Raw genomic sequence first — 72,089 nt, 5'->3', positions numbered from 1 at the left:
TACGATACACCGACAGAAAGTGGCTCATGGGAAGTGTTACATCAAGAACACCTTGCCCCACCGCTACTAAAATGCTCCACCAGTATTTTCATGCCTTCGAGAAATTTTGATTAGAATTTCATCTTCACGCGAGCTCATTTCCGATACATTCAGTACAGAATGAAGAATGGTGTGACTGTATAGTGGCTATTGGTTGAGTCTAAAGCCGTCGGCACACGGACCTTGCATCCGAACGTTGAGCGTTGAGCGTCGCGAGTTTCTGACGTCATAGCGTGGAACAGCACGTTCGGGAGTCTTTCCGAACGTGCAGAGCAATATCTGGCATGTCAGATATTCTGAGCGTGCATCTGAGCGTTTACCATTGAGATGGCACAACGCCACCTACGTCATACGCACGCCCCCTTCCTTCAGAACATTGTGAGGCGCCATATTGGCATTCATTTCAAGTCTACAGGGTGTTACAAAAAGTTACGGCCAAACTTTCAGGAAACATTCCTCAAACACAAATAAAGAAAAGATGTTATGTGTACATGTGTCCGGAGACGCTTAATTTCCATGTTAGAGCTCATTTTAGTTTCGTCAGTATGTACTGTACGTCCTCGATTCACCGCCAGTTCGCCCAATTGAAGGAAGGTAATGTTGACTTCGGTGCTTGTGTTGACATGCGACAGATTTTCTGTGAACCTTTGGGCAGGCATTGTTGGTGATGTCTTGATTGGGCTCCATGTTCTCCCACCCACGCTCAGTGGAGCACGTTATCACGATTTCATACGGGATACTCTACCTGTGCTGCTACAACATGTGCCTTTATAAGTACGACACAACATGTGGTTCATGCACGATGGAGCTCCTGCACATTTCGGTCGAACTGTTCGTACGCTTCTCAACAACAGATTCGGTGACCGATGGATTGGTAGAGGCGGACCAATTCCATGGCCTCCACCCTCTCCTGACCTCAACCCTCTTGACTTTCATTTATGGGGGCATTTGAAAGCTCTTGTCTACGCAACCCCGGTACCAAATGTAGAGACTCTTCATGCTCGTATTGTGGACGGCTGTGATACAATACGCCATTCTCCAGGACTGCATCAGTGCATCAGGGATTCCATGCGACGGAGGGTGGATGAATGTATCCTCGCTAACGGTGGACATTTTGAACATTTCCTGTAACAAAGTGTTTGAAGTCACGCTGGTACGTTTTGTTGCTGTGTGTTTCCATTCCATGATTAATGTGATTTGCAGAGAAGTAATAAAATGAGCTCTAACCTGGAAAGTAAGCGTTTCCGGACACATGTCCACATAACATACTTTCTTTCTTTGTGTGTGAGGAATGCTTCCTGAAAGTTTGGCCGTACCTTTTTGTAACACCCTGTATATGTATATATGCCGTTTCTGAGCACCAGCAAATTGAGAATCACTGGAAAATCCGTTGTTAACTGTGTTATTCGTTCCAATAAAATAATGAGAAACATCATATTCGTGGCAGACGAACTATTTTAACTTGCGTATTATGAGAGTAGGCTATTTTATTTATTTATTTATTTATGCATTTATTTTACCTGGCAAGATTAGGGCCTTCAGGCCCTCTCTTACACCTAACCAGGCATACTCAGATTCAACAAATTTCAGTGTCTACAGAAAATTAGGACATATAACATGTTATACAGTATTAATGTTAAAGAAAAAAAATAGAGATTATAAAAGTAGTACAATGATAATTATAACAATCAAAAAATAATTATAACAATCAAGAATAATAAAAATAATAATAATAATGATAATAATAATAATAATAATGACTATGTATATGAAAGTAAACATATTCTTCTTTTATGAGTGTCAGTCCTATTGCTAGTTGGGAATTTTCTCGTTATATTCTTGCAGCTTGTGAGTTATTCTCATCAAGCAGAGACATAAGACGATAATATGGGGTGAAAGAGATATAGAAGAGGTAGATATGTTAGAGGAAGAGAAGTAGAATGGTAAAATTCGAAGCTATGATGGAGAGGAGAAAGAAAAAGATGAGGGGGGGCACAACAATGGTGGCTATACCGTCCCTAATATGTAAGTCTTAAGTTCCCTCTTGAATGTTGAGAGGTTTTGGATAAGACGCAGATCACAGGGGAGCGCGTTCCATAGTCGTATGGCTGAGATGGAGAATGACACGGAGAAAGATTTTGTGTTATGTAAAGGTACAGCCAAGATGCTAGACGTATCCGATCTGGTATTGCGGTTGTGGAATGATGATAGGTGTTTAATGTGAGAAGATAAGTATTGGGGGCACCAGTGGCTAAGAAATCGATGAAGTAAGCACATCGTGTGGAGATCGCGTGCCTTATGTGGGCGTATCCAACCTAGCTGGGAGTATGAAGGACTGATATGATCATACAACCGTATGTTGCATACGTATCTAACACAAGCATTCATCACTAGCTCTAGGCATCTCGAATTTTCATTATTTGTGCCATGTTGAAACTACATCACAGTAGTAAAGATTAGGCAAGACTAGTGTTTGGACTAATTTTTGTTTAACATGGGTTGGAAATATTTTTCTAAATTTTTGAATTGCATGTAGGGAGGAGAGCGATTTCCGGCAAGCTGTGACTGTTTGTTCTTCCCAGTTTAGGTGTTCATCCAAGATTATTCCAAGGTCTTTTACTGTTTTTTGGTATGGTAGTTGGGTACCATTGAGGAGTATTTGAGGGACTGTTTCGCGAAAGTACCGACTGATTAACTTTGGATGAGATATAAGTATGACCTGGGATTTCTTGGGGTTTAGTTTCAGACCTAGGTTCTGTGCCCATCGAGAAACAGAGCAAAGATCTGCGTTCATACTCGCTACTGCGTCAGCAATGTTCTTGGGGCTTGCACTTATGTACAGTTGGATGTCGTCGGCATATAGATGGTAGTTGCAGGAGTGAATCACTGAAGAAATATCATTAATGTACAGTGAGAAGAGTAATGGACCAAGGACAGAGCCTTGGGGAACTCCAGAGCGCACGTTTTTCCATGATGACTTTTCCGACCCACAAATGACTTGTTGACTTCTGTTTCTGAGGTAACTGTCGAACCAGTGTATTGCGCTGTTTGAGAAATTCAGCTGCTTCATTTTAATTAGTAATATATCAAAGTCAACTGTATCAAAAGCCTTGCTAAAGTCAAGCAGAGTTAGGATGGTAGCCTCACGTCTGTCCATAGCATGTTTAATGTCATCAGTTACTTTGATTAATGCAGTTGCTGTACTATGGTGCTTTCGAAAGCCTGACTGATATTTGTCGTGGACGTTATGAGTTTTGAGGTAATCCGTCAGCTGTTCATGGACGATGTATTCTAGGGCTTTAGATATCGCAGGAAGTATGCTGATCGGCCTGTAGTCACCTGGCGACTTAGGGTTGTCAGTCTTGGGTATAGGTTGAATTAAGCTTTGCTTCCACTCAGTAGGATATGTACTACTGACAAGAGACAGGTTGAAGATGTCTGTGATAACTGGAGTAATAGTGTTTACGACGTTCTTAATCATGCCAATGCTCACTCCATCATTTCCTACTGCCTCGGAAGAGATTCTCATAATTGCGTTGTGTACTGTGCCGGTAGTGACATGTTTTAGGAAAACTTGTCTCTCGAGAGATTGATATCTTGGGGCTGGTAATTTGTCGCTGCGTGGCAGTTTACGGCTGTTGAGAAGAAATCGTTTAATTCTTCTGCAGACGCTTGATAGACAGCGTCAGATCTTCGCTTCCTTATACCAAAACTGCGCAGCTTTTTCCACAGTGCAGCAGGTTTTGATATGCCGCATACGACAGAGCGGGCATGTCTGATTTTGGCATTCCTCACGCTTTGCTTGGTTCTATTTCGGAGTTTCCTATAAGCTTCGTACGCCTCAGGAGTTGGGTTACGCTTAAAGGCCCTATGTGCAGCATCACGTTCATTCATTAACTGGCGTAATGCAGTGGTGAGCCACGGAGCGGGAGCTCTCTTTACCTTGACAGTGCGTTGAGGAGCATGTTTATCATACAGTGCAATAATTTTGCGACATAATTCCCGAATTTTTCCGTCTAAAGTCGGTTCATTGCTTATATCATGCCAAAGGATGTCTGCTTTTGAAGAGCGTCATGGTTAACATTTTTTAGGTTTCTGTAGGTTACCAGGTGAGATTTTTCTTTGGTAGTATGTACTGAGTAATTTAAGAAAATCACGTCATGAGCAGAGAGTCCTGGAGCGGATGTCTGATTGGCGCGAATTATTTTATCTGGTCGCTTTGTTGCTATTATATCTATGAGTGTATGGCTGTGTGGCGTGTGATGAGTTGGGTCCAGCGGTGTTAAACTCATATCATTGGAGTGGAACAGTCTCCTAAGTTTTTCTGCAGAGGGAGATTTTAACTGTAAGTCAATGTTTGTGTCGCCCATAATGATTATGTGTTCATACAGTGTCACGAGCGAGGACAGGGCAGACTGAAAGGAGGACATAGCACCGACGTTTGGAGGTTTATAGATTACTCCAATTAGCAGTTTCTGATTTGATGTATTTATTTCGAAAAACAAGAACTCTGCTTCTCCTTCGCCCTTTGCATCCGATGTGCATAGTATAGTAGGTCTCAGATCAGAGCGAATATAGGCACCCACACCACCCCCGCGTCGTGTTTCACGATCTGCCCTTAGGAGAGAGTAACCAGTGATTCGGATAGCGTCGGAAGAAATGTTTGGTTTCAACCAAGTTTCAGAGACGAGGATAATATGGAACAGCGATTGGCAGAACAGGTCACAGAACTCGTCGAAGTGAGCCGTTAGCGACTGAGCGTTCGCGTGGGCCACAAAGAGCCCGCCGCCGGAACCGGTCCGTCCCATTGTGGCCGCCTGTAGGACCGAGCGCGCTCCGTCTACCTGCTGGCCGGAAGAGGGACAAAAGCTGGATTTCGCGGGGGAAGACATATTTACAGGTGTGTCCAAGGTCGTGACTGACTCAAGCGTCTGTGGGCTAAAGGTGAAAGACAAGCTGGAGGTATCGGAGAAGGGAGCGAAAAGAAAGATGGAAAGTGGCAGTAGTGGTTACGAAAAAGATAGTAGTAGTAGTAGTAGTGGTAGTGACGAGGATGAAAATAACAGATATAGAAAGGCGGTTTTAAGGAGATTCCTGTTAATGGAGAATGTTAATTCCCGTTTGACTGACAATAAGAATATAAATGAGCACTTATGATAGGCAACTAAAGAAGCAATATTTATGTGAAACAATTGACTGATTTTAAATAGAGTACTTATGGTACATATAGAAATAACGAAGCAATATTGACGTAAAAAAAATGAAAAGAAAGAATAAAAATTAACTTATATTAGACAGAGTAAAATATGAGACTTTGTGTCTCGCGAGATTTCGCTCAGTCTTTCAGTTCGGACATGTTCGTCACCGTTTTTCTCCCTCCTTCCGTCTTGACTACGATCCTGCCATCCTGGGTCCATACATTTTGAAGGCCGAACTGTGTGATCGCAGTGTTCAAAACTTTTAGTCTTTCGCGCGTCAGATCTTCCCTCAGAGTAAACCCACTCTTGGCGAGTTTTCTTTTCTGAGCAAACACTTCAGCTCTTTTCCGGTATGACACAAATTTAATTATTATGGGCCTGGGTTTCATCGCACCTGGTATCCTGCGCCCAACACGGTGGCTTCTGTCAATATCGGCCACGTCGATCTGCACGCCAAGTTTTTCACGCACGAGGCTAATGGCCAGGTCGTCAGTGTTTCACGATCGTTTTCAGCCACCCCGAACAAGCGCAAGCTGTTCCTTCGCTGATACTGCTCAATTTCATCGGTGGCCGCAGACAGTTTAGCTTCTAGGTCGGCGGTTTTTTTCTCTTGTGCGGCCAAGGACTTTTTAAGAGACTGGATTTCGGTGCTGTTGCGCCCGACAGACTCTTGCAGTTTGTCCATGACCGCGGCCGTCACAGAGTCCGTGATGGATTGCACTATTACGTCTAGCGTGTCTTTACTGTGCAGCGCCGCACTCACCTGGGACCGGACGAGCTCCCCGATGTCGGGCAGCGAGGCCCCACCTGCCGCCGGAGACCGGGCGCCCGGGCTGCCTGCGCCCCTGTAGCCTCGCCTGCTGCCGCTTACTCGTGCTCTTCCCATTTTTCACTCACTTATCACTTGTGGTAATCAACGGAGAACAACACACCACGGCAAGTAACACTTGTTTAGTCGGATGTACACGTTGTGGACTGCCGCACTTCTCTGTAACACCTTCAATGAGCGGGAAAACTCGCGAGCCAAAGAAACGCGCGTCACTCAGTGGCGGCACACTGAAGATCCACCCAGAACGCATTCTTCTTGGTACAATTTGTTATAATTAAATTTCAGTTAGTAACATATGTACGAATAAGATTTTCAGCACGCGTAATATAGTATGATTAGACGGAAAGGGTACGTTGGCGCAGTAGCCTAATAACTGGTGTTGCTGTCCACTATTGACTTGTTTATCCGGGCGGTGGTTCGCGGCTTGCCAATTCCAAATTTTCTTTCCCTAACATTTTGTTAGGTTCTGGTACTTTATTATTAGTTTAATATAAGTATATACTATAATATTTGATGTTATGTAAATATAAGTTCACTCTTTTTTTGAGGGGTGACTTTGTTCGATTGGCTTAATCTACGGGACAGGTATTTGTATAAAGATATTTTGCTCCTTTTTCTTTTACGCTTCGTAATTCACATGGTGCAAAGATTCTGCTACTGGGTAGGAACAGTGATCGAGTAAGACTGACCTTGGGGTTTTACTAAAATGTGGAAATGATGAAATAATGTTTATCTTATGCGGAGAAGTACTCCAAACTTGTACCGCACTGCTTGTAACGGAACTTTTACAAGCCTGTGTCCTTATTGATTGGACATGGTACTTTCCTTTTCGTGGACGATGTGTGATTTACGAACTAGAAACATCCCTCAACTGTCGCTGGAGCGCGTTGCGATCGCGTATACCACGTTGGGGGACCACGTACCTTATGCACAAGTCGCATCGTTCCTGAGCGTTCAGCAGCACGTTGAACTTGGCACGCTCAACGTTAACGTTCGACAGCACGGTCCGTGTGCCGACGGCTTAACGTTAGTGGGACTTTTCAGGTAGCGATCGGAACACGGCAATTCCAGAGGACACACACCTCAGCTTATCTTTCGGAATCTGAGAACGCTCGAACCATTTCCATGAGGAGTGTGTAGCCCAGCATTGTGTCACATAGGAGTAGCCTGTTCTCCGGTGCGTTAGTCGACAATTTCAGGGCAATCTGAAAAAAAAATCGAACAGAACTTAGTCAAGAAGAAAATCAAAATCTTAAATCATTTGAAAAAATACTCACTCAGCAGATATTTGCAATTTAGTTTTTTCTTTGTGTACCTGGTGTCAGCCAAAACAAATGATCGTCATCACTTCTTTCATGCGATGCTCAGTGCCGAAGAAAGCATCGGTTTGTTTGCAGTTAAAAACAAAATCATTTTTAAAGCGGAAGTTTATGTGACTTTTCGATAGAGAGGTCCCAGATTAGTCCAGCGTGTGTTAACAGCGACAGTAAGAAATGAAGAATAACAAATACTCCAGCAGCGACTCAGTAGCGCTGCTTGCTTGGCGGTAGCAGCCAGTACAGGCCAGAGCAGTACTGTCAGTTCTGGAGTTCAAAATGTTCAAATGTGTGTGAAATCTTATCTATGCTTACACACTACTTAACCTTAATTATCCTAAGGACAAACACACACACCCATGCCCGAGGGAGGACTCGATTTCCGCCGGGACCAGCCGCACAGTCCATGACTGCAGCGCCTTAGACCGCTCGGCTAGTCCCGCGCGGCTCACTTCTGGAGTACTGGTTAGTCTTCATGTTTTATTGTCCCTGTTAATACACATCGATAAAACAAATATCATATTAGGCTAATTTGGGACCGCTCTATAGAAAGAGCACCTAAAATTCCCCTTTAAGAATGATTTTGTTTGTAATGGGAAACGAACAGACGCTTTCCGTCGACACTGGGCGTAGCAGGAAACACTTGATGAGCACCGATTGGGCTGACTCCAGCTATACAGTGCAAGAACAAAATTGCAAATATATCTAACTAGAGACACTCCGTATACAATGAGGTGACAGAAGTCTTGCAATAGCAATATGCACATATACAGATGTCAGTAGTATCGCGTACGCAAGGTGTAAAACGGCAGTGCATTTCCGGAGCTTCAATTGTACTCAGGTGATTCACGTGAAAAGGTTTCCGACGTGGTTATGGCTGCACACGGGGATGCAGAATGGGAGTTTGAGCTGGACACATGGGACATTCCATTTCAGAAATCTTTAGGGAATTCAACACTCCAAAATCCACAGTGTCAAGAACGTGCTGACAGTACCAGATTTCAGGCATTCCTCTCACCACGGACAACGCAGTAATCAATGGCCTTCACTTACCGAGTTTTTTCGTAGAGTTGTCAGTGCTAACAGACAAGCAACAAGCAACAGTGCGTGAAATAACTGCAGAAATCAATGTAGGACCTACGATGAACGCATCCGTTAGGACAGTAAGGCGAAATATGGCCTTTGGTCTTTGGCAGCAGAGGACCGAAGCGAATGTCTTTGCTAATAGTATCGCTTGCTGCTCTCCTGGTCTCATGACCATGCCGCTTGGACGCTAGACGCCTGGAAAACCGTGGCCTCGTCAGATGAGTCCCAATTTCAGACTCAAGTTGCACGAGGAACGGTGCGAGCTGGTGGTGGCTCCATAATGGTGTGGGCTGTGTTTACATGGAATGTACTGGGCCCTCTGGTCCAGCTGAACCGATCATTGACTGGAAATGATTTGTTCGGCTATTTGTAGACCATTTTAGCCATTCATGGACTTCATGTTCCCAAACAATAATGCGCCATGCCAGCTGGCCACAACATTGTTTGAACTGGTTTGAAGAAGATTACGGATAATTCGAACGAATGATTTGACCGCCCAGATCGTCCAACATGAATCCCATCAGACATTTATGGCACATAATCGAGAGGTCAGTTCATGAACAAAATCTGCACCGGGAATACTTTCGCAGATATGGATGGCTATAATGGGCAGTATGGCTCACTATTTCTGCGGGGATTTCCAACGACTTGTTGGATCCTTGAGTTGGTGCACTGCGCTAGGCAATATATATAAAGGGTTTTTCAGCAGGTATATTACACATTTTACGAGGTGACAGTATAGACTAATTTGAATAAAAAGAATTTCTCATGACAGATGTCCAATTTTCATTACGCATGAACCAGCTGTTAGAATGTAACCCGAATGAATACTCATACAAGGTGTCAAGCACAGGCAAATGACTAAAGTTCGTTTTCAAAAATTCCACACCCAACTTCAATATGCTTTCGAATTCTCCTGACGCCACGTGTAACTATTGTGAGGTGTTCTTGGCGTTCCTTCATGGAGACAGTATTATTAATAACCCGAACTCTCAATTCATGTCTTGTGTTTACTTTTTCTCTGCAGACTTTGTCTTTCAACCATCCCCACAGGTCAACATTTAAAGACCTCGGCGGCCAAGAAACGTGACTGTTTCCGCGGATCTATCTCCCAGGGGATGTTAGGTTCAGTTTCCGCGCCACCTAACGGCTAGACTGTGTAGGTGCCCAGTCCTTGTAGCCAAAGGAATCTTTCCAAACATCCTGGAAGCACATTTTCAAGAAAGTAGAGCACAAAACGATGGAGTAACTCCGTAGGTCCAATAAACTGACTGTCTGTCCCACAACACCACACATTTACAGAGAAACGTTCTTGAAAATGTGTCTTCAATGGTTTTTCGTCGCACCACCGATGTGAATTACGTGTGTTCTTGATACCGTCACGAGTGCAAGAGGCTTCATCAGCAAACAATGAGTATTAATGATATTGCTCTGCGATATGCAACCAGCCAACGACAAGTCCCCATCGCCTACTTCCATCTCCTTCTCAAAGGTGTTGAATCCCCTGAAAATGAAAAGGATAAGCCATTCAAGTAGTTCAGAGGTAATGTCCGCCATATTGTGGTGTCTGGAACACTGAAACGTGTTGACATTCTGCGTGCACTTGTTGAAGAACTACATTCTACCAACTGAATAGGTGTGTTACGATTCCATTGGGCTCAGGATAATCAATATTTAACCACGGATCAATTTAAACGTGTCGTATGGTCGAATGAACCAGACACTTATCTTGTTACACCAGGTTTATGGCCGCATACTGATACCCCATAACCCAGTGAACGGCATGCTCGAAACGTGCATCGGCGCCACACACTGGGCGCACTGTTATGCTGTGAGGGACACACGCCTGAGCTTCCATGGGACCTGTAGTAGTCATTGAAGACACCATGACGACTGTGGGCTACGTCAACATTAATGCGAACCATCTAGATCCATTCATGCTTTATGTCTTCCATGACGGCGATGGCCTCTTCCAGAAGGTTGGTTGACTGGTTTGGGGGAGGGGATCAAACAGAGGGGTCATCTGTCCCATTGGATTAGGTACGGATGGGGAAGAAAATCGGCCGTGACCTTTCGAAGGAACCAACCCAGCATTTGCCTGAAGCGATTTAGGGGTATCACGAAAAACCTAAATCAGGATGGCCGGACGCGGGTTTGAACCGTCGCCCTCCAGAATACAAGTTCCGTGTGCTAACCACTGCGCCATCTCGCTCGGTCTCTTCCAGAAGGATAATCATTCACGTCACAAGGCCAGAATCGGGCTATGGTGGTTTAAGAGCTCTGATAGTAAATTCACTTTGATGTCTTTGCCATCGGGGACGCTATCCTGCGCCAACTCCACGTTATAAACCACCGGCACGTAATTTACAGGAAATTAGTGAGCTGGTATCAGAGACCTACCAAGGACTTGTCCAATCGATGTCATGCACAATCGGTGCTGTATTGCATTCCAAAAGTGGACCAGCACTTTGTTAAGGAAATGGTCGTAATCTTTGACTCATCTCTGTATTACGTCAAGTACACATATACCGACGTCTGCTTGTGTTAGTATTCAAAAACTATATTAATGACATTAATTAATTAATAATTAAAAAACAACAAAAATATTTCTCGTTAGATGGATGAAATAGTTTAGCACTAAATTTATCTGGAGGAAAATGCTACCAGGAAACAAAAAACACCATACTAAGAGAAAAACACGCTATTAAAATTAATAAAAGATTGGCCGACTCTGAGTAGGACTCGCGTTGTGAGGGTTCAGCACAAACTTAATCCGTCGCTGGAGTCGAGACTCTCGACCATTTTGCCTGTTATCTACACTCCTGGAAATGGAAAAAAGAACACATTGACACCGGTGTGTCAGACCCACCATACTTGCTCCGGACACTGCGAGAGGGCTGTACAAGCAATGATCACACGCACGGCACAGCGGACACACCAGGAACCGCGGTGTTGGCCGTCGAATGGCGCTAGCTGCGCAGCATTTGTGCACCGCCGCCGTCAGTGTCAGCCAGTTTGCCGTGGCATACGGAGCTCCATCGCAGTCTTTAACACTGGTAGCATGCCGCGACAGCGTGGACGTGAACCGTATGTGCAGTTGACGGACTTTGAGCGAGGGCGTATAGTGGGCATGCGGGAGGCCGGGTGGACGTACCGCCGAATTGCTCAACACGTGGGGCGTGAGGTCTCCACAGTACATCGATGCTGTCGCCAGTGGTCGGCGGAAGGTGCACGTGCCCGTCGACCTGGGACCGGACCGCAGCGACGCACGGATGCACGCCAAGACCGTAGGATCCTACGCAGTGCCGTAGGGGACCGCACCGCCACTTCCCAGCAAATTAGGACACTGTTGCTCCTGGGGTATCGGCGATGACCATTCGCAACCGTCTCCATGAAGCTGGGCTACGGTCCCGCACACCGTTAGGCCGTCTTCCGCTCACGCCCCAACATCGTGCAGCCCGCCTCCAGTGGTGTCGCGACAGGCGTGAAAGGAGGGACGAATGGAGACGTGTCGTCTTCAGCGATGAGAGTCGCTTCTGCCTTGGTGCCAATGATGGTCGTATGCGTGTTTGGCGCCGTGCAGGTGAGCGCCACAATCAGGACTGCATACGACCGAGGCACACAGGGACAACACCCGGCATCATGGTGTGGGGAGCGATCTCCTACACTGGCCGTACACCACTGGTGATCGTCGAGGGGACACTGAATAGTGCACGGTACATCCAAACCGTCATCGAACCCATCGTTCTACCATTCCTAGACCGGCAAGGGAACTTGCTGTTCCAACAGGACAATGAACGTCCGCATGTATCCCGTGCCACCCAACGTGCTCTAGAAGGTGTAAGTCAACTACCCTGGCCAGCAAGATCTCCGGATCTGTCCCCCATTGAGCATGTTTGGGACTGAATGAAGCGTCGTCTCACGCGGTCTGCACGTCCAGCACGAACGCTGGTCCAACTGAGGCGCCAGGTGGAAATGGCATGGCAAGCCGTTCCACAGGACTACATCCAGCATCTCTACGATCGTTTCCATGGGAGAACAGCTGCCTGCATTGCTGCGAAAGGTGGATATACACTGTACTAGTGCCGACATTGTGCATGCTCTGTTGCCTGTGTCTATGTGCCTGTGGTTCTGTCAGTGTGATCATGTGATGTATCTGACCCCAGGAATGTGTCAATAAAGTTTCCCCTTCCTGGGACAATGAATTCACGGTGTTCTTATTTCAATTTCCAGGAGTGTATATAGATACTGGTAATGTGTCGGTTCCGAGAATTCCAAGACTTTCGAGAATATTTTAATTTTTGAAGTCGGATAATAGGTAACGTCAGAAATATTGTTTGTGATATAATTACAGATTAACAATCTTCTGATTCTTTTCTTTGCTTGAACTGTGAAACCTTGCTTACCGCCATATTTCATGATTTGATGCCAACAGCAAGCATCCTGTGGGTTTTCATCAGCGAGTTTGCGACTGTAAAAATATTTGACACATATAACCTTGTCTCTTGATTACATTGCCTTAGAACCTTACATTCATTACACCGCCAAGGGACCTTTGACCATAGTGTGTGACATAAATTTCAACTTGAAACGACTAAACATTCCTGAGGAAAAGGTGACTTAACAAACGGACTGAGATGCGGACAGTTGTATTACAAATAACAAAAATTATTTCTTTTTCGTGTGAGATAATTACATGTTAACGATTTTCGGATGTTTTCCTTCACTTGTGGCTGTTTGGTTGGCTGGGGGGAGGGGACCAAACAGTGAGATCATCGGTCCCATATGATTAGGGAAGGCTTATATTAGGTGCATTGTGCTGCAACCTACTGCGAGGTAATCCATATCAGCGACCTCGGTAGTCATTAGACATCGTGAGAGAGCAGAATGGGGCGCTCTGCGGAACTCACGGACTTCGAACGTGGTCAGGTGATTGGGCGTCACTTGTGTCATATGTCTGTACGCGGGATTTCCACCCTCTTAAACAAGCCGTGGAACCCTGTTTCTGATGTAATAGTGAAGTGGAAACGTGAAGGGACACGTGCAGCACAAAGGCGTGCAGGCCGACTTCGTCAGTTGACTGACAGAAACCGCCGTCAGTTGAAGAGAGTCGTAATGTGTAATAGGCAGACATATATCCAGACATCACACAGGAATTGGAAACTGCATCAGGATCCACTGCAAGTACTATGACAGTTAGGCCGGATGTGAGAAAATAAGGATTTCATTGTCGAGCGGCTGCTCATAAGCCACCCATCACGCCGGTAAATGCCAAACGATGCCTCGTTTGGTGTAAGGAGCGTAAACATTGGACGATTGAACGGTGGAAAAACGTTGTGTGGAGTAACGAATCACGGTACACACCGTGGCGATCCGATGGCAGGGTGTGGATAAGGCGAATGCCCGGTGAACGTCTGCCAGCGTGTGTAGTGCCAACAGTAAAACTCGGAGTCGGTGGTGTTATGGTGTGGTCGTGGTTTTCACGGAGGGGGCTTGCACCCCTTGCTATTTTGCGTGTATTAGTATATTAGTACTATCACAGCAAAGCCCTTCATTGATGTTTCAAGCACCTTCTTGCTTCCCACTGTTGAAGAGCAATTCGGGAATGGCCGTTGCATCTTTCAACACGATCGAGCACCTGTGCATAATGCACTGCCTGTGACGGAGTGGTTGCACGACAATAACCTCCCTTTAATGGACTGGCCTGTACTAAGTCCTGACCTTAATCCTATAGAACGCCTTTGGGATGATTTGGAATGCCGACTTCGTGCCAGGCCTCACCGACCGAAATCGATACCTCTCCTCAGTGCACTCAGTGCAGCGCTCTGTGTGAATGGGCTGCCATTCCCTAAGAAACATTCCAACACTGATTGAACGTATGCCTGCGAGAGTAGAAGCTGTCATCAGGGCCAAGGGTGGACCATCACCATATTGAATTCCAGCATTACCAATGGAGGTCACCACGATCTTGTAAGTCATTTTCAGCCAGGTGTCCGGATAGTTTTGATCACATAGCGTATGCGACATAAATGGCCGTATCCTTTGATTGCAATGACTTAAAAGCTTCAGTTTTTTTCACCACCACTAGGTGGCAGACCTTAGTATCGGACATAAAATGCTAAGTGATACGTCTCTCCATTCCTGAGGAAAAGGGTTTTTAGCAGTCGGAGTGACAGCCAGGCGGACATCCAAGTGAGCCTATAACGATTCCGTTTTTCCCGATTGAGGTACGGAACCCTAAAAAAATAATTTAATCGGATGGCCTCAGTTACGCGTTTCTCACTCATGAGGCTATCCTTGATGAAAACTGGGTACCGGTACGGTCCACGAACGCACAGACACATCTTTCGCTAATAGGGCTGAGCTCTCCTGCTATCCATCCAGCTGCGCCTCATAGCGCTCACCATCGTTTTATTCGCCCCTTGTCGATATTCGTGATGTCTCAAACGCACCAGGAATACTTTGAACGTGCCAATAACGTCCAAGGACAAGCATGATACACTGCATGGAAGACTAGCACTTACCGAGCAGAGAACCGACAGTGAGCAATAGCTTTCAACGCGCCATATTCCGCTATAGGTGAGTATGTCGGACACCGATGTATTACACGTACGTTAGTCCATCATTTGACGTGGAGGTGCTAAACGTTGTTTCCCCGAGGCTGATGACACCTGGAGAATAACTGTCTCACACGGTGACTAAGTGTTTTCGCTGTGAGTGTCTCCACGAAGTTAAGCACCATGTAGTACAAACTGACGATAACCTTGAAATTCCACTTGACTGACGTCGCTTCAGGTCTTAAATTAGCTGTGTGTCTTTTTCTGCGATGTGTTTGACTCAGTACAACCCGTTTGTCTACACATAAGAGTTGTTTTGCTGCGGCTACGAGGTTAATTAGAAAAATTATGTCACCAGTGAAAGAACTAAATAGCTGACATTACAGGCATTGTTGTGTCGTTAAAATGAAACTGCGTCATGTTCTTCCGTGAATATCCGAAATATAACGATACAAACTGACAAAAATGGAAGAATTTTTCTCATTTTAGTCTTAATAACGTTTCTTTTATTGTTAACATAATGTGGCACTGTTTGTCATACTTGGGAAATGGAAAAAAATATCCGGAAAGGCCCTGTCGATTGCAAATCTCGTCAATGTACCTGCAGCAAATGGCGATCTTTACTCGAAACTAAATCAAACAACTGTTGAAATTCATCTCCAACTAGTTCCTATGCATGATTAAAATCATGTAGGGAAAAGTATGCTGTGAGTGTCATAAGCAGAATAGTCTCTCAAAAGACACAAAAGTGGCAGATGATCCGCGTCCTCTGCTAGCATGCGCTCAAAAGTCTACGTAGATTAAAAATTCTGAGACACTGTACGTTCTGTCAATTCAGTCTTGCCGACCGTTGTGGCCGAGCAGTTCTAGGCGCTTCAGTCCAGAACCACGCGACCACTACGGTCGCAGGTTCGAATCCTGCCTCGGGCATGGATGTGTGTGATGTCCTTAGTTAGGTTTAAGTAATTCTAAGTTCTAGGGGACTGATGACCTCAGATGTTAAGTCCCATAGTGCTCAGAGCAATTTGAACCAATTCAGCCTTATAAACACCTTCACTACTTTTCGTAACTTCTAGGTTATCGAGTTTGTCTCGTTAATAGTTCGATAACCAACTACAGCGTAATCCATCTGCCGGCCTTCTGACCAGCTTATAGCTAATTTTTTCTACTAGCCACCGTTTATTCAGTTGCTAGCTAGATATCGACCAACTGTAATTATGACTTCTCGTTCCGTAGCTCCTTGGTAATGGGATACTCAATTAAGCAGAACATGCGATAAACCAAAATCACGTAGTACTTGACTGTAAAAGAACAGATATACTAATGTGTTTCCACAGTTCCTAAGTGAAATAGGCCTAAATGTAAAGAAGAAAGTAAAAAATCAAAACATATTTTAATTCAAAAGCTATCACCAATCTTCTCACAAACATGTTGATGTATATTCCGTGAGGTGCAGAACATATTGTTAAGCTCTTGGAGACACACATCGTCAGACAGAAAGTTATTCACAACTCTTACTTGTACAAATCGCATAACAGCACTAAAAATGTACAAAAGCCTGTGTTCGCGTAATTCTGGCAGTATCTGATACTGTCAATAATTCATATATCAACTGGTTTTACCACGAAATTTGTCAGTAGTGTAAAACGAGTCGTTCACAAACAAATCCTTCACGATTGTCTTAAGCTGTAGTTTACTTGTAGTTAAAGGTCTTAGGTTTATGACAAGAAACTGAAAATAGGTGCTCCGGCACAAAAGATACCTTAGATGTCATGAAGATTATTGTTAATTCTAATGTTAAACACATTAACATGTGAAAAAGCGATATATGATTAAGGGCAAATTTCATTAAGGAATAAATACAGTGTGTTTGATTATTGTAAGTATGGTCGAAGAGAACGAATAGAGGACAACGAAACAAGCAAATAATCAAAGTAAACCTAGAACCGGATACCAAAGGTTTCCCCGATACGGCCACATTTTCTACCTGTCCAATTTCCTGCTCGTGTGTACGTTTATTACCTGAAACACAAGCTAATCGACTGCTTGGGTGATGTTTCTTATGCTGACAGGATTTGTGTGTGGTGCAAAAAGAATCCCGCAATGTTTGAATACTCCATTAGTAGTGTAGCGCTTGACACAGTCACGTCGATTAAATATTTGGGCGTAACATTGAAGAGCGATATGAAGTGGGACAAGCATGTAATGGCAGTTGTGGGGAAGGCGGATAGTCGTCTTCGGTTCATTGGTAGAATTTTGGGAAGATGTGGTTCATCTGTAAAGGAGACCGCTTATAAAACACTAATACGATCTATTCTTGAGTACTGCTCGAGTGTTTGGGATCCGTATCAGGTCGGATTGAGGGAGGACATAGAAGCAATTCAGAGGCAGGCTGCTAGATTTGTTACTGGTAGGTTTGATCATTACGCGAGTATTATGGAAATGGTTCAGGAACACGGGTGGGTGTCTCTGGATGAAATCGCTACTGAGGAAATTTAGAGAACCAGCATTTGAGGCTGACTGCAGTACAATTTTACTGCCACCAACTTATATTTCGCGGAAAGACCACAAGATAAGATAAGAGAAAATAGGCCTCGTACAGAGGCATATAGGCAGTCATTTTCCCTCGTTCTGTTTGGGAGTGGAACAGGGAGAGAAGATGCTAGTTGTGGTACGAGGTACCCTCCGCCACGCACCGTATGGTGGATTGCAGAGTATGTATGTAGATGTAGATGGTGCTCTGGCTACCTAATACCGTACCGTCCCACACCTCCCCCGACCGGAACCAGTTTGTGTGTGTGTGTGTGTGTGTTTGGGGGGGGCGGGGATGGTTATTTATCCATAAAAGCTTTAGTGTAACCCAGCCCTGTTGACAGTATCGACGAAGTTCGGGAGCGTATTGTGCGTGGTTCTCAATGCATTCGGCACAGGCCTGGAATTTTTGAACATGGGCAGTCATCGGTGAGTACACGTGCTGAAACCTGCCTTCACATGAACGGTGGCCGTGTGGAGCACTTCATACAATGAGTTTCCATCAACTGCGTACCTACAGTTTGGATCCTCGGGGCCTTTGTCATAAGATGTTCATGTACTCACTTGTTATAAGCCGTAATGGGGAAACTGTTGGTTTCCGGACCTAACTTTATTATCATTATTTGCTTGTTTCGTTTTTTCCACTCGACCCTTTCGTTTGCTCCTATAATAGTCAAACTCCTGTGTATTTAGATCAGTGGTTGCTATCCACAGCTGCTTGAACAGGAATGTACAAGACGTTCCTGTGTTTTCACCACAAATAATTCACATTAAAAGTTTCTAGACTCGAAACTTTTATTTTGGCTTGATGAGTTACCCAAATAAACTATCGCGGGAGACATTATGGAATGAAAGTAAACGAAGTACTCTAGCACTTTAATTTTCATGTCACCTACATTTGACAAAATTCGCACTGTAAATAAAGATCTGCTTAGATAGTTTAGCAGCTCTGCGACATGCTCCTCCTAGTTGAATTTATTATCAAGCCGTAATCCCATTGTCAATCTCTTCTGTGAGCTTATCGTCATATTTTAGACACGTTGAACTGCATATAGGTTTTCTGTCAAAGTTTAATGACAAAAAAATTAGGAAGCCATTTATTAACGTCCAATGCAAATTTCATTAACAGTTCTTTCTAAAACGATCCATAATTTTCTACTTATCGCAATGTGAGTTTTATCTGCAACTTACAAGTGGTAGAAGTACAGAATCAGCCTAAACAGAATTCACAAGAGTTGCTATTGATGCGTTTAACAAAGACGAGTGCGTCACAGGAACATTTTTACATATTTATAAGGCTTTTGATACTTTTGTCTATACGTCTCTACTAAATAAGCTAGAAGCGTTAGAAATTGAGAGGGTTAGCTAATGCTGGTTCCGGTCATTCCTAGCAAATAGGATATAAAGAGCAGAGATGAAACATACCTCAAATAACTCTAAACTTCTAGTAAAACATTCATCAGAAACGAAACACATTAATATTGGGATTCTTCAGGATAACATAACAATAGGGCAAATTCTGTTCCTGATAAAAAATTCAAATGGCTCCAAGCACTATGGGACTTAACATCTGAGGTCATCAGTCCCCTAGACTTGTAACTACGTAAACTAACTAACCTAAGGACATCAAACACATCCATGCTGAGGCAGGATTCGAACCTGCGACCGTAGCAGCCACGTGATTCCAGACTGAAGCGTCTAGAACCGCACGGCCACAGTGGCCGACTGTTCCTGATACACATCAATGATTTTCCCAGCAGTGTTAGTCATGGGGAAAAATTGTATTTGTGATGACAGCAATATTATAGCTACTGAGAAAACAAGGGAACTAATTGCAGAGAAACCAAATGAAACCCTCTAAGAAGCTTAGAATTGCTCAATAGGCAATGAGGTGATGCTGAACATAAAGAAAACTAATGCCTTGAATTTCGTTTGAAATGGGAAAATTATACTGGTAAATGAAATGTAAATGGCAACTTTGTGTAATGTGTAACAAATTCAAGATTTCTAGGAATGAATGCTGATTCTCAGTCGAAGTGGTGTGAACACACAAAGATACTTGCAAGCAGAATGTCATCAGCATGTTACGCCCTTAGAGGCCTGTTATTAGTGTGTAACAGCTAGTGTCTTTTAGTTACATACAAGTCATATGTACACTCACGTCTTAGCCGTAGGATTTTTTTCTGGGAAACAAATGCATAAAATGAGTACGTAGCTTCCAAGCTGCAGAAAAGGGCCATAAGAATAACCAAAAACATTAGTCAAATTCAGTGTAAAGGTCTTTTCAAAACATTGGGGATACTAACGGCACCGTGTGAGTATACTTACCAATCATTTATATATATAATTGGTAATTACTGTACAAACAACTGTGACCATGACCATGGAATAAGATCTAGTCTTACATTTACCCAGAAAGAATAACCATAAGACTTTTCTACCAAGGAATAAAATGTACAATAAATTGTCAAAGAATAGTAAAGAAATTGCTAAAACAATGTTATTGAAGAAGGTAATTAAAAAGTACTTGTTATGCTATACATTCCATGCATTGCAGGACTACTTTGGGATACTGTAAAAATGTAACACAAATAATTAGTAATAAGCTAACTATCAGTTCTCATAACACTTTCACACTATGTTTTTCCTTATTTTTTTCTTTTGTGTAAAAACCTACACCAAAAGCTATACAACCTACAGTACTAACATATAATCCTCTTTCTGAGCTCAATATCTCAGTCGTTATGGAGGGACTCTGACTTAGTTTTTAAGACTAGCAAATGGGTACTTGCAGTGCGGAATATGGTCGTGACATCAACTGATATTGTGTGTAGTGTGTCCAGTTCTACGAAACAATGTGTGTATAGTGTGTTTGTAGTGTGTGCAGTGACTGTGAGTGAGAAATGAATGAACACTGTAGTATTAGCCTTCTACATTATTAAATAACTTACTTGTAAAATAATATTGTACATTGGGGACAAACCGATCGGGCACTACCGTATTTTAAACGGAGTGGCCTTGCATTCAGGAGGGTGAAGTTTGCAATCTTCATCCATCCATCATGACTGAGGTCTTCTGTGGTTTTCCTAAGTTACTTCGGTTCCTACTAAAGGCCACAGCCGACTACCTGTCCCACGCTTGTCGTATTCGACCTATAAGTATATACAGTAAATGTCTGTACATGTGAATAACCTTATTTCTTTTGTTCTTGCGCCCGGGTTCCCGGGTTCGATTCCCGGCGGGGTCAGGGATTTTCTCTGCCTCGTGATGACTGGGTGTTGTGTGATGTCCTTAGGTTAGTTAGGTTTAAGTAGTTCTAAGTTCTAGGAGACTGATGACCATAGATGTTAAGTCCCATAGTGCTCAGAGCCATTTTTTTCTTTTGTTCTAAACTTATAATTGGAAGACAAGTCCAATGTCGTTATAAAAGAGGTTTATGAATGAATAAAACTACTACTACTGAAAGATAGTATCTAACAATGTCATCCATAGAAGGCCATCAGTATACTCAAGAAAAATAGGGGCACTAAGATAGAACTTAGTGGGACATAATATGCTCTTAGCTCCCAGGTGAATGATGGCAGACAGCTTAATATAGGGCTCTTTCCTTGTGACACACATTGTGTTCCGTCAGTGAGATACGCCTTAGAATAAGGTACTTTCTGTGAGAGTATAATATTATTATTTGCTTTAGTAAGTTCATGAATCAGCAGTACTGGCTGCTAGAGGACCCTGACGATCAAGTTATCGACTGATCGGAATGTCACAGTAATTCAGAGCCGTTCTGTCCAGTTCGAACTCATTTACATACTGATATTGCGCTCTTTGGTGTCGGTGGTGCGTACTGAAGCTTTATAGTTCATTAGTCCTTTTCGTTGGACAAATATACACCGAAAGAGCAAGACATAACACTGCTCGCTGACCTTTCCAGTCACAGATAGGAGAGCGCTACTAGGTCTACATGTAGATCAGCTCACTACAATCTCATCACTAATTACGCTGCACTGTTCTACACACCCTTCTGTGCTGTATTCATTTTAGTCTTCCTTCCTGAACACTGTAATTTTCAGAAACGTTACGTATTTATGAGGAACATTGGCACGTCTGTAATATGTGACCTCGTTATCCCAATAAAAATGAGCGGCGTCGAATCACTACAACTAAGCTTTTGGTAGAGAACCTCCTTGTTGGGAATCCTTGCGCAAAACGATACTGGTAAAAAAGAATACCTAAGTCAGAAGCTAGTGAAGACTGAAAAGTAAAGAGTAAGTGTAGCAGGTATTGATGAAAGCTGACCTACTTTATGAGGGCACGCGTTCTTCTGAGAAACTTCGTGTCTCCTAGATCAGTCCCGCCGCTTTTCGATATACTGTTTTCAATTTTATCTGCGTTCCTCGATCACTAGAACTTTGGCAGCATCAGTACCTAAGTGAGGATAAGACTTTTCAGAAGGATTTCAAATTTCACCACGTAAGCAGTTTTCTGGATAAGAACGTGTACGTAAGTAACCGCACCTTCGTACTGTTCTTATCAGGCCCGCGTTCAAGAGAAATCAAGTTTCACTGTATACTTACCTTAGGAGTTATTCCTGTGCGCAAACTAGCCACATGTCAATGCAGTTTAATCACCAATGAATTTCATGGAAAATCCTCGGAAGTATGAAAGCTTATTATTCATGATGGGATTAAAAGTAGATTAAATTATCAGATCCCCAGTCTCTCCGGAAACCTAAAATACTGACTGATAATAATAATAAAAGAAATAGAAGAAATCGCACAGTTCAGATATCAGACCCAATGACATTCACTAGTTTCCGAAGTTTTAGGAATACATAAATGCTTGGTGTCTTTCAGGAGACAATGATATTCGAAAGATGGTGATAAATGATTTCAGAATGGTTGTAGAACACTTCTATGACGATATAATACTGTACGTACTTATACGAGCCAAAAAGCAAACATAAGAAACATAAACCCAATATAACCCTAAAACAACAATCTAATAATAATGACGGACTGAATTTCATGCTTTGTGAGTCCACTGTTCAGGTCATTCGCTGCAAATAAGTCTTCCACATCATTTCCGAGGTTTTAGGAATACATAAATGCTAGGTGTCTTTCAGGAGACAATGATATTCGAAAGATGGTGATAAATGATTTCAGAATGGTTGTAGAACACTTCTATGACGGTATAATACTGTACGTACTTATACGAGCCAAAAAGCAAACATAAGAAACATAAACCCAATATAACCCTAAAACAACAATCCAATAATAATGACGGACTGAATTTCATGCTTTGTGAGTCCATTGTTCAGGTCATTCGCTGCAAATAAGTCTTCCACATCACAGAGTTCACTCAGACTACTGCTAACCAATGAGTGTTCAGTATCCTGCCTTGCCCCACACTCACAAAGTTCATCATCACTGAGACCCCACTGCTTCACCTTGTCACTCCAGTTCTCAGTCTGTTGAAGGTCTTTCAGTACCAGTGTTTGACAGCAGCCTGATTGTAGCTTCTCTTTTGGTGTCCAATACCCTCCAGTGGACTTCGTTTTCCACAGCTCAAGTGCCACACGGAGTGGCCGCGCGGTTTAAGGCATCATGTCACGGATTGTGCGGCCACTCCCGCTGGAGGCTCGAGTCGTCCCTCGGGCATGGGTGTGTCTGTTGTTCTTAAAATAAGTTAGTTTAAGTTAGTTCAAGTAATGTGTAAGTCCAGGGACCGATGACCTAAGCAGTTTGGTCCCTTAGGAATTCACACACATTTGAATATTTTAAAACCTCAGTTCGGCGGGCTTCTGCTGAAGTTTGCACTCGTACTGTTGTAAGGAGGAAGTTTTTTCTGCATTTACTTCGTGATTATGTATGAGCTGCAAACAATGGATGCCTTGGATCTGTTTCTTGCTTCTTGCATTCGATCTCTGCAGTCTTCTTACATTCGGAGATGATTATGTAGAAAAATTATTAAAACTATTTGTCTAATGAACTTACGACACCATATTTCTGAAAAAAAATTTCCTTGCACTGTATATTTATTCTTCGAAAGATCTTTGAAAGTGATCAGAAATTTTTAGCGGTAAAACTTTACTGAACAACAGAAAAGAGTGTAGGAATAGTTCGAGGTACGGTTTTTCAGTTAGTGCTCTTTTTTACAACATGCTCATTCTTTGTTTCCACAAGAAATTCAGCGATGTGAAACACGGAGTTTGAAATGAAGTAGCTTGCCACGAAATCAGAGTTTTAGTGGTTATATCGTTGTTCTTTTATTAAACTATTGTACTATACGCTTGTTTAACTTTATCACCGTACCACACAGGCAACAACTGGGAAGTAGGATAGATAGTAATTGCGAAGCACTTAAGAAGTCAAAATACACTCTAATAAAAAGAAATTGTGGCGCACCTCGAATGAGTTCCGAATGGAACGGAAATCGGTAGACGCGATTTACATTAGAGTCAAAGAAATGACTACAATTTTAGAAAAATGGGATTATTTATTCAAGAGAAAGGGCTTCCCAAATTGAGCAAGTCAAGAACGCATTGGATCGCCTTTGGCCCTTACACAAATAGGTAACGGCTTGTCATTGATTGAGTTGTTAGACGTCCCCCTGTGTGACACCTTGCTCCCTGGTCGACATCGGACACATCATCGCCATGGAGTCTGAGTGGAGTAGAATTATATTCAGTGATGAGTCCCTCTTAGAACTGAGCCCAGATGACTAGCGACGACGTCTGTGGAGACGCCTCGCAGAGCGACGGGATACCAATCTGACTGTGGCCCACCATAGGAGTGACCGGGCTGTCGAGCCATTTATTTTCATTGCACACTAACAACACAGCGGTATGTCGACGGTATTCCCTTCATACCATCCCATCCTGGGCTTACGTTTCAGCAAGATAATACCCGCCCGCACAGAGGGACCGTTCTTACTGCTTGCCAAACCATAACCCCAATTGAAAACATTAGCAGCATTGTGGACAGGTCCCTCCAGCCAGCTCGGGATTTTGACGACATAACGCGCCAAAGGGACAGAATTTGGCACGATATCCCTCAGGACATCCAAGAACTCTATGAGTGCCAAATCGAATAACTTGTTGCATAACAGGCAGAGGTGGACCAATGGGTTATTGACTTGTTCAGTTTGTGAAGCTCTTTCTCTTGAATAAGTCATCCAATATTTCTGAAATTATACTTATTTATTTGTTTCTAGACGGACATCATGTCTACTGCTTTTCGTGACATTCGGATAATTCCTTCGTGGTGCGTCGGCTTTTTTTGGTGTATTTAGCATTTCTAACTCTAACTCTCACTTAACGCGAAGGCAGTTTTTTGCCTGTAACTTGCTGCTTTAATTTCCATAAGCGTTTAATCTCGCAATATATTTTGAAATACATTAGGGTAGCTGCGCTTTTTTTAAAATAAAAAAAAAGATGTTAATGCATATGTCATGCCAACGCGTAACGGTAGAATGGAAAAATTGTTGATATTCCTGAGATTTGAACATACAGCACAAATTATCGAGCGACGTGTAACACAACTGTATTTGAAATGAATTATATACTTAAAATAAGTTATATAATTACAGTCTACACATTGTCGTCAGTTTCAACGCCCTTCGATCCATTCATTTCGTTTCAGTGCGTTCGTTTCCATATAAAAGATGATCAGTGCATTCGTTTCCATATAAAGGATGATCCCGAACTCTCCGTCGACAATATGTAGGAGGTTGCTCTGAGATACTTTCTGAGTCTTTGGTATCAGGAGCCTTGGTGTCCGGTGGATCGTAACAGAGGGATTGCATTTAGTTTGATTTCTAATTCACATTTATTTTTGTATGTGCATAGCGCTGAAACTATCGGCACTTCAGTGCAAATATCGACGGTATACGCTGTGTGTCTTGTTTGGAAACAAATTTGTTTCATTCACTGACGATACCTGCTGTTAACAACGGTAACGCCCACTTTAATCTTCACCCTCAAGCTTTCGTTCAATAAAAGTTGATTCCACCACGTCTCTTTTCTTTTATGACAGTGTTGGTTCTACGTTTACAGTGACTCACTGCATTATGTATGCAGGCCGGTGTGGCCGAGCGGCTCTAGGCGCTTCAGTCCGGAACCGCGCGACTGCTACGGTCGCAGTTTCGAGTCCTGCCTCGGGCATGGATGTGTGTGATGTCCTTAGGTTAGTTAGGTTTAAGTAGTTCTAAGTTCTAGGAGACTGATGACCTCTGATGTTAAGTCCCATAGTGCTCAGAGCCATTTGAACCATTTGCCTTGTGTGTACTTCTACTAATGAAGAGATGGCAGTTATGCACCTTGTCTATGGTTTCATTGAATACATCGGAAGAGTGGCGAAATGGCTTTGTGCCGCACTGTTTCTGCAGCGACGGGAACCTCATCACAGTACTTTTACACTTCTACATGGGCGCCTACGAGAAACCGGAACGATCCGTGTTGTACGTTTTTGTAATTACAGGAGAGCTATTCACTGTTCTGAAGGTACTTCTACGGAAACCGAGATAACTGGGGTGACTAACCGAATAAATAATAATTTCATTATTACTCTTTCATGAGCCGCTGAAAACCATGGATCCATGATTACAAAAAATCCCTGAGAACCTTCCGAATACTTAACGATTGAGTTTCCTCCCGGTATATCCTCTGTGGTAAGGTAAGCCACAGCGTCCCACCACTAAATCCGTCCACCGAGTGGTGCCATTCTATTCTCATACAGCGTGAAGGAGATAGTCTGGTTCGGAAATCACAGGCCGAAACACCAGTGACAATAAGTCACGCCAGGAGATCTGTTCAGAGAACATAATGGTTAAAGCGACTGCCAACAATAAGAAGCAAATTCAGGATCGATTCCATTTGTGACACAAATATTCAGTTCCAGTAAACATTTATCACTGAATTTGAAAAGTACGCTGCCTGGCAAAAACAGTGATGCACCTGAAGGGAAGGAAGCAAACTGAAACTTCACAGTTAACAGGTTAATGTTGTTTCAGTGATTAAAAAATCGACTCCAATTTGGAAAGAACTTGGCAGTATGAACCGACTCACCTATTAGTATGACGTTTACCCCCTCCTGCTTGCACTCATTCGGTTGGTAAGGGTGTCATAAACCCGTTGTACTCACTCGTGAGGCAAGCTGGCCCACATCTGTTGTAGCTGGCCCTCGATATTCTGGGTATTGGCACTGGGAGGGAGTGACGTTCAAGCTGATCCCTCACATGGTCTATCTGAGACAGCTCTGGGTATCTTGCTGGCCACAAAGGAACCTCATCATCAAGCAGACGTTCACAGAGACATGTGCCTTGTGCTAACGACGTCGTGTTGTTGACAAATGGCACGACAATAATGTCGCTTGAGATGTCATACATGAGGACAAATGATATCCATGACGTACTATTATACCGTTAGAATTGTCTCAGTTGCTACCGTCCGTGACCTGAAGTCATAAACCGATGGCTCTCCACACTATGATATCAGGAGTAACACCTCTGTGCCTCTCCGAAACATTGAAGGAATGGGTCCTCTCTTCAAGTCACCGCCGTACTTGTCCATGATGGTCGTACGGGGTAGCGCAGAACCGCAATTCATCGCTGGACACAATGCGAAGCCATTCATCGCCAGTCCACATGCCTGATCACAGCACTCCAGACGATACCGTCTGTGTTGTGGTGTCGACCGCAGTCTACGCACGGGACTGTAATTCCTTATTCCGATTATCGCTAATCTCCAACCAAAGGTGTGGGATGATACACAATATTGCAGGGAGTCCATTACTTGTGGTTGGATAGTAGGTGCAGACGAGAAGGGGTTAAGATGTGCTTGGCGCACAGTATTGCGATCCTTGACGAAGAGTATGGTTACTCTCATGTTTCCGTGAAGTCCAACTTCAGTCTACTGTCACATCTGAATGCCCCTCTAATGTGGTGGATATTGAACGATTTTCCCAGTTGTCCAAATGGAGACCCCTCTATGAGGCCCATCTCAAGACTCAGTCGGGTGCTGATAATGCTGTCTCACGTGATTACGCGTGCCCTTCACAGTGACAGTGCTCATGCCCTTCATGCACCCTACCACTCCTGTTAACGGCACTAAACACGAACAACACTAACGCAGTCTGGTGGCCGTTCTGCCTTTCACAGGGCACTGCAATTTGGATCATTTACATACCCGCCGATGTTGGGTACGTGTACGTATTTACGTTGACATAAGACAATAACGTCATAAGGACATGTATGTCACGCACTGCTGGCATACTGGAATTGTAGCTACCCAATGCACCGTTACTGCAATTATTCGATTGAACATGCAAGTAACAAGTCTGGCTGACAAGTGGTTCCAGGAAGACACAGGGGACCATTACCATTATGTTTGCAGCATCAGCGAAATACGAAGGGAACTAAAGCTTGGTGTTCAGAACATTTGTGAGTGACTCTAGGGACCACTTACTAAATAACTGGCCGTGGAAAGCAACAGAGGTCTCAGAGGACGGATGCATACGTGTGAAAGCACAGCAGAAACTTTCTAAGCAAGAAGTTAGTATAGTGTAAGGCTTTTGTTGATGAGAGGACCAGAAGACTTTGCGCAAGTATGCAATCTTGGTTCCACTGCACATTATTTAACACCTCTAGACACAACGCTCCGTACACATCCGATCTCTACACAGCTGCGAAAGACCCAGAAATGTGCTGTTTCATAAAATACTAGCAAACATAATCTCACACAGATTACGAGCTGAATACAAGGAAAGGCGTCACTGCGGATTTTCCGGGGTATAGATGGTGCAAAATAGGGAGCGGGAAACTACAGTGAGAGCGGATAAAGAGAGAGTGCTACATAGAGAAAGTGTAGCATTAGTGACGACAGTGTATGTATGAAGTTCATACTGTCATTGTTAGGTGATCACGTCCTCGCCAACACACACACATAACAACGCTACCTACAACAGAAAGAGCTGTTCCAACAACTGGCATAGTACGAACGCTAAGTCTAGATACTTACATTATTGTTATAATAACAGTAGATATAGGCTATTTACAGTGCAATTGTCCGTTTCAGTGTAGCATATACACTCCTTAACTAGTACTAACAACTGCCCTGTAAGTGTAGCAAAGACTCTCTAGAGTTTCAAAGTCTATGCCACAGCCACACCCGTAGTAATACACAAAAGTGGTGGACAAGCAGAATGGTAGACTGTAGGAAATTACCGTTTATGCTCCAAAGCAACACTTCCTGGCGCCTACGGTAAGGTTTTAACTCATATATCTTCGTAATTTCTAGTTTCTCATTTCTGTTGCTAGCTTTTAACTAGATTTCTTCAACTTTCGTAGTTTGCATCTTTCACATTAAGTATTTGTAGGCGAACTAATCACTAATGGTATATGAAGATGGTATCTGTTCTTTCAGACGTGTCTGAAAGGACAGATACCATTGGTGATCTTGCATCTCTCGAAGAAGGAAATTACAATGAAATCCAGACCATTAGCTGCTTACAGGCGTTGATGAATATCATCGAGGACAGTTGAAAATGTGTGGTCCGACTGGGACTCGAAACTGGGATCTCCTGCTTACATGGCATACGCTCTGTCCAACTGAGCCATCGAGGACACAGAGGATAGTGCGACTGCAGGGACTTATCTCTGGCACGCTCCCCGTGGGACCCACATTCCCAACTTTCTGTCCACACACTACATTTGTAGTGCCCCTGCCCACTACACTCATTATTCGCGGCAGTCAATCTGCCGATTCCCGTAAGAGTTTGAGCAATGTGAGTGCATCCGCACTGAAGATCACTGGCCGTTCAACCTTATCTATATGAAGATGGTACCTATATGAAGATATCTGTTCTTTCGGGCATGTCTGAAGGAACAGATACCATCTTCATATAGATAAGGCTTACTGGTCAATGACCTTCGTCAGTGTGGATGCACTCACATTGCTCAATCTCTTACGGGAATCGGCAGATTGACTGCCGCGAATAATGAGTGTAGTGGGCAGGGGCACTACAAATGTAGTGTGTGGACAGTAAGTTGAGCATGTGGGTCTCACGGGGAGCGTGCCCGAGATAAGTCCATTCAGTCGCACTATCCTCTGTGTCTTCATAGTGTATGCCATGTAAGCAGAAGAATCCGGATAGGAGTCACGGTCAAAAGCATACGTTTTCGACTGTCTCCGTTGATATTTATCAGCGCCCTTAAGCAGCTAATGGTCTGGATTTCATTAAATTTCACTAATGGTATAGTTATTTTTCATATCATTACTGTATTCTTAAGCCACATGTACACATGGTGTATCATAGTTAATGTCGTAAACGTACAAGCTGAAAGTACACGATTCTGAAAGCAAAAAGTTTCTGCGAACTTAGTCTTCAAAACACATACCTTAAGAACTACAAGAACTTCTTCATCTCTGAACTAGTACAAGCTCTGTGCTTTCCATGCTTTAAGAGATGGTAGTATGCGCCAAAAGAAAAAATGCCGTTATACATGGGCTATTAGCACTTGTTCATCTTCGCTACTGTGAAACACGTCCCTTCCGCTGAACATGTGTTCGTAGTTTTTATGGTATGTACTGTAGAGCCCATGTTCGCTGAACATTTTTCTTGTTTTGGTCCATAACATCTTCTCCAAAAATATGGAAAGCAAAGGTCTTGCAGTAGAAGAGATTTGTTTCGTAGAATCGGAGATGAAGAAGCGCTCACACCTCTTAGAATGTGTGTTTTAGGGCCCATGTGTACTCTTTTCAACTGTATGCGTTTACGACATTAATTACGGTATGCCACGTGTACAAAATGTAATAGTATGCCATAAATGAAAATGATGTTTGTTGTAACACTGACTGTCAGAGGTAGCACGACAATGCCAAGGCAAGTACCCTCTCAGACACCAACCACATCACACAATATTTCAAGCCCTTTTTGGGCGTTTGTGCGATTAAGAGTCCCTCTTTTTTCCAAATATCATTCAGTACTTGAGATATAGTATAAATACATTTAAAAAAATAATACAATACTCAGCAACTCCTTGCAGCTGCCAACAATATTTCAGACACAACAAGAACAGCCTTCTTTGACAATCCAAAGCAGTACTATTACCTCTAATCCTACAGGGTGTATAGCACACACTGCTATAGGATCCTCAGTGTTTCCCTGTGGTGTACATTAAATACAATATACACAGCACACAAATTTTGTTTAATAAAATAAATATGTACTACGAATCAGATTTAAGCTTCTTGAGAAGTGACAGAATTTACTTAGATGCTATATTGGACTCGTAGAGTGACAGCAAGTGGTCCGGGCCAGCCGTATATTTGCGAGCCTCCAGGTCGATGCAGAGAAGTATGTACCAGGCACTCCTGTTTTCTAGTGGGGGCTGTCCAATCAGGAGTTCCCGTGCGCGGATCATTAGCTGAGCTACATCGTCTGATGCATGTAGCTGCAGTTTCTCTCCATTCATCACCATCTTCTAAGATCTCAATCTTGGAAGCGCTGCGCCCAAGCACCATGCCGAGGCAGGTCGCCAGCCGGGCGGCTAGGACTCGCAGCGGCAGTCGATTCCTCAGCACCACCCTGTGGTACAGGTCACCCAGCAGGCACACAAAGTTCATCAACTTGGCTCCACCGTCTGCTGCCAACATCTTCTCACGGTCTTCATAGTCAGACTGCAACCCGTTCAGCTCAGCCCTTCCGAAGGCTTCTAGTTCCGTCCCAGTCAGCCTGGCCAGAACAGCTCTGCCAACTCTTCCAAAGTTACGGTCTCGTATGCTAATGTTGTATATCGTGACCACAACCTCTTCATTTGCCGTGATGGATGAGCAAGCTGCAATCACTTGCTTTTCCACATAATCCAACATGCTTTCCGCATGGTCCACATCTGACATTAGTGCGTTCATAGTCTGAACATAGTCTGGTGCATTAGCAGGTTGGCCAGAACGACACAGTGGGACGGTATACGCCACTCTTCCACGGCCCGACCAACTGAAGTCATTCTTATTTCATTCTTGTTATGGACCAAATATTCCATTAGAGAGTAAACGTGGTGACACAAAAGTATAAGAATATCACTGGAAACACTGATGTAAGATGTTCCTTTTTCTACTAATATTCCGATGCACTCTTCTGTAGACTAAATACTCTTATTTTCACTTTATCCACACTGACACGAAAGATTATGGTACAGGACAGTATGGCATCTTCGTCTATGCACATAAATAATTGCATGCAACCCTTAAAGGTACAAAGTTAACTTCTATTCGGGAACATTAAAATACAAGAACGTTACACAAAGACAGATAACTAAGAAGCATAGAACTTGGTCCTTTCAGACAGACCAACATGCAGGGAGGCGGCGGACTGTGCGTACACAAGATTTGGAGAACCATATTCTCCCTCTCGACCATTTCCATCTGTTTGGCCGTGCACAACCACCATCTTGTCTTGTTCCCGACGTTAATACCGGACCATTCTGCTGCTTACGGTACGCTGCGTCAATCGTACAGCCTGCAACACACACACAGCACGATGTAAGAGGAACTTTCATTCGTCAGCGCCATCTATCGTCGCAACACTGCATTTCCAGACACATGTTCAGATGCGCTAACCACAATGCCTCCCTGGCACAGTGGCTTTACACAACTGCTGAGACTACCCTAGCACACCTCCCTCCACAATCCAAATTCCCATTCACGCCTGAGCCCACTTGGTATTCCTCCTAAACTCGAACAATATTGGTACGAATTTTCATTCGTCGCTTCAGGTTGCATATAACATTACAGATATTTGAGACTTGATAAGGTCTCTGGAATCATATACACTCATGTTCTGAAAAAAACAGAACACCTAGAACGACTAGAAATACGTTCATATTCACGGGATACGTGTATTAGGACGACCTTCTGAAATGATTGGCATTTGAATCACATTGGCCCGCGGGTTCAAGGTCAACGTCGATACTCTCTTTCAAATTCTGAGGGTGGCAGGGGTAAAATACAAGGAGCGAAAGGCTATTTACAATTTGTACAGAAACCAGATGTCAGTTATAAGAGTCGAGGGACATGGAAGGGAAGCAGTGGTTGGGAAGGGAGTAAGACAGGGTTGTAGCCTATCCTCGATGTTATTCAATCTGTATATTGAGCAAGCAGTAAAGGAAACAGAAGAAAAATTCGGAGTAGGCATTAAAATCCATGGAGAAGAAATAAAAACTTTGATGTTTGCCGACGACAGACAGCAAAGGACTTGGAAGAGCAGTTGACGGAATGGATAGTGCCCTGAAAGGAGGATATAAGATGAACGTTAACAAAAGCAAAACGATAATGGAATGTAGTCGAATTAAGTCGGGTGATGCTGAGGGAATTAGATTAGGAAATGAGATACGTAAAGTAGTAAAGGAGTTCTGCTATTTGGAGAGCAAAATAACTGATGATGGTGGAGGTAGAGATGATATAAAATGTAGATTGGCAATGGCAAGGAAAGCCTTTCTGAAGAAGAGAAATTTGTTAACATCGAGTATAGATTTAAGTGTTGCAGTCATGGACTGTGCGGCTGGTCCCGGCGGAGGTTCGAGTCCTCCGTCGGGCATGGGTGTGTGTAACTGTCCTTATGATAATTTAGGTTAAGTAGTGTGTAAGCTTAGGGAGTGATGGCCTTAGTAGTTAAGTCCCATACGATTTCACACACATTTGAACAATTTTTATTTAAGTGTAAGGAAGTCGTTTCTGAAAGTATTTGTATGGAGTGTAGCCATGTATGGAACTGAAAAATGGACGATAAATAGTTTGGACCAGAAGAGAATAGAAGCTTTCGAAATGTGGTAGCATGGAGAGCTGCATCAAACCAGTCTCAGGACTGAAGACCACAACAACAACTGTATATGCGTGAACAGAGAGAGCGCATTATGTTCTGTAGAGCGCATATTTGCGTTCTTGGCGGTCGAAGCACAGTGTGTGTTGATACTGCTCCCTTCCGCTTGGCAACAGCGGGATTCTTGGCCGCAGATTGCGTCACTGAGGTTCATTCACCAGAGGCGGCCAGCAGCGGCAGGTAACTCGACCTTTGGAAGGTCGCCCTTGACGAGGCTTGCTCCTTTTTCAGAGGGGCGCTACACGTGTGCGCCCTGCTCCGAAATGCACCTCCTGGATTCGTAACGTTGCACCACTGCTGCTGTCGTTGCGATCACGATTATCTCATTTTGAAAGTCCCATAATGCTACAATGGAAAATAGTTTTTCACAAAGTAGCTTTGGTATATACGTTTGCTGCCAATGTCTATTTAGAAATGGAGTCCCCTCGAGACAAAATAAGGAAATGTTTAGAATGTCATCAGGCAGTATTCGTGATCTCAACAGTCTTACCTGAAGTTTATTTCAAACGGCTGCAAGATGCACAGAAAACAGAAAAGTCCTAAGCCAGTGGTCGGCATATTGCGGCTCGCGAGCCACATGGCTCCTTGGCTCCTTGAATGTGGCTCTTCCACAAAATTCCGTGTGCGGGTGCTCATGAAACTTTGTGGCCTATGCAAAGAAGTAGGCTTTTGGCCTGCGGAAGTCTGCTTTGAAGAGGTGGCGTTAGGCGGTATGTAGGCGACTCAGACCACGTGCACTCCTGCCATCCGCACAGCTTTTTCTCCTTGTGACTATCTTCGAATGTTGTGGATTAATAATGCTTCGAAGTCAGGCACGTGAGATAACTTTGAAACTTCTTAAGTCGATACAATATGAAGTAATGGAAGAGAGTGGAACTGTTTCTCGCGAAGCGTGGAAAAAAGCGCCCGATCAGGCCAAAGAAGAAGATAATTGAAGGGTATGGGGAAAGACAATGGTAACCCTCAAATTTGAATTTTTCAAACCCAGTACAGTAAGACAATGGTTAACCTGGACTACGCTAGTTGGTTTAACGAGTTCATCATATTGATGACAGATGGCAGCACAATGTTGATTTGTTTCTGTGGGATCCCACATACACTGGTGAGAAACAATGGTAACCCACAAATTCAAAATGGAGGCAGCAGCAGATTCTAGTGAGGGAAGTTGTGATATTTTTGTAATTTTAAGTGAATTGTGTGGTGATTCCAGTGATTCTGACTGTTTCGATGATGACATTAATGATGCATATTTCAATTTAAACGAGGAGATGGAAGATTCTACTTATGTTAATTCTACTGCAAGTCAAGTAAGTTTTGTTTTCCAAATCATGTTGTTATTTGCTGGTTACAATTATCTTTGTACTAGCTAGTTAGGCTACTATTTTATTCCCATATTTAACTTTTTTAAAAGATATGAAGATAGAGTCAACACGTCTTTTAATGCAACTACATTGTACTTTGTAAATCATGAGATGTTTACAAAAATAAATCTTCTCGTAGTTGTGGTTTACCATTTTATTCATCTTATCATTGATGAGGTAATCATTTTAATGGCTAACAGCATACAAAAATAATTTTTTAGTGGAATGTAGGGGATCACAAAAGAACTGACCCTAGGATTAAAGATGTCACAATGAAAACATCGAGAAAAAGAAATAAGCTAGTTAAAAAACAACAGCAGAAGAAACTTGCTAGGAATAGTGGACTTGAATATACTACAAAAGAAGGTACAGTGATCCAGGCGAGAAATTTAGTTGGAATTTCCTGTAAATGTTCTAAAAAGTGGTTTGAACGGATTGGGGAGAAGCCTATACAGAGTATAAACAAGTCATTCTGGGACATTGTGGACTTCGATAGAGAAAATGCTTGTTTCTTTGGTTCCATGCAGCTAGAACCCATAAAAATAAAATATACAGCCAATTAAATTGGCAGGCGTAACAACAATGTACAATATAGTGTTATAAAAGATGTCAGAAGCACTGATGTCGGTAAAATTTTGTTTTTAAGCATCCGTGGTTTGCAGCACAAAAGAGGTAGAGTAGAAAACACACAATCCAAAATGAGCAGGGGCTATTATTCCACCAGAATATAGAAGAGGCTAACACAAGAATAGACCACATGCCTACTCAGAGGAAGACGTGCAATTGGTCAAAAAACATATATATAAGGTATTCCAAAATACAACTCATTATAGTAGAAAAGATAATGGCGAAAAATTCTATGTGCCGATGGAATATTCCATGCAAAGTTGCTACAACCATTATAAAGATAAATACCGGTACTGTCCTGATATCAAAGCGAAGTCTGTATCTTTTGGTAAGTATCATCGCATTTTCGTTCAAGATTTCAATATTTCCTTCAAACTGTCAAAATCAGATACTTGCCCAACATGTGATTCAAATGAAATTCAAATGTTGGAAGCAAAAAACGACCTGGAAAAATTAAGAGAAATTAATATACAGAACGAGTAACATCTCAGAATAGCCCAGGCATGCCAATATAATATAAAAGTGCAAACAGAGAAGGAAGTTTTTGATAAAGACTTTCATGTTATAACTTTTGATCTACAACAGGCGGCGGCCAGGGTGGCCGAGCGGTTCTAGGCGCTACAGTCTGGAACCACGCGGCAGCTACGGTCGCAGGTTCGACTCCTGCCTCGGGCATGGATGTGTGTGACGTCCTTAGGTTAGTTAGGTCAAAGTAGTTCTAAGTTCTAGGGGACTAATGACCTCAACAGTTAAGTCCCATAGTGCTCAGAGCCATTCTGAACCATTTTACAACAGGCATTTTCCACTCCTAAACTCGCTACAGGTCCAGTGTTCTATAAGGGGAAACTGTGGACATATAACTTCAGCATTCATCCCTTTAATTCGTCGCCAAGTCATTGCTTTGTTTGGGGTGAAATGGTAGCATCAAGGGGTTCAGAGGAAATAGGCAGCTGCTTACTGAAGTATTTTGAAGATCACAATATACGACGGAATAAGTTGATTGCAATTTCAGACAACTGCTCTGGGCAAAACGAAAACTGGAACATTGTATTTGTTTGGATGCAGCTTATAGCAAAAGGAAGATTTTCCCCCACTGAGCACCACTTCCCACTTCCTGGGCATTCCATGTTGCCAAGCGATCGAGATTTGGCTGTTGTGGAGCAGTATGTTCACTAACATGTGAAGTTTGTATATGTCTCTCAAGACTGGGTGGACATGTTGAAGAAGTGTGGCCAAACGCGACCATTTTGTGTCCACGTTATGTGATCAGAAGATTTTGTATGCATCAGTGACATGAGATCTACATTTAGTCATAAGGATATCTCAGTAGAAGGGCATAAGTTGTTATATGAGATGCTGTACGGCTCCTCCTCGATGCAGATGAAACATGAATCTTGTTCGTATGAAATACATTTCATGGGGAAGACTGGCAGGAAGTTTCACAGAGGAGGTCGCCCTACCACCTCAGAAGGAACCACTCTTCAAAAGAAGTATTCTGGGTCAGTTCCAAGTCACTCAAAGAAGAAACAAGACCTCATATCTGCACTGAACTGGATACCACCTATTTATAACAAATTCTACAAAGTAATAAAAACTATGAAGACATCTACAAATGAGGAAGAGTATGTAGATTCATCTGCAGACCAAGTCTGAGAATTTTCAGCTGTCCTGTGCTTGTTGCAGGGATACAATGGTATGCCACATAATATGTTCGCCACAGCTAGGAAAAGATAGAGTTTTGGACATTATTGACTCAAAGTTTGTATTTTTTCCAATGATTTGTGTGCTTAAGATGTTGTACAGTGACTACCAGTTGCATAAATAATAAAATATTAATAACTTACGAATGAAATTTTTTTTAACTTTTCCAATTGAATGTCTCCATTCATAGCTAATGTGGGTTACCATAATATTTCTCCATACCCTTCAATTACATTAAAAGTGAACTAACACGGGATCATTTCGAAAGCGATTTAATAATAATTATGAGTCGGAGATAAGTGGAACAGACGAAGAGAGTGACAAAGAAATACAAGCTTGTGCAAGTAATAAACAAAAATGCTTGTAAATGTGACTCAGTTTCACAATTTTTTTTTTAGATACTTAGTTGGTGTTTGTGTCTCTATATTTACACGAATGATCTAAATTGAAGATTTGTTAATTTTCAACATATCAAATAGTATTTCTGACCCATATTCAGCCGAAAAAACTAGCTTCTGCTGTTCATTCCTTATTTTGGTCTATATATATGCATACCAACGATCATTTTCAAGCGTGAAACTTATCAAGAGTAAACTAAGAAGTCATCTTGTTGATGAGGATGTGGAATCTTACACGAAATTAAAAGCAGCATACTGTACAAACGTGACTGACCCATACTGTCCAAAGACTTGCAAGGCAATTGTTCACGTTAGTTTTGTCAGTCATTGTCACGATGTAATTTTAGGAATACATTAAAGTCTAATTTTATCAATAAATTATATCTTTATTAAGTACGTATCACGTTTTATTTAACATACCTAAAGGTTAACGAAGACTTAAAAATTAATGTTAGGGAGCGTTGTGGAGCGAAACATTTAGTTTCCAGTATTGGAAAAAATATACTGAGATGGTTTGAAAATATATTTAGGGGATGAACGGAAGGAGGTAGGAGAAACAAGTATGAAGACGAGTGTGGATAGAACAGTTGGAAGGAGTACCTTAACAACAGTGTACATATCTACATATTATAAGTAGAAAATATTTTGCTCTCAAAAGAAATTTCATCCGTTGTACTGTTGACATACAGCTTACCTGACCAATGAACTTACCAACCACTATCCTAAGCAGCTTTAACAGTTTATGGCAGTTGACAGATTTATTTCGAAAGCAGAACCAAACTTATATATTATCCAGCAACAAGTGGTTGTACACGATTAAATGGAACGAGTAGAAAGTAAGCCTCTGAATTACTCTCACATAAACTGTCTTCTATTGGCAGTTCTTATCTCACTGATCTTCCGTTGACTCATGACGACTGGCATCATTGGAAAAGGTACGGTTTGACCTTTATCCTGTCATAACTCCTAGTGATGTTTTTCCATGTGCAGCAGTTACTAAAACTTCTCGTAACTTTTTGTCAACTATATTGCTTGCTACTGATTTAAACTTCTTCTTCGATTCTTCTTGTGTTTTGATATTCATCTAGTCTAACGCAGAATAAATTATTAACTAGAGTATCAAGCAGCTGCCAATTTTCTTCATTCTGGATTACACATATTACGCTATCCGAACTTCAGTCTATTCTCAGTCTAAATTCAATGCATTGATCACATTCAAAGTGTGTTAGGTGTGCCTATCAATCCATAGTTGCACGTCTATGCCTTAATCTTGTTAATTCTGCATAAATACGTGCAATAAGGGCCATGCCCTGTCAAAATAATTTATAGTCCTTTCGGAGGGATTTATATAAGGAGCAATCAAATGAAAACGAGACATATGGGAAAAAGTAAGTAAACTGTTTATTACTTCAAAAGTAATCTCCATAAATGTTAATACATTTATCCCTCTGTGAGACAAGACGATCAGTGCCTTCTAAACAATCCTGGCAACATGTGTACGGGCCCACAGGTTGCCGAGGTTACATATTTCCACGGTTGCTTCGAGTACGCTGTAGAAGTTTCGCTGGGAAGCAGTTCCGACCTCTCTCCATGCGACTTCCATATTTTTGGGGCCCTGACGGAAGACTTTCACGGTCGTCGATTTGTTTCGGACGAAGACGTGCATGCCTGTATACAATCTTTCTTCCGTAGACAATCACAAACATTTTCCGACGAATGTAATGATCGTCTTGTCTCACAGTGGGATCACGTGTTAATAGTTACTCTGATTACTTTGAAATAATAAACTGTTGAGTTACTTTTTTCCACCTGCCTGCGTTTCATTTGCAGCACCGCCTCGTCATGCTCGCCGCGCTCCAGTCACGTTGTCATTCGGCAAGCATCACGTCTTTGTTTCTTGTCAGTGATGTTCTGACCAGCAATGTCTTGTAACTGACCTAGATTACTCCTGCGCAACCTATGATAAGCTCAGAGATATCTTACTTTTATATCTATGAGACAAATTCCTAACAAGATCAGATATGCTTCAAAAGGCGTTGTAATACAAGCGTCCGTGAACCTCAGAAATACGAGGACTTCTGTCTGGATGCGAGACGGTTTGGCTGCGACATTTTCACTTTGTGATTTAGAGCCCTATATACTTCCCACCAAGTTCTGTTGTCAAAATAGCATCGTGCTGTAGGCTCTTCTTTAATCTCAGACATTGATGGTAGGTATTCTTTTGTAAATAGTGTTGCGTATAACTTGTGCGTAACTTTTGTAGTTATCTGAGGAATAACAATAATATGAGCTAAGAAATTCCGTGCCGGCCGCGGTGGTCTAGCGGTTCTAGGCGCGCAGTCCGGAACCGCGCGACTGCTATGGTCGCAGGTTCGAATCCTGCCTCGGGCATGGATGTGTGTGATGATGTCCTTAGGTTGGTTAGGTTTAAGTAGTTCGAAGTTCTAGGGGACTGATGACCACAGACGTTAAGGCCCATAGTGCTCAGAGCCATTTGAACCAGCCATTTTGAAATTCCGTTTTTCTTCGAGAATGTCACCCAAATATTCAAACTCAGAAATACAGTATGACATCTATTTTTGGGTTCTTTAAGAAAGTCTTCAAAAACGGAACCCTTACAGGACCCCTTTTGTTGTCTGTGTCTCTATCCGTCTGTTAAGATCCCTTTTTCTCAGGAACAGGTAGAGGTATGAAATAGAAATTATTTATGTCAAGTACTAAAGTCTACAATACCTTGGCGGCGGCACAAACTTAAGCTTCCAAGCCAATGCAATCAAAAGATAGACCATTTATGTCACAGATTTTGATACTCGCAAAATCAGTCGTCAAAACCTATAGATGAACCGTTATGTGCATAATTAAATACGTGCGAAACTCTCAGACCGCGAGTCCTACTCAGACTTGTCCGGTTTATTGTCTCATTTACCACTTTATATTAATTTAATGGCGAATAAAGCTAGTGGGTTGGAAACAACTATGTTCCTGCACGTATGTCACTAACGTCGAAATATCCATGCGGGCCAACCAAATAAAATTGATCTACTTTTAAATTTATCCATATTATGTGGATGTTGTTTGAGGTCTGCGACTGTATTATAAGATTGTGTGGATACTTTTGCATTAAGCAGTATCGTCTCCGTTGGGCCATAGACATCCATATCCGTATGTACCGTCATGAACTAAGTTAGGAACAACTGACAGTCAATGCATTGGAGCCACGCATGCGCGCGCGCGCGCGCGCGCGCTAGCGCAGACACACATACACACACACATAAACTTCAAATTTTCACTTCACACCACTCTATCATGGTGATCAGGATTTGTGAGAAGCAAGCGGATGCTGTTTCGCCGAATGCACCACAACTATTTATGTACACTCGGACACCCATGCATGCAATATTGTATCAAGGAAACTATTCCGGGTACGTGGCACGAGGCACGTAGAATATGACTGCAGTGCTTTGGATAGGATGTTCTAGAGCACCCAACGTACAGAACAGATCTCCCACCATTACTTTTACTTGCTTGTAAAATTAGAGTGGCAACTGGGCAGACTTCCATGTATAACGGTGAGGCTCCAGACACGGTTATGAAGTGGTAACCAAGCTCACAAAATATATGATCTTTGGTGATCATGTGAACAAACAAAAGGTGGCAGGTTTAAATAACCATAGAACCGATTTTAAAACACGTAAAATATTTCATAAGAATTTCCTGTTTTTACATTTTTACTTTTTGTACAACCCTCGTATATCACACTCTTCAAATCAACTGGAAATGACATTTTTTGTCAGAAATTATTATGCAATTTTCCTGATAATTTTTAATGACATTAAGACAACAATAACTATTTCTAAATTTTATCTACCGTAGTTTCAAGTTTTTGTGTCGCGTAAATTTCGCTGCAAATCACTTCTGTGTTCAATAGAGTACGTGGCTCTCCATCGGTGGTACGAGAATTGAGGCTTTACGGTGGATAGTGCTAACTTTTACAGTCAGCAAAATAAAATTTTGTAAGCATGGAGAATTTCACATCACTTCTAGAGAACAAACCACTAGTTGCGAACTACTATAAGAAGTGTAGTTATAACTAAGTCTGTATTCCTGTTACTGTCACAGAAATTAATTCGTTACTCATGTCACAGAGATGTTGATACCAGATGTTCCCATTAGAAAGTCTATCAATACAGCATGAATCTTTTCAGTTCGTCTTGCATGAATCTAGTCTACAGGCCGGTTTCAATTTCAGACATATTTCTTTACTTGACATTTTGCTTCAATGCCAAACAGCTAGCTAATGTATAAATGGATAACGATCTAGGTATTTAAATACTTGATACACTATCACTTAGACGGACCTAAATTTTGAACTTTCCAAAAGTTTAGTTCCCACCTTTCTATCTTGTGCCAATCAACCACAAAAGAAATCTGTTCAGTAAAGTAATTTCAAGGTGACCCTCAACGAGAATATTGAATTCTCAAATTTTCACCCAAAGCGTAATTTTTTAGGTAAATGTTCTTTTAGTTATTTCATTTACAATTGCTCGTACACATAAGTAATCTAAATCAATATGAGTTTTCATTAATTTAATTAGTGTGTAATGTTTATTTCCTGCACCAAGTGATTTGGTTTTGCTAATTCTGTTTGGTAAAGCAGTGAATTGTTGCCATGCGAATTATGTTACGCGATTTTTCATTAATGCATTAGTTAAACTCATTACTGTCAGAAAAAAGTAGGAATTCATACTAGAAATACTGATCACTGCGTTGATAAGTCGTTTAAACTCTATGATAAAGGTTACAGTTCTAGTCGAATGTTTACAGAAACATTCGACTAGAACTGCAGAAAAGGAAACTGACATAATTCACATAATTTGACGTACGACGACAGTAAGCGATACGGGTTGACTAAATGGTGCACGTGTAAACGTAAAAAATTTCTTCAGTCGTCATCTGTTCTACCTCACCTGCCCTCACATATTTGAGAACCGCTGTAACACAGCAAATGGTGTAGGACATGACATTTATCAAATGGTTTAGTGAAAGAAGATTTACAGAGTAGGTAGCAATGAAGCATCTGATAATGTTCATTCTATTATTCGCGAATGTCTTTAACACCATCTTTCCATACAAAAACAACAGTGTTACGATTACCGACAAGTTTTGGGAGATGATCTCCCTTGGCCACATTTTTGGAAACGGTATTTCGTTTCTTATATCAGGACTGTAAGTTTTGATAAGTGAATGACTTTGCCCATTTATACATTCTGGTTATACCTCTTTCGAGAATAGTTCCCGTTATCCCACGGTGAGAAGGAATCTTTAAGAATAACACGTATTTTTCTTGTTCGAATGTTCGTAAGATCATGATTTCTGTCCTCAGAAGCAATTAAAGCACCTTACCACGGTTTTCTATTCATGCAACGAAAATGTTTTTCGAGTATGTCCGGTACTTAGCTCCTGGCACTGTGTATCGATCTTTTCTTGATGATGATGTTCCAGCAGCGTTTAAGGCAAAGTTACTCTACAGTCAAAGAAAGATGATGATGAAGAAGAAGAAGAAGAACGAAATGAGTCGAGAAGCAAATTCTGTATCAAAGTTATTTTTCTCTTCTACAAAGACTGATACCTAGTCTTTTGTAACTATCGGTATAAATGGCCCTGGTTGCAAAAGCAGAATTGAAAACTTCAGATTACTTTAGTTGTGAACGACGTTGCAAAAAGAAGTGTCAAACTCATTCAGGAATGCAACATTCTCAAAAAAGATGAAACTGAAAAACTTTGTTTTGCAGATCAGTGCAGAAGAATGTAAAAATACCCCATTGCTACCAAACACTCTTTAACGAGAAAATCTAGTTTGAAGTTTGGTGGCTCATATCATGTCTTGATTCTGTCGAATTTGTAAATGAAATGTCGTTTTTCTAATAAAATTGTGTGTATTATTAACAAAATCTATTTACATTTATTTCAAGCATTTAATAAAAAGATGTTTTTGTAATATTTGGTTCAGATTATTGTTTGAACAAGTGTAGTGTGGCCTGCATACTTCCCCACAAATCTTTCCTGGATTGAGAATGAAAAAGATGGGAATAGTACATCACTTTTGAACGGCAGTAATCGTTATGTGTTTCTACTGTGTTTGAACTTAAAGGCATTCGAGGGAGGAGGAACGTATAGCAGTCCGAATATTCTGAACCAAATATTACAAAAGCATCTTATGTGGGGCCAGGGAGCTTTTATCTTCTGGAACATACTTATAGCTAATGAGTACCCTCAACCTTCCGTACGTCCACCCAGGACACACATATCGTAACTGTTCATTTAGAATTCACGCTCATGACGTAGGCGAGATTCGAACCCACGACCTCTGCTTTTCGAGGCACCGACGATAATCCGACACCACGGAAGTCGGCGACTGGCAACTTTCTTGCCACCTTTTGCCCTCGAATGAATACCCGCTGCCTGGTAAATGTGTGTGTGTGTGTGTGTGTGTGTGTGTGTGTGTGTGTTCGGAACACTCCACGTCGCAGATGATGAGTCAGGGCCACCAGCCGAAACTGGTTTTAGACGAGCCAGCGTTCAGCAGCAGTGAAAAGGCCAAATTGGAGGACGTAAGTGTGTCACACACTTACTGGTAAAAATACAGGATGCGAAGCAGTACAAGACTTACGTATCCGCGTCCCACTTTATAGCAGGAACATTTCATTACATACTTGGTTTTTTTTTACAGTGGTACTATAACATTTAATTAGTACAGGCTTGGAAGGTCGTGGCAAGTTGATAATAGTCACCAGTCTTTCGTTCTATATTTCTCATATGCAGTCAAATAACCGAGAGGCGTATAGCACTGGAAGAAATACTACTTCTTAGCATATTATAAGTATCCAGCGTCCTTGTGATTTCAGTAAGCGTATTCTCCATGTCTCTTCCTAGCTCCCTGTTTTCTAATTGTTTAGGAGTTTGATTGAAACTCGTGAATCTGCAGGTCGGACTTTTGGTTGCCTCCACATGGACCTCGGACAGTGAACAATAGCATTCTTCGACCTCCGAATATTTTGTATAAGCCAAATTACGACAGTTATCCATGACAGTCATTTTTTATTTTCTATCACGACACGTTTTGAGGGTTTACACCCTCATCTTCTGGAGAAGAAGTCAATGACATCAGAATATCGCCTTTGGATGTGGCCAATTGTCTGCCTTAATCTTCATTTCACTACAGATAATTTTTTATGTGTCATTTATTATCATAATGTGACATTTGAGCCATACCTTAGAAACAATAGCGATGCTACTTGCAAGACGATCCAGAAAAGGACACTGTGAGGGTCTTTAAAAATACACACTAGTATCACCGAATATCACAGGAACAAGAAACAAAAACAAAAACCACCCTGAGGTCGTGCAGGCGTGGAAATACAGTGCACTATAAGTTGCAGAGCATTACCAGCTTATACTGCAAATCAAAGATTCAGACGACGGGCACCAATGTATTTACATCTTTAGAACATTTTCACGTTAATATATCCTACTTAAAAAAAACTTCAATACATGTATAGACTTCGGTATATTTATTTGTTAATTAACCTGTTTGAAGCTTTGGGCGTTGAGTCAGATTTTCGTAATTTTGGTCACTGAGAAATGATGGCGGTAAAAGTTGTTGCCTAGGATGCTTGAAAGACTTGTAAAAAAGTTCATTGCCAGTGAATATGTACTACCCATGTTTTCTGTTGGGAGCACTAACTTCCAATCCTTCAAAGAGATTGTGAGCTTTAATTGGTGCATATACGAGGGTCATTCCATAAGTCTTGGTGACTACGATATATCTTGCGATAATGCAACAGCGTAGGAATTCCAAGGTGTGCATTAAACCGGTAAAGTAGTGTGGATCTGAATGCCAACATAAAATAGGCTTCCAGTACGGAACGTCACAGCAAAGGTTGAAATCAAATACAAGCATTGGAACTCTGTGTAAATTTATTGTACATGAGTATGGTTCAAATGGCTCTGAGCACTATGGGACTTAACTGCTGAGGTGATCAGTGCCCTAGAACTTAGAACTACTTAAACCTAACTAACCTATGGACATCACACGCATCCATGCCCGAGGCAGGATTCGAACCTGCGACCGTAGCTCCTAGAACCGCTCGGCCACCCCGGCCGGCGTACACGAGTACAAATGGAAGAAAAGTAAACCAAAATGAACTGCTGTCCTTCAAAATAGTCCTCCAATGCATCCACACAGCGTTTCCGACGATGGAGACGGGACTGAATGCTACTGGCATTGCTATCAATATGTGCCACTGTGGGCCGTCCTGTTTACAAAGCGCCTCCCACGCAATGGTTTCTTCAGTTGTGTAATGAGTTGGAAGTCTCATGGACTAAAGTCTCATGATTAGGCTGGGAGGGGAAGGATTTTCCACCCGCACACAATTATTGATGTCGCTTGCGACGTGGGCTGTAGTCTTATCATGGATTATGACTGGATTATTCGTAGGCGGTGGATGTTTTCACCGAAGTGTACATTGTAGATGGTGCACGGAAAGTTGCGGTAGTGTTGGGCATTGACAGCGTAGAAGTACCTAACAGACTGGAACTCCAGAATGCCCTGGCTGTCATACGCCAGAACGAGCATGACTTTCGTGAGTGATATATCACCCACAGCTGCTCGTAGTTCCCCATGATACTGAATAGCATTTCTGCCAGCGAGAAAGATGCTCACATTTCCACTCTGCTTATATCAGTCTTGTAGCACGGCCAAGATCACATTGAATGTTTCAGGCGCTGGTACAGAGCCATCTTCTTATGCGGTGGCAATCTGTCTGTTGATTTCGATACTGTTTGTCATGGACTTCGAATGTATGTACTGCGATTACGGTAATGTCACATGTTTGCACGATATACCGTAGTTGCCATGACTTATGGAATGACCTTCGTAATATTATTATATTATCATCCATGTCGTCATAAGGCGTCCTACGTAGTTAATGAAGGTAGCTATGGGAGATTTAATACAGATGTTGTACCTAAATTCAGTTATTTGTTACTTAATTCTAGTTCGCCAACGGCTTGCTCTTGGATGGATGATCGTTCAGGTCTGCTGAGTGCTGTTGGCGAGCGGGTGCACTCAGCTCTTGTGAGGCAAATTGAGGAGCTACTTGATTGCGAGGTAGTGGCTCCAGTCACTAAGCTGACAACAACCGGGAGAGCGGTGTGCTGATAACGTGCCTCTCAGTATCCGCATCCAGTGACGTCTTCAACTGAGGATGACACAGCGGTCGGTCAGATCCAGGGGTCTTCAGAGCCCTTTTCGGACGGAGAGTTAGTTCTAATTCGTATGTTTTGTCTATTTTGACTCACCTCCTTTTCTAACCACTCATTGCATTTTATCTTATAGATGCTCGAGTTGGAAGATTTGTCTTCATTAGTTTTTATTTTGTGTAACAGCTTGGTACATAATTTGATACTGGTTAAGGAAACAGCTCTTACTGTGTATGTCTTCAGTTCATTAGTTACTATTTCTGAACGAAGTAAGGAATGCAAAGTGTCCAGTGTCCACCTGCAGAAGAAGGCGCAAGCACTGAAAGCAGGTCACGGGGTAATGGTAGACAATCTTGAATTTAGTGTACGAACACAATAATTTATTTTCAGACATGCCCTTCACCGCGCAGAGGAATACAACGTAATTCACAAACTGACCAAGACAGCTTGAAACGCATCAGCCAGATACGTTTCATAATAATTTTTTATTGCACCAGTCTGCATGATGCTGTCTTGAGTAATGATAATAATTGCGAAGATCGAACCGTTGTATAACTCCCACTTCCTCTCTCTCTCTCTCTCTCTCTCTCTCTCTCCCTCGGTTTCTCCCTCTCTTTTTTTTCACCTATTTAGTTGCGTGTTCGTGATTTAATTAGCTCCAGGTCTCCGAACAGAAAGTGGATGGGCTTTGACCGGATGGTGTGAGAAGCCACTTGCGGACGCAGTACTCGAATCGAGGGATAGACTAACTTCTAGGGGGAGGTTGCCCGCAGCATGTGACAGGCAACCTAAGCACTTGCCGCAAGGTAGAATTGTAAGGTTTTCTGTCATTTCAAATATTTCACCTTTACTGTATTGGAACAAATATGCATGAGCGCACTCTACGAGTTATGAATAAGAAATATGACTTTGTGGTTTATTTTATCTGTGACTGACTTGCTCGTTGATCAGTTTTGCAGCGCTAGTGCATTCTTATTTGAGGCATAGTAGCGTGAAGTTGAGTTTTTCAAAGAATAGGATCTGTTTTCTGTGAATCTGAGAGAAGCTGTCTTGAATACTTTATTATGGAGGTGAAAACTCTTTTATAATACTTTCTTGTTCTTCATACTGACGGAGAAGATTTTGGAGGAACATTAAAGGGATATTTGCAGTTTCTTTGTAATGAGAGAACTTTGTAATTGTTATAGTCTTCTTATGTTGTGCAGTCTTTTTGTCAATAATCAGAGTCTCATTTCTCAAAAAAGATTTTCTGTAAAGTAAAATCTACCTCTATTGTAAAGTTTTAAATATTCCGTCGTGAGTCCATTGCACCTTACCTCACACGCAGCAAAAGGCTGCTTCTGACAAGCAAAAAATTAAGGTAGGCTACTTATCTTTAGCTGCTGATCTGCTGATTTGTATTTCCTTTCGAGGACTTCAGTACATCAGAAACGAAATGACGAGCAAGAGGTAAGTCACTTTTATGGCGGATTTCACCTTTCATCCTTGAGCAAGCTGTTGTAGTCACGATTCTCAGGTATCGTCCTAGCTAGAACATTAATTTTCAGTGAACAATGTTCATAATATTCTTCGGAACTGAGTTTTGATTATATTTATTAATTTCAAATTTTGCGTTTCATGAAGTTTAAAGTTTTATTTCACTGCTCTGTTCACATGCGCAACACGGAAGCCAACCAACAATCAATTTTGCTCAGCAGTTGAATACGATGACTGACGTAAATGTTACATGAGGAAAAAGTATTTGCAATCAATATATTCAGTTTTCTCTCATTAACGCAATTTTTTTGAAGAATGTTTACACATGTCGACCCTTTTCGCTTCGGATAGTGCTCCGGTTTTTCTGTGATTAGATAGTCAGATTGCGACACAGGCTCTCGAAAGCAATTCAGCACTACGCTTATATGTACTAACACTTGTATTTTCTCCTTCAGCTATTGTAATTTCGCTGTCATTTTTGTGTGTGATTTTGTGTGAAATTTATTTTTATTTTCGCAAAAAAATATTGTCTTTGAAGATCTTTGTAGATTAGGCAGGCAGTCGAGCAAACCGTGTGAAAAATTTCTGTGTTACATATTTCTGCAGTTATTTCTGTTGCGTAAAAGAATTTGTTACTTTTAGTTATTTAAGTGCAGATAGAATTTGTTTTGGTAATTCAGTTTTTAAATTTAAATTTTACCGCTAACTATACAGTATTTCGTCGTGCTATTAGATCAAAAACCGCATTACAAAGTAATGATTCACTTATTAATGAAACAGAACAAGTACAACAGTCGATACACATAAATAATTTACCTGAGATTTCAGAGAATTCGGATAACTTAGCAACACAGCTTAGTTCTTTATTAGGAAATGCAACGGTACAGATAACCAATAGTGAACCAGAAATTTCGAACGATGAATCGACAGGCGAAAAGTCGCCTCAGCTGTGAGAAATTTCGCAACAACCATTTACTGAAACACTCGATTCAGGATTTGCTTCTATCTCTTTTAGTCAAACAGTACACGAGCCAACGTCAGTTACATACTGACAATACTCACTCAATCGTTGCAAATCCAGTAAATATGAGTGCGGAAATCAATAATTCGACTTTGTTAGGTTGCTACTAAAGACGAATAATACATTGCAACAAAATGCAGAACAAAACGCAAAATCACTGGCAGAAATAATTAAAGACATGAAAAGTACGAAAGATGAACTCACATCACACTTTCCGAAGCTTCAGAAAAAATGGCCAAATCTTTCTGCAGAAATTCGACAAGGGATTAGAAATGACTTACAAGCTAGAGACTAGGCTACGCAGCTTTGAAACTAATTTAAAAACTACATAACAGGACGACCATGAAGAGCTGCTCACAAAAATAGATACCACTGTACCGAGCGCACTAGCCCCGCAGCCCGCAACTCACAGGTCAAGAACACCTTAAAATCATTGTGAAACAATAACTGAATAGGTAGACGCATTAAAACTGAACTCTGATGAACACAATGAACAACTTCGTACGTTAACAAAAAATGTCGAGGATTTGACAACAAAGATAGCAAATTTGTCTAAAAGTGCCGACAGTGATTCTGATGTCACATATCCTGTAGCATTTTCAGCGACAACAGAATTTTAAAGAAAGTCTGATTAAAGTTAATCAACAACAAAAAAGGACATAAACAACATGCGAGAACAGTAGACACATATCGGACGATACCAATGACTTTATGTGTTCACACTTACACCTATGATCTGAAACTTGTGATGAAACTTACAATGAGTTGCGGCTTTGCGACTTCCCAGGGAACAATACTTTTCAACAAGACACGATAGTGAGCCGCCCATCAGGCGTAATAGAGAACATTCGGACTGTCACCGAAACGACAGTTTCAGTTAAAAGCACTTTTTCACTGTTCGTAAACTGAAAATTTTTCCGACGTTTGGCAACGACATTCGCCCCCAAGCCTGGCTGGATCAATTTTTATTTTCACTACCATCATACAGCCCTTTGGCCTTTGGAATTCATGCGTGGATATCGCGAAAGCAAGCCAGCTGTGAGAATGCGGTCTGCAATCAGAGATTGTTAAACTGAAGCTATTTTTACCACGTTTTCTTGTCCGATTACTGGTCGGAAGCTACTCAGGAAGACCAAAACACAGTGTAATAATGATGAAAAATTTTGATCAGTCCAAGGATTCTAGCGCAGTTAGATCTTTTGAGAAGATATTGCGTAGGAACAAATATCTCACAAGCCCCTACAGCCTCAGTTGATGCACACTTGCATAACAAAGTTGCCTTCCCATTTGCATCACGTAATATTGGCAGGAAGGTGCAAGGACGACCTAGATGCTTTACAAGGTTTGCTACAAGAACTGGAACTAGACTCCGACAACCGTATCACTCGAAAATATGACAACACACATCGTGACTCGCGACATTCATTTCTATGTACGATCTTAGAAATGATAAACGCTGTAGCAAAACTCATTATCACAGAGACAATTACAGACGCCAAAACGGCCATCATTCGTATGATTTACGCTGGTAAAAACAGAACAGTCATCGTGACAGAATCCATTTCCGTAGTGACGATCATGATCACGGTAATCGACAGAACAGTAAATGCTTATCCTAAGTGAGCTATCATAAAACTATAGGCGCCATCATGTACATATATTAACAGAAATAGTTCATCAGGAAAGCAATGCAACCAAATTCATTGTAATACACATATAAACGTGACATATTCCATTAGAAAGCCATTGCAGAAAACTATCTTATCCTACGCATATGCAGCCAAAATCATTGTCGTAAACTAGTAAACAACACGAAGAACATATTCTTAGGCTAAGACAAATCATACATAAAAGTTTCATCATCAGTAACTAAAGCCAAGTGTGTCATCACAAAAATGCAAGATGCCAATGTCATCGCAAAATGCCAATAAAAGTCAGTGTCAAAAGGTACGTTGGTGCACCAGTAACTGTGTAACAGGTGAGTTCACGTAAGGAAATAGCTGTGTTAAGCAATAGTAATGCTATACAATAAGACTAAAAACATTTCACAATACTAACCTAAACCATGGAAATAAAATTAAATAATAAATGCCAAAATGCAAAAAGAAGGAAACCTTATGGATTGGTAGAAAACTGTTCATGGAAATAATGATTTCATCACAAAATACATGTATAATTTGTTTAACGGTCTTCTCATTTATGTTTTCCATCACAGCCTACAGTGATCATAAAAACTTGTCATTCAACGATGCAGCCTATGTGCAACCGTGTCTCATAAATCTGTAATATGTATCTGCAAAGTAGTCACATCCGTTTTAATATCTGTGTATATCATCAAGTCTGTCATAAACTAACCTAAAGACAAAAAAGTGTGCAGTTAATCACAAAAGAAAAAGGTACATACTTCAACAGGATAATGCACTCGTATGTCATATGCAGCAAAATCAAAAAATGATCACAAAACATCATAATGAAAATAGATACGTCAGAAATGTATATCATATCAGTAACGACACTAGGTACTTTCCAAGACGAAAGTATCTAGGCAAAATGCAATACATCACTATTCCACAAGTGGTTTGATATGTGACGCATGATAGTGTCCTTTGTTCCTTTTAGTATGTGTTGTTTCCACTTCTTCTGGGTTGTGATGTGCTTTTCGACGAATTCTGTAAGGCTCATTGTATTAAGAAAAATTTATGACGTACATGCTTATTTTTGTGAGACAAAGCGTGGGATTTCATAAGTACACACTGACCATTGTACAACTTTTTGACATTTGCCTTAGTATTTACCAACTTCTTTCTTTGCTCTGTAGCTTCCTTGATGTTATTTATTTCTAGTTCTATTACGTATTTGTGTCGTAATATGCGTGAGTTAGTTAAGCTCTTTGATTCAGTCTGGTGGCTGCTCGTTCTTAAGTAACAGTAAAGGAGGCAATATGTGCATATGCTTATCCCAATTATGATGTTGTCGTAGTTTGTGTAGTCTGTAGAGTTTATTGATTATGCACATAAGTGTTTCAGAAGTATTAGCTTGTGGCGAATAAAGAGAGATAAGCATTAGTTTAATTTTATAATTTCTTAAAGTTCTAGCTCAAATACCTGATAGAAACTGGGGAACATTGTCAGGGATTACCATGTCAACTTGTCCTACTCACCGCAGGAAATACTCTACAAAGGCGTGGGATACAGTTTTGCCAGTGGCTCTCGGCAACGGGGCCAATGAGACAAATTTAGAAATTAGCCCTACAGCAATGAAAACATATGAAAATTCATTCTGAGTTCTTACGCGTGGGCTTAGAAGATCTACAGCTGCTAATTCTATTAACTTTGTGCGAATGATGGGAAACAGTGGAGCACGGCATGTAACAAGAGGTCGCTTAGCTTATTGACAAAACGTGCATATAGATAAAATTTTCTGGTTCTCTTTTCCATGTCAGTGAAGTAGCAGATTGTGCGGAATTTGATGAAACACGTGGTCCAAAATGAGCGTAGCTGAGGTGTGTGTGTACCAAATGAGTTTGTTTAAGAAATCACCAGAAATACGGAAGTCCCTCTTGTGTACGAGGTACTACTGTCCTACCTCTGTGCTTACTTCGTCATGCCACTTATTCTTCAGGTATTTCCCCACAGGATTTTTATCCTGTTCCTGTGCAATATCGTTTAAAGAAGAAGCACTAAAGTTCTCAAAGGCAGCTGTTTGAATACACAGTATACTGAAGATTTTTTCAAGATTCGTATCTATACTCCTTTTTGTTCTAAGCCAGTGGGTGCAGAGGATAAAGTGTCAGCAACAGAAATTTATGAACCAGGAATATAAATTATTGTGAAACGAAATTCTCGAAGATACAATGCTCAACGTTTTAATCTGTCATGATTCAATTTTGAACACATTGAAAATTGTAATGCACAATGATCTGTGTTGACTTCAGAGTGTTTGGCAGACAAAAAAACTAACTTTGGAAAATGCTCAAATCATTGCTACAGCTTCTAATTCAGTTACTGAATAATATTTTTCTGATTTCGTTAGAACACGGGTAGCAAAATCTATACTTCTTTGCACAATGGTCCCACTTTCCTCGAATTCCTGGAATAGATGAGCAGCTGCTCCAACTTTTGAAGAATTTGTTGCCATACAAAAATCGCGTGACAGGGATCTGGTTGTGCAAGAACTGGAGGGTTCAGAAGTGCGTCCTATAGACTTAGCAACTCTACTTGCAAGTGTTCATCGCAATCTTGTTTTTTGTTTTTATCAGTAAGAGAACAAAGTTTTGGGGTGGCAAGTATTTTCATACTCTAGAAGCGAAGCTGAAAAATTTATTAAAGTAAGGAAGAACTACGAACTTGTCTTTTGACGGTAGAAACAGCAATGATTCTGATTGCCTCACGTATTTCTGGATCAGGCTCTATGTCTCCAGACGAGATGATGTGTCGTACGAATTGTAATAAGATCTTGCCAAATTCTGATTTGTCAAGACTGACAGTAATTCCTGAGTCTTCAAAAATCTATAGCGAACTATTGAGGATACGGTTAAGTTGTGACCAAGATTTTTCAGCTGTGAGGATGCAATCAACATATGGGGTAATGTGTTACTTCACGTACTCGGGTAAGATAGAGTTTAAGATGTGAATGAAGATGGCAGAAGAAATATTAAGACCTAATGGTTATTTGTGAAACTGATAGCACAGTCCAAAACAGAGAAACGCTGTATATTTTCTACATTCAAGGTGCAATGCTATTTGCCAGAAACTCAAGCCGACCGAAGACAGAACTTGCACATCATAGCAACTGTTAAGTAATTCATCTACAGTCTGAGGTCTTTCTGTTTCAGGAAGAGTAATGGTGTTAATCTGTCTTGAATCTCATATGAAAATGATCGCCCCATCCATTTTCTTTACTACGTGCAGTGTGGTACCGTAAGTGTCTATGACACCTTGCTGTAGCATAGTCGTATTTCAAGCTTTTACTTGCTCTCAGTAGTAATCAAAGATAATATACGGCTTAACGCAAAATTTTTTGTTGTCTGTGACTTGAAACCTGTACTGAAAAACTTTTATAGTTCCTGTACAGTGAGTAAAAACAATTGAGTGTAAGTGCAAAAAGCCAAAAAGATTCGTCTTATCTGTATCAGGGCAATGCTCTACTTTGTCTATTTTATTTATTTATTTTTTGGGTCAAACTGCGTATACATAAAAGAATTCAGGTGGAAAACGTGTTGCCTGGAAAAAAGCATAGGCAATTCACTTCCTCGTCTTGTCTTGAGATCCAATCTTCAAATTTCAGAGTAATTGACTTACCTTCAGCTTCTATGATTATCTCACCATCACTAAAGTTTCAAGTTGCTTTGTATTCGTTGAATAATTACGCTCACACTATTATTTCTGTCGAAAGCGTGGTACAGATAAGAAACTCATTACAAATTTATGGCCTTAACATGTGAAATAGCCGTGCGGGTCTAGGCGCTTCTGTCTGGAACCGCGTGACCGCTACGGTCGCAGGTACGAATCCTGCCTCGGGCATGGATGTGTGTGATGTTCTTAGGTTAGTTAGGTTTAATTAGTTCTAAGTTCTAGGTGACTGATGACCTCAGAAGTTAAGTCGCATAGTGCTCAGAGCCATTTGAACCATGTCAAATACAAACAAATTTGATGTTGTACATCAACACTTTTGCCTGAAATAGCTCCCCGAAGTTTGATTATGCGTACAAGTAAAGTAGGACTGTCTGTCGTCCTCACACATCTGTTGAATCCAATTTCGGTAGTCACAGAGATGGGGCTACCTGAGTCAAGAACAGCAGACAGTGATACGTTACCTACGGAAAGCTCTCAAAATATGGAATATTTTCCTTTTTAACGATCACTGAATACTTGTATCTTTTATTATAGGGATGGAGACAAACAATATTACATTGTAACCGAATTATTTGACATAACTGTGTGCTTGTCGTAATATAATTTGGCTTTATCTTATACATTGTGCCTTATGTTTTACTGGTTTAATCAACACAATGAGGTGTGGCAGTGATATATCATTTCCACGCCAACGCTCATTTTCGAACGTAAATTTTCACAGTAACTTAACGTTATTTAAAAGGGACGAATTGCAGCTGAAAACACTAAGTTTCTTACTGAAGGGCGTTTCAAAATCAGACAAAAGGTTTGACGTCTATTCAGATTTATAGGTAGAGAAGCGACAAAATTATGAGGCGAAGAAGGGGACCAGTGGTTCCCATTGTTTCGGAGGGCCTTGAGAAAGAAAAGCCTGGAGAGCAGAGCCGATAACGGACGGGTTGCTGACGTGGGCGAAAAAGCGTCCACGTGGAGGTGTCAGCGAGCCATCTCCAACCGCCTAGAAGGTCGGCACATGTAGGAATTTCCGGTTTAAAGAGATTTAAGACAAACTTTAAGTCAACGGAAAACGCTTGAGTGTTGTGAAATGGACTCGTCCACTTCTCTGAGGTTGGGAGGATACAAAACGCTGCATCAAGAATTTTAATATTTGGAAGATATGTGGACATATTAAAACTTTCGTAATGACTGAATAGAGTAAGAATCAGCATTCGTCACATTTTGTCCAAGAAAAATTGTTTTGACATTTTGTTGCAAAAGAAAACTGATGTATATGACATCACACAGACGTAGCAGCCGCTTGTTCAGAAGTCAGAAGACATCGTGACGTGGATCAACCAAGAGAAGACTGCCCCGTGCCAGTCGGCTCTGAGTGGCGCAATAAGATGCCATAGAAGCTTGGTTGTCTTCGGCAAGTGAAATATGTCAAACTGTATAAGGTGTGACGTTTGATATTGTGTATAAATGTTTGATTTTTAAGATGACATTTCTTCCCGGCTGGGACATGGTTAGACAATGATTAATACAGGTTATGAAACGCCCCTGCGTCTTTTCTTGTGATTTTAAGTTCGGCTGTACCCAATAGCTTGCTGCGCAATTTTCTCAATACTGAACAGAAAATTGCCGATGGCTGCCTGGTCGTGGGAGCGTGTGCGAAATGCGACAAAAGTCAGAGACACTCTGTTGATTTGGTGCTGAAGCAGTGTTTCAGTGTCCCTGGATATTAGGAGCGAAGTCTGCGTGGCAGGAGCATTTTAGTGTGTGTGTGTAGAAGCTAGTGTTTAACTTTCGCCTATGTGCTTAATTTGCCACGGGGTTCGTGAGTTCTCAGAAAGCACATTGGAAAGTTGATTACTCTGAATTAGAGCCTCCGTGAAGGTTCCTTTAATTCTGGTGCTGAGAACAAATTACTTAAAGTGGGCTGTGAAGCTTACGTATCATAGATATTATTTCTCAATTCAACTTCCCTTTTTCTCCACACGTGCTAAACGTATGTGGATGAATGAGGTATCGTTAGAAAGTTTTATTAAGCGGGTTCTGACCGACTGCATTCCAATTTTGCAATAAGACTTACTATTTTTGGAAAATTTTAACTATCGTAGGCAAAAGGCATCATCGGTGATGCTGATTTTTTAGTCACGAATAAGAGACTTCCTTTCAATATCATCTTATCACAAATACTATTTTAATTGTTTTAATTGGATAATTAGTACGCAGTATTGTCACAGATGGTAATCGTGACCCCTGCGGTAATCCATTATCTCTGCCCACCGTAAAAGCTGAGTTTTCTAAACGAATGTACTTCCTGAAACGACAAACACACTTTTGTCATTGTCGTCGTGAACTCTGATTCATCTGTTGCTACTATGGCCTAACGTTCTTACATAAAGTACGAGGTGCAGTTAACTCTCAAATTACAGTTATAGGTTATTGTGGTCACAGTGATATAACAGCTAAGAAGCGAACACTACGTGTTCATTAAACTTTTTTTCAACAACAGGTAAATATAATACTACAGTAAGAAGTTAGAAATTACAACCAACTGAGGACAGTCAAATATTGTCATGAGTAGTACATTACATTTCTTATTTTTTTTCATTTTGTGTTTGTATTTGCTCATTAATTTTTAACTTTTGTTGACAATACGGTGGTGTAAATACTACTGTTATAAACAATAAATGAGAAGTTTGAGATGCCATGGGCAAGAACACGCATGGTTGTAACGAAACTCAATGAATTTTCAATTAATGTGCAAGTGACTGACATCAGGAAAACTGTTGGAGTACCACAGATAAACTTAACACCATCTGATCGAAGAGTGCCTTTTCAGTTGTCAAGAAGATAGTTGGCTATTGAAATCGCACATGTGACTACTGTAAACAAGTTTCAGGGACAAACGCTTCAAAGAGCAGCACTGTATTCACCAAATCCAGTCTTTACTCAGGGACAATTATATGTAGCATTTTCAAGGGTAATTAAACCACGAAACATTTTTGTTCCCATTAATGGAAATGGAAAACAAAAAGTTCACGAAGATTACATTCTTACTTCAAGTCTCGTTTACATCGAGGTATTGTAATGCTCTGCAAAGAAATGTGTTCAAAATTATATGCACGGAAATGTGTATACAACGATGAATTATAAATTCGCGATTATTATTTCACATAGTATGGCTCATTTTTAAGGACGTTTTCTCTTGGTTCCCAAAGCTACCCTTATTCCAACTATTACACTTATTCCAAATACTGTCATTATTTAAAACTATGAAAATACGAAAGTGTTGCACAGGTCCCCTGGTATCAATTTCATTGGAGAACACAGGGGTTCAACAGCATAGTCTGCTTTCACTGTAGTTCTTATTTAAGGGCTAACCAATCTATTCCCTGGCCCATCATTTGCCTTAAAGTAAACAGACGTGCTACTAGAAGGAGCGCAGCGTCAGATGAACCTGTGCAGTAAAAGCTGTGCGAGTGTGTTTTACAGGTCGCTGTGGTACTGAGTCGGTTGCCACTTACACCAGCCTAGACGAGTGCGAGACAGAGTGTTCATGGACGTGTCTGGGACTATGACAGCCATATTCTTGTCGAGAGTTCCTGATTTTATGGACATGGTGATATTATAATTTCTCATACCTTATAAAAATTAGAAGCTGATATTATAATCTTTTAACATTTCACAAAATTGTGTAGCAAGAAGTTTACAGAGTTTTTGAATTAAGCCATATTAGGTCACAAATTGTACCTGATGTAATGGGCTTTCCCTGAAATCAGCAAATAAAAAAAAATTAAGTGTCAATTACATCTACAATAGTAGCCTCACAAAATATAATGAATATCTTTGCATATACTTCTAGAGCGCCATCCTATTCCATTGCATTAAGTAAACACTTAATCATAAGAAACGTCAGTTGTGATGAATAGACTTTTAATTGCAATAGCATTACAAAACGATTGTCTAGATATCTCACTTAAGCCTGACAGAGAAACAGTTTTTTCTGATAGGAATTTTTTCTATCACGGTAAACTCTAAACTATTTCCGTACTTTCAGGATACAGACTAACGAAAATATCAGCGTGGCAATTGAACATCTGTGACACAGGTTGCTTGGGGACAGTACGCCTGACTTCAGACAGACGTGGCGCAAACCGCAAACAGACATGTCGCCACTATGCCACACCGGTGAGTGTTTTTCTATCGTTGACATGAAGGTGACTCGAAACAGCCCTACATCTTCACCTCACCACCGATCCCAGCTCTGCCAGGCAACTCTGTGTGTCGTATTTGAGCCACTTATCCAGCTATCCTCATATTTTGTTTTCTTGCAAGAGAAAATGTCTCTTGATAGGACAGTAGAACAATGAGACTGCCAACTTGTAGTAAAGGAAGCACAACAAGGCTACAATTTATCACCCATCTATTTTACTTTATATCTTCTCAGGTTATTAGACGCAGGAAGAAAAAAGTTTAAGTTTTAAATTTTAATCCACAATAGGTTCAAAATAATTTAATATTCATCCTTGTGTACCTAAAAGGTAATGTTATCATGTAAGACCATGAGATTATTTTACTAGGGCTTCACGTATTACATAACAGTATAAAAACAGGTAATCTCAAAATCTCTATCTATCGTAAACTATATTAATGAATTTCGTGGGGTCATCATGTGTACGATGCAGGCTAGTTTTTAGAATAAGAACTGCTGGCAGTGTTAAGAGTTTAAAGTTTCTGAACTGCTGGTAATTATGCATTCAGCGACACAATATTGACTATAAACTTGGAAAGTTTCAACTAAACACGTGGAATCCTTATAAGCAGATTACGTCTATTTGAAAAGGTTGTTGTGGGAGCGGGCTGTGACGAATAAAAGTGCAGTATAAAAGCAGAATCTTTTTTGGTGATTGTACACACCTAGCTCTATCCCATGCAGAATTCCGAAACTCTTTGTGAGAATAGTGACTTCCATCGGTACTAAAAAATTTCCGATCACTATCACAAATTATATAAGCTTTGCTCAAAAGTAGCAGATCTAGCGAAAATTAAGCATTTTCTGGGCTGTATTACTAAGGTTTGCCATTTGAACTATGGACGAGTGTCAGGCAGCGACCTTGACGCTCTTACAGTTTAAAGCTTCGCTTTTCTGTGAACGGTAATATACTTCTGAGAAGGTTCCGCTACGCATTTATCAGCACTTTTGCCAGAAAAGTTGCCTCACATATTGATGTTCTTTTATACATGGGCTGAACGCGACTAACACACATGTACAAGGAATGGTAATGCTAGGAATTGGTTCGAGTCTTATCTCAATTATTAGTGTGGCTTTCCAACGTTCTATAACTCTGTCGACTAAAAATTGACAGAAATTTATGTTAGACATATCTATAATTTTGTATACAAATGAGGATCTGTCAGATGAATACAAGTGCTACATGCGAAAAGCTACATTACTGTTACATTACTTGAACACGTAGAACTGTGGGGTAAGAACGTATTCAGTTAAGGATGTTTACTCAAAGAATGATGCCTACATGATGTTAGGAATTTATGGTAGCCTAATTTTTTGGCTTCTAAATATAAAATGAACATATTCACCAATAGAACAAGAAGCAAGGAAAAAAGGCCTACGCGATACAGAATTGTAAGAAATAGAGTAATACTGGAACAGGCAACCCACTCTCACTATCTCGGCTGTGATTGATAAGATCTTAAAATTTAACGCAATGTGTGGAAGCATTTACAAACACGCTAAGAAAAATACTAAGAAGGAGGCACAGACGGAAACCATGCCATATAGCTACAGTGTTCTACGGATCCGAAACCTGGGTTCACATGCAAGAGTATCAAGGCCGCGGAATTGAGATTTGTCTGTGTCGATAAATGGTGTATCAGAGATGATCACTTCAGAAACAAAGACATTAAAAATATATTGCAAGTTGATCTGATGCACAAAAAAGCAGATCTAAACAGAAACGGCTCATGGGAACATGTCTACAGAATGCATGAAATTGCAGTACATTAATTTATCTATTGTATTTTTCCTTTGATAAATAGTTTAGACCTCAAGAGAATAGAAGCTCTTGATATGTGGTGCTACAGAGAAATGCTGAAAATAAAATGGTTAGATCGCATAATTAGTGAGGAGATACTGCAAAACACTGGGAAGAAAAGAAATTTATGTCACAACTTCACTAGAAGAAGGGACCTGTCGATAAAACACAGTCTCAGACATCAAGGGATCACCAGTTTAGTATTGGACAGTAGTGTGTGTCTGTATGTGTGTGTGTGAGGGGGGGGGGGGGGGTTAAAATTGTCGAGGGAGGCCAAGAGATGTATACAGTAAGCAGATGCAGAAGGATGTAGGTTGTTGTAGTTATTCACAGATAAAGAGACTTGCACAGGGCAGAATGGCATGGAGATCTACGTCAAACCATTATCCCTTTTTAGGAGGAAGCCCTTGCTGTTTGTTTTCTTTCCGGTCAAAGCTAGTTTACTGTATCGTGGCTAATCTAAATATCTTTGAGAAATTCATTTGCATTTTGTAGCACAAGTTCCGTCATTGAAGTGATAGTAAAGTAGCTGCCATCAGCAGAGACTCTTTTTCTCGGTGCCAAACGGAACAAGAAAGCGGCAGTTCGATAACGACAAACCATATTTGGCATAACAACTCACTGAAATTACGAACGAGGCCTTTTGCAGCGAATATAATTCATCGGCAGGTTTACTCGGAATCTCCTTCGCAGATAAATCGTGTTATGATGCGATCTCGAGAAACTACTACGCCGAAGGGTGCTTGGTATAACATAAACAATCTTGGTATGGACCTGAGCTAACAGTTGAACTGAAAAAGTCAGTGCCACGATGATAAAATTCAACGTTTTTGCTTGAGAGGCAAAATACACGAAGAATGGTCAGTATTCAGGGATATTTGTGAAATTTAATTTTTGTGGGGTCCACTGTTTCGATGTGTATTGAGAATTAAAACATGGCCCAAGTAGGCTGCAAGCTGTCTATTATCGTCCAGTTAGACAGTTTCAACCGTAGGGCATATTTCGGGTTCCACACTTCATGTCACATTTTACTACATCGCTGGTATCAGTACCACGACAATTCATTGTCAACTAATGGACGTAATGATGTACACTATTTACTGTTTTCATCCCAGATACACACACAAATACGATGTGTACTTTTCCACATAAAACAGCGATGTTGTACAATGACAAATGGAGGATGAAGCCAGAAATATGTGTTTGAAAATGAGCTAAGGTTGAAATTGGTTAACTGGACGATAATAAACAGACTAAAGCGTATTTGATCCATGTTTTCATTCTCAGACTTAAGGGGTAAGTCAGGACCATCATTCGAAACAAAACAATCTATTAAACATGGCTTCTAAAACGCATACTTTAAAGGCTATGAGCACTTCTTCAGCTTTGATACTATGAAAAAAAAATCTCTTCTCTGCAAGCCTTTTGCTTTCCATAATTTTAGAGGTGGAAGTACGAACCAAAACAATGGAAAAAGTCTGGTAAACATGAACTCTACAGTGCATATTTTAAGAGATGTGAGCACTTGTTCGTGTCCGATGTCGTGAAACACATCTCTTCTACTGGATAAGTGCACATAGCCGTTGAGGTGCGCGATTTAGAGCCCATGTTTACTGGATAATTTTTCTTGTTTTGGTCCATACTACGTCTTCTCAGAATATGGAGAGCAAAGAGTCTGCAGTAGAAGAAATTTAGTCCACAGTATCGAAGATGAAGCAGTGCTCATAGGTCTTAAAGTATGCCAAAGCCCACGTTTATTACAATTTTTGCTTCGAATGATCGTTCCTGTTACATCCCTTGAAAGGCGACCACTGTGTCACACTGACACCTGAATAAGATAAGAATATTAATAAATTAACCCGTATACTATAAACAATGAACGTCTCTGATAGGCACGATAATGTGGATCGCTGACTGTGCGCGAACACAGAGCCAACGATACTGTACTGCTTTGTTGGAGTAAGAGAGTGCTGGGCGCTCAATTGTAGGTAGCTGTCTGTGAGGGAAAGACGATAGTGTAGGCAGTTTCTGTGGTGTGCTGTGTGAAGCCACCTAGATTAATGTAGGTATGTCAATATTGTTGAACATGGAAGCAGAAGTCTTCAGGCAAATAAGGTAAATAACTTTTGAATACATTACGGGAAAGACAGCGATCAATGTCTTACAAATATTTATTATTAAAAACAGTCTTGATCACGATTTATTTATCAAGGTGACCGGTTTCGACCACTACTGTGGTCATCTTCAGACCATTGAGTAGGAACCTCTTTCTGTTGGAGAATCACTACTAAAGTAATCACTACTAAAGTGATTCTCCAACAGAAAGAGGTTCCTACTCAATGGTCTGAAGATGACCACAGTAGTGGTCGAAACCGGTCACTTTGATAAATAAATCGTGATCAAGACTGTTTTTAATAATAAAAATAAGGTAAAGATGCTCAATAATTCTGATTTCTGTTATTGCCTGCGTGAGAGTATAGATGAATTGGCTGATAATTCGTAATTGTTGAATAACCCCAGAATGTAAGTAAATTGTTTTGAGAAAAAAACTAGTTAGATATTTCAGTTTTGTAATGCTTTTAAGATTTGTCAACAAAGCTGTGTGTAATTTGATGATTTGCATTTATGTTGGATTAATGAAGTTAGATAATATTTGCTGTTTAAATATTATTGTTTGTGAATCAATTGTGAGTAATGTAGCTTCCACTGTCGGATGTTTTTGAAAAGCCAAACTTAACTTGCAATATAAGCTTGTTAAAAAAAACCGATCGTTAGTAACTCACCATAATCAGCACCGCCGCCCAGTCTAGGTCATATAATTTTTAAAGAAGTTGAATTTTCTTAAATGTTCTCGTTTATCATCCAAAAGAATTTCATGTGCCTTTCAAGATTTATGGGCAGCATTGCACACTGCTGAGACCAGAATATATCGCATTCCACCGTTGCTGCTCTAGAGGTAAGATAATTTAATTTATTTGCTATATGCAGCACACAGGGGCATAACTAATTACTTTTGAACGGGGGCTTAGGATTCAGTGCTTAAGGGGCTGAATGTATTTTGCAGTGACTGTATTTCTTTACTGGTATTGGGAGTTGCATTGCCCAATCGATTCCAAACGTTTTGCTAACAATGAGACAGACTAAGCACACCACTTGCACTTACAACAAGCAAGACGACAATTCGAGTTCTGTATCCATTCCACAGATCAGGCTTCGTTCAACATAATCGTAAAGTTTATTATTTTACGCCCTGAATACTGAATATTCCTCCTGGGACGCCCTGAATATGCACACAGTATGGAGATTCAGATAACTTGCTCACATCAGTCACTGAGTCTCACAGTTACGGCTGCTAACCAGTATGTTGTGGGTTCCATTATGTGCGTAGATGCAGGAAATGTGATTTCGTGGCGAATGTTCCAACAAAGCAGATGCATAAAACAAACTACCTGACTACAAACAACCTACCTGACAAATACCAAACAAGCTTCCGTAAACATTACAGCACAAATTCGCCTTAATAAAAGTAACAGATGACCTGAAGCTTCCCATGAAACCACAAGAGGCTATTATCATGTGCTTCTCACACTTCAGCAAAAGCTCTGAGCCGCTGATTATGACGTTTTACTTTTCGAACTTAGCAGCCTAAATTTCTCTCCAAGTGCAGTGCAATGGTTTCGCTCATATCCGACGTCTTGCCAGCAATGATTTATGTCTGGGACCATAAAATCACAATGGAGACAAGTAGTATCAGGTGTCCCCAGGGTTCAGTTTTAGGTCCTACATTCATTTCGTTGAAAGTAAATGATGTGTCCTCAGTCTTCTTCTTCTGTAAATATCACATGTATCCTGATAACCTCCGGTTGTACCTAAGTGCAGATCCCATAAACCTGAAGACAGCTACCGAGAATATCAGTACCGACTTGTATACAGGGTGTTACAAAAAGGTACGGCCAAACTTTCAGGAAACATTCCTCACAGACAAAGAAAGAAAATATGTTATGTGGACATGTGTCCGGAAACGCTTACCTTCCATGTTAGAGCTCATTTTATTACTTCTCTTCAAATCACATTAATCATGGAATGGAAACACACAACAACAGAACGTACCAGCGTGACTTCAAACACTTTGTAACAGGAAATGTTCAAAATGTCCTCCGTTAGCGAGGATACATGCATCCACCCTCCGTCCCATGGAATCCCTGATGCGCTGATGCAACCCTGGAGAATGGCGTATTGTATCACAGCCGTCCACAATACGAGCACGAAGAGTCCCTACATTTGGTACCGGGGTTGCGTAGACAAGAGCTTTCAAATGCCCCCATGAATGAAAGTCAAGAGGGTTGAGGTCAGGAGAGCGTGGAGGCCATGGAATTGGTCCGCCTCTACCAATCCATCGGTCACCGAATCTGTTGTTGAGAAGCGTACTAACACTCCGACTGAAATGTGCAGAAGCTCCATCGTGCATGAACCACATGTTGTGTCGTACTTGTAAAGTCACATGTTGTAGCAGCACAGGTAGAGTATCCCGTATGAAATCATGATAACGTGCTCCACTGAGAGTAAGTGGAAGAACATGGGGCCCAATCAAGACATCACCAACAATGCCTGCTCAAGCGTTCACAGAAAATCTGTGTTGATGACGTGATTGCACAATTGAGTGCGGATTCTCGTCAGCCCACACATGTTGATTGTGAAAATTTACAATTTGATCACGTTGGAATGAAGCCTTCATCCGTAAAGAGAACATTTGCACTGAAATGAGGATTGACACATTGTTGGATGAAATTCGCAGAAGCGTACCCGTGGAGGCCAATCAGCTGCTGATAGTGCCTGCACACGCTGTACATGGTACGGAAACAACTGGTTCTCCCGTAGCACTCTCCATACAGTGACGTGGTCAACGTTACCTTGTACAGCAGCAACTTCTCTGACGCTGACATTAGGGTTATCGTCAACTGCACGAAGAATTGCCTCGTCGTTCTAGGTCTTCCCCAGTCGCGAGTCGTAGGCTGGAATGTTCCGTGCTCCCTAAGACGCCGATCAATTGCTTCGAACATCTTCCTATCGGGACACCTTTGTTCTGGAAATCTGCCTGGATACAAACGTACCGCGCCACGGCTGTCGCCCCGCGCTAATCCATACATCAGATAGGCATCTGCCAACTCCGCATTTGTAAACATTGCACTGACTTCAAAACCACGTTCGTAATGAACACTAACCTGTTGATGCTACGTATTGATGTGCTTGATGCTAGTACTGTAGAGCAATGAGTCGCATGTCAACACAAGCACCGAAGTCAACATTACCTTCCTTCATTTGGGCCAAATGGCGGTGAATCGAGGAAGTACAGTACATACTGACGAAACTAAAATTAGCTCTAACATGGAAATTAAGCGTTTCCGGACACATGTCCACATAACATCTTTTCTTTATTTGTGTGTGAGGAATGTTTCCTGAAAGTTTGGCCGTGCCTTTTTGTAACACCCTGTATAATATCAAAATGGGGGCAGAATATAGGGTTAAAGCTCAGTCTATCCAAAACCGAAGCGATGCTGGTTGGTCATTCTAGACTCATTATTCCGAAATATCTGGAATCCCTATCATCTTTAACCCCAAATATCAACTCTCCTTCAGTAGAGAGTCTAGGAGCAATAATAGATGAAAATATAAATCGTACAGAGCACATAATTGTAATGTGCAAAAAGGCATCAGCGTCACTCCATGCCTTACGAAAACACAGAAAGCTCATCCTTCTTGATCTGAGAAAGCAACTTTCACAAAAACTTCCTATTATTGATCACAGCGATGTTATCCTGCAATGCCTTTCTCAGGAAAGCTCACGCTACCTGGAATTGATTATGAATGCCTGTGTTCGTTATATCTGTGATATTTGACTCTCTGATCACATTTCAACATCATATATACACAGCTATCCTGGGTGCGTGCAGACAAACGCAGATATTTCCATACCCTTTGTCTTCTCTACTGTCTTATCAAGGAACACTATCCCTCATAACTCTCCTCGGCAGAAACATACATCCCCATCACAGCAAAATCCTTCCTGTTCCACTCCATCCTTTAGGCACCTTCTTCTCAGCAGCTTGAACTTGATTCTGGAACAATGTTCCGTATTATATTAGAGAACTGAATAACATCTACAGCTTCAGAAAACAGGCATTGACACATCTACCAAAGCACCAATAAAGATGCCCATTGACCCCTGTACATCCCTCTTCCAATCTGATTTACCTCATTTCCCAGTATTCTTAGCCGATGTGTTCTCCTGAAATTTCCTTTTCCAGAACTCGCTACATTATTTCTTTAACCTATAAATCCTTCTTCTATTTTCCGCTGTCATTATTGTTATTAATATCACAATTATTGTCGTTATTATTATCACTATTATTATTATTATCATTATCAGTGGCTGCATCTGCAGTAGTACAACAATGCAATATTAAATTTGTTAGTTCACAGTGAGTATGACTTGCACTCACCGCCACTGTACACACTCAAATCATTGGTATTTTCTTATATAACTACGATGTCATTTATATCGTATGTGTGAAATCCTGATCCGATGTAAGAGAAGGTCTGGTGGCCCTAATCAGACCAGGTTCAATAAATAAATGAAATGCTAGCTGCAGGTTGAAATCCATCGAGAGGCATAACTATAAGTTGAAACTGTAAAGTGTATTTCAGGAATATTCCACGGAGAGAATTAATGACAGAGAGAGTAGGTGCTGGGTGCATGACCACCAAGTGCTAGGGAAGAGAGATGTTGGAAAGAGGGAGGGACCACACTCTATCGTAGGCGGAAGGCGATAACGCGCCGTCGCGTGCCGTATGCTTTCACCTCTCCCGCAGCCTCCATGCCGAAGAGAGCTCCGTAGAAAGTGCCTTCCTTGGTACATACATGCGCAGCTGCGGCGAGCCACCAATCTGTGGCGAGTACATAACTCTGTCGTTCTGAAGCAGCGGTGCTGCCGCCGACCGTTAGCGCCCATCTCCGGCGCGGGCCAGCGTTCTCTGACCCTTTTCCCGAGTAGCTCTCAGTTCCTTCGTTGGGAAGAAAAAGCGCAAAAACTCATCGGAGGAAGGGAAGCCTCAAAGGAATGCTAGCACACTACTCGGAGGAAAATTTTATTTACGAATTCTTCCGTCGCTGCTTGACAGAGACTGATCGCATTAGAGATTCCAGAATGTCAACGGCAGATATTCTACAGTACTTCCAGTACTGTTCGTGTGAACCGGTTCCACGTTTAAGAGGTCATATCAGCCAGAAGCTATTACTCGGTAAAAATGGAAATGCCGTGTGGCTAGGGCCTCCCGTCGGGTAGACCGTTCACCGGGTGCAAGTCTTTCGAGTGGACGCCACTTCGGTGACTTCCGTGTCGATGGGGATGAAATGACGATGATAAGGACAACACAACACCCAGTCCCTGCGCGGAGAAAATCTCCGACCCATCTGGGAATTGAAGCCGGGCCGCTAGGTATGACATTCCGTCGCGCTGACCACTCAGCTACCAGGGGCGGAGCGGTCAGCGCGACAGAATGTCAATCCTAAGGCCCGGGTTCGATTCCCAGCTGGTTCTGAGATTTTCTCCGCTCAGGGACTGGATGTTGTGTTGTCCTAATTATCGTCATTTCATCCCCATCGACGCGCAAGTCGCCGAAGTGGCATCAAATCGAAAGACTTGCACCCGGCGAACGGTCTACCCGACGGGAGGCCCTAGTCACACGACATTTACATTTATTACTCAGTACAAAGTCTCATTAAGTTCAAACAACAGGCGTAAATCGAACGTTTCGAAAGCATTCGGAATTAATTACATCTGAGTTTCTTACTTAGTTGAAATAACCGTGCACAATTTTACATGTATGATCTAATTTTTGCCTAATAAGTTTACCCATACTTCCAAATCTTATCATGCCAGCCGTCAACTTCGACCTGAAATTTTGTTAACAGGTACAGTAAACTCGTGACTATTCTATAAGATGCGTAACTATTCACCAGCTGTGTATTAATCTTCACAAATCTGTTACCATATTTCTAACTTGTGAAAATAGATATACATTTATTTGTACGTGGGCAGCAATCTGATTCTGTTTCGGCATTATAAGGCACTTGTTCGCCCGATTCTTGAGAATTGTTCATCTATCTGAGATCCCTGTCAGGTAGGACTCATAGAGGAGATAGAGAAGATACAACGAAGAGCGGCGCGTTTCGTCACGGGATCGTTTAGCTGGCGAGAGAGCGTTACGGAGATGCTAAACAAACTCCACTGGCAGACGTTATAAAAGAGGCGTTGTACATCGCGGAGAGATTTACTATTGACATTTCGGGAGAGAACTTTTCAAGAGGAGTCAGACAACATATTACTTCCCCCCACATACATCTCTCGTACTGACCACGATGAGAAAATTCGAGAAATTAGAGCCAATACAGAGACTTACCGACAGTCATTCTTCCCACGCACTAATCGCGAGTGGAACAGGGTTGGAGGGATCGGATAGTGGCATCGAAAGTACCCTCCGACACACACGATAAGGTGGCTTGCGGAGTATGATGTACATGTAGATGCTTTCATTTACATTTGATGACGTGCTTATCTTTTACGGTTTATGCTACTATATGCTTGCATCATTGAATGTACCGTTTCCAATTGTGGCACATGATCAAGGGAAAATACTTATAACACACAGTCGGACAAACGGCGCCCATTTTCATATGTGGGATGCTTTTTTATTTTGGAGAAAACACTTTTCTGTTATTAGAAATCAGCTAATTTGTCCCTCTTGGGCATTATGAAGCTACAGCACAAAAAAATTGTTGTGCCACAGCATGTTATGATCCACACAGCAGAGTAGGGAAAGACAACCGTTTTTTTAAATTAGTTTCACTCTCTACTCTTTAACCAAGTACCGAGCGAGTTAGTATGTGTCCCAGACAAACAATGGAAAGTGTGCTGCGTATAAAGTGTGTTTGTTTACACCGTATATCGTCCCTACGTAATGTGGAATCGACCATGAGGGGTCACGAGAGACGGACCCTCCAGTCTAAAACGCTGCGGCGAGTACTGTGCTGTCAGCAAAGAAGCTGTGCGAGCAGAAGGACTCGGTCAGGAGAGCTCAGAGACGTCGAGTGTGGAGTATTCATAGGATGTTACCTGAGCAACAAATACATCGAGGACGTTTCAGACCTTCTAAAGTTACGCAAGTGGACTGTTGGAGATGTGACTGCGAAGTGGAAACACGGATGAACAACCACAGCTAAACCAATTCCATGTAGATTTCATGTACTGATGAACAGGAACCAACAAGCTTCTGCAAAGTGTGGTTGTGAAAAGGTCGCTTGAAATCAGCGGTCGGAACAACTTGAGAGTTGCAAAGAGCCACCAGCAGTACATCTAGTACAATGACTGTGCGTATACAGTTAAAAAGAGTTTGGTACCATGGTCGAGCAGTTCCTCACAAGTCACACATTTCTGTAGTCAATTCCAAGCGATGCTTGAGGTGGTGTAAACAGCGACGCCACTGGACAATGGATGACTAGAAATGACTGATATGGAGCGATGAATCTCGCTATTTCCTGCGGCAATCTGATGGAAGTTTTGGGTCTGCCGAACGTTACCTGCCATCATTTAGTGCAGAAGAGGTAATGTATCGGTATGGAGATGTTTTTCGTGGTTAGGGTACAGTCCCCTTATTTCACTTAAGAAAAGATTAAATGCGGAAAGCTATGAACGCAGTTTACAGCACAGTTTCCAGTATAGGAACAATTCAGAGACGATGGTTGTTGTTATCAGCATGACAGTGCACACTTTCGTAAGGCAGTATCTGTGAGGCAAAGGTCTGTGGACAGTAACATTCCTGAATTGAATTCGCCTGCCCTGAGTCCCAACGTGAACTCATTGGGATACATTTTGGACGCGTTCGAAGGCTGACTTCGCTCCAGATCCCAGTGTCCAACATCTATAACTTACCTGGTTTCTGCTCTTGAGGAAAAATGGGCTGTCATTCCTCCACAGACACTCAGACGCCACGTTGAAAGAATCCTCAGAACAGTTCAAGCCGTCGTATAGGCGAAGGGTACACACACCACATATTAACATCCACAATATTTTTGATCAAATTGCATATTTGTGTAAAAAGTAAAATCGCTGACGTTCTAAACATGTGCGATGTGCCTGTGTCGCACCAGACTCCTTATGATTAAAGCATCCTGTGATGGTGCCCCTGATAAGAATTTTGCCCTAATACGGTAGCTAAGGACACAACTATCACGGAAGTGAAGTACAAACGTAAAATGAAAAAAATCTGCAACTCTTATGTGCGTCTTATCACCCTACCAGCGTGTATGACACATTAAAGTATTTACACAAACGTATTTCATTTCAAAATAAAAGAACAGACTGGGAAGGAACACAACTTATTTTCAGAAATTTACGTTGACTGTGGGCCCATCACAAAAAATTCTATTGAATAAGGACACTAAAGATGTTCATAGGACGCCCTCAGTTATGGCTGGTACTTGTTCACGTACCTACGTGTACAAAGCAGTTGACTTCGATTCTCGCATCAGAAAACACTTAGTGGTATATTATGGCTGCCAATCATGTTGCCATTATTAATTAGAGATTTAGATTTTTTTCTCAGTAGACTTTGCTGTTAGCCACTTGAAGCTGTTATTGCTAAATTAGTGTTCCTCCACTTCGTTTAAGAGATTTGATGATGGCAGTAAGCAGAAGCTGATACGATTATGGATTATGTAATAAAGTGCGATCAAAACAATTATTAATGTAGTGCCAAAATATCTTCGTTGACTCGTGCACAGACTTGATGTCTTCAATTTATGGTTTTCTTTTCCTTCGACCTATCGAAGCGGCGCACTGGAGTCGCTTGCGGGAGGATCGATGTTCAATTCCTCGTTCAGTCATCAAGTTTAGGTTTTTGATAGTTTCCCTCAATAATTTGTGGCAAATTCCGCAACGCTTCCGTTGCAAAGGACACGAACGATTTCCTTGTTTTGTATGAGTGATTCCTGCAATGATTTCGCGAAAATCTTGAAACAGAACCTACTGGTACTTTTTAGCAGGTATCCTACAGGTTCGATGTCAAACGTTTCGTAGAAATTGAGGTAAAATACCAGGCAGTTAATGAGATGTAACGTGGGCTGAATCGGTGATAGAAACTGAGTTGAAAGAGGCATGGTGGGACTCTGAAACAATTCTCAGGATGTTTCATTTCTAGCGTAATGGATTTCAATTGGCCTTATAGGCGGCGCTTTGGCGTGACCTGAGCACCCGACTGAGGGTACTTTTAAGGAAACGATCGATACATTTTTTTAGTACCTTGACAAAAGACGACCTCACTGACAGAGACTTTGTGTGTATATGCATACCGAAACAACAAAT

This window comes from Schistocerca americana, chromosome 7 (assembly GCF_021461395.2).
Source record: "Schistocerca americana isolate TAMUIC-IGC-003095 chromosome 7, iqSchAmer2.1, whole genome shotgun sequence".
In the NCBI taxonomy this organism is placed as follows: Eukaryota; Metazoa; Arthropoda; class Insecta; order Orthoptera; family Acrididae; genus Schistocerca; species Schistocerca americana.
Note: the sequence above shows the minus strand (reverse complement) of the source record.